The following is a 72,089-nucleotide window of genomic DNA, read 5'->3' on the forward strand; positions in this document are numbered from 1 at the left end:
ATTCCAGAAGAAGAAAGAGAGAGGGGAGCAGAAGGTTTATTGGAGAGAATTATTGTAGAGAATTTCCCTAATATGGCAAAGGGAACAAATATCAAAATCCAGCAGATGCAAATAACACCCCTCAAAATCAATAAAAATAGGTCCACATTCCATCACCTGATAGTAAAATTTACAAGTCTTAGCGACAAAGAGAAAATCCTGAAAGCAGCCCAAGGAAAGAAGTCTGTAACATACAATGGTAAAAATATTAGATTGGCGGTGGACTTATCCACAGAGACCTGGCAGGCCAGAAAGAACTGGCATGATATATTCAGAGCACTAAATGGGAAAAACATGCAGCCAAGAATACTATATCCAGCTAAGCTATCATTGAAAATAGAAGGAGAGATTAAAAGCTTCCAGGACAAACAAAAACTGAAAGAATTTGCAAACACTAAACCAGCTCTACAGGAAATATTGAAAGAGGTCTTCTAAGCAATGAGAGAGCCTAAAAGTAGTAGATCAGAAGAATAGAGACAATATACAGTAACAGTCACCTTACAGGCAATACATTGGCACTAAATTCATATCTCTCCATAGTTACCCTGAATGTTAATAGGCTAAATGTCCCAATAAAATACACAGGGTATTAGAACGGAAAAAAAAAAAAAACCCATCAATATGCTGCCTACAAGAAACTCATCTTAGAACTGAAGACACCTCCAGATTTAAAGTGAGGGGGTGGAAAAGAATTTACCATGCTAATGGACATCAGAAGAAAACAGGGGTGGCAATCCTTTTATCAGATCAATTAGATTTTAAGCCAAAGACTTAATAAGAGATGAGGAAGGATACTATATCATACTCAAAGGGCCTGTCCAACAAGGAGATCTAACAATTTTAAATATCTATGCCCCTAACGTGGGAGCAGCCAACTATATAAACCAATTAATAACAAAATCAAAGAAACACATCAATAATAATCCAGTAATAGGAGGGGACTTTAACACTCCCCTCACTGATATGGACAGATCATCCAAGAAAAGATCAAAAAGGAAATAAAAGCCTTAATAGACACACTGGACCAAATGGACATCACAGATATATTCAGAATATCCCTTCCCAGAACAGAAGAATACACAGTCTTCTCTAGTGCACATGGAACATGGAACATCTATTCTGGAGAATCTATTCTCCCGAATAGATCACATCCTGGTCCTAAATCAGGTTGCAACTGGTATCAAAAGATTGGGATCATTCCCTGCATATTTTCAGACAGTGTTCTGAAGTTAAAACTCAATCACAAGAGGAAATTTGGAAAGAACCCAAATACATGGAGACTAAACAGCATCCTTCTAAAAAATGACTGGATCAACCAGGAAATTAAAGAAGAATTGATAAAATTCATGGAAACAAATGATAATGAAAACACAACGGTTCAAAATCTGCAAAGGCAGTCCGGAAAATACATAGTGGTACAAGTCTTTCTCAAGAAACAAGAAAGGTGGGGCGCATGGGTGGCTCAGTGGGTTAAGCCGCTGCCTTCGGCTCGGGTCGTGATCTCAGAGTCCTGGGATCGAGTCCCGCATCAGGCTCTCTGCTCAGCAGGGAGCCTGCTTCCCCCTCTCTCTCTGCCTGCCTCTCTGCCTACTTGTGATTTCTCTCTGTCAAATAAATAAATAAAATCTTTAAAAAAAAATAAAGAAACAAGAAAGGTGTCAAGTACACAACCTAACCTTACACCTAAAGGAGCTGGAGAAAGAACAAGAAAGAAACCCTTAACCCAGCAGGAGAAGAGAAATCATAAAGATCAGAGCAGAAATCAATGAAATAGAAACCAAAAAAACAATAGAGCAAATCAACAAAACTAGGAGCTGGTTCTTTGAAAGAATTAATAAGATTGATAAACCCTGGCCAGACTTATCAAAAAGAAAAGAGAAAGGACTCAAATAAATAAAATTATGAATGAAAGAGGAGAGATCACAATGAACACAAAAGAAACACAAACAATTATAAGAACATACTATGAGCAACTCTACGCAAACAAATTTGACAATCTGGAAGAAATGGATGCATTCCTAGAGACATATAAACTACCACAACTGAACCAGGAAGAAATAGAAAACCTGAACAGACCCATAACCAGTAAGGAGATTGAAACAGTCATCAAAAATTTCCCAAAAAACAAAAGCCCAGGACCAGACAGCTTCCCAAGGAAATTCTACCAAACATCTAAAGAAGAACTAATTCCTATTCTCCTGAAACTGTTCCAAAAAATAGAAATGGAAGGAAAACTTCCAAACTCATTTTATGAGGCCAGCATCACCTTGATCCCAAAACCAGACAAGGATCCCATCAAAAAGGAGAACTACAGAACAATATCTTTGATGAACACAGATGTGAAAATTCTCACCAAAATATTAGCCAATTGGATTCAACAGTACTTTAAAAGGATTAATCACCACAACAAAGTGGGATTTATTCCAGAGCTGCAAGGTTGGTTCAACATCCCCAAATCAATCAAGGTGATACAACACATTAATAAAAGAACAAGAACCATATGATAATCTGAATAGATGCTGAAAAAGAATTTGACAAAGTGCAGCATCCCTTCCTGATCAAAACTCTTCAAAGTGTAGGGATAGAGGGCACATACCTCAATATTAGCAAATCCATCTATGAAAAACTCACCGCAAATATCATTCTCAATGGAGAAAAACAGAAAGCTTTTCCACTAAGGTCAGGAACACAGCAGGGATGTCTGTTATCACCACTGCTATTCAACATAGTACTAGAAGTCCTAGCCTCAGCAATCAGACAACAAAAAGAAATTAAAGGCATCCAAATCGGGAAAGAAGTCAAACTATTACCCTTTGCAGATGATATGATAGTATATGCGGGTAACCCAAAAGACTCCCCTCCAAAACTCCTAGAACTTGTACAGGAATTCAGTAAAGTGTCAGGATATAAAATCAATGCACAGATATCAGCTGCATTTCTATACACCAACAACAAGACAGAAGAAATAGAAATTAAGCAGTTAATCCCATTTACAATTGCACCCAAAACTATAAGATACCTAGGAATAAACCTAACCAAAGAGGCAAAGAATGTATACTCAGAAAACTATAAAGTACTCATGAAAGAAATCGAGGAAGACACAAAGAAATGAAAAAATGTTCCATGCTCCTGGATTGGAAGAACAAATATTGTGAAAATGTCTATGCTACAAAGCAATCTGCACATTTAATGCAATCCCTGTCAAACTCCCACCCACTTTTTTTCAAAAAATTGGAACAAATAATGCTAAAATTTATATGGAACCAGAAAAAAACCTCGAATAGCCAAGGGAATATTGAAAAAGAAAGCCAAAGTTGGTGGCATCACAATTCCTGAATTCAAGCTCTATTTCAAATCTGTTATCATCAAGACAGCATGGTACTTGCACAAAAAGAGACACATAGATCAATGGAACAGAATAGAGAGCCGAGAAATAGACCCTCAACTCTATGGTCAACTAACCTTCCACAAAGCAGGAAAGAATGTCCAATGGAAAAAGCCTCTTCAACAAATGGTGCTGGGAAAATTGGACAGCCACATGCAGAAAAATGAAACTGGACCATTTCCTTACACCACACATGAAAATAGACTCAAAATGGATTAAGGTCTTTTATCCATTTTGAGTTGATCTTTGTGTACAGTGTAAGAGAATGGTCGAGTTTCATTCTTCTACATATAGCTGTCCAGTTTTCCCAGCACCATTTATTGAAGAGACTGTCTTTTTTCCACTGTATATTTTTTCCTGTTTTGTCAGAGATTAATTGACCATAGAGTTGAGGGTCCATATCTGGGCTCTCTACTCTGTTCCACTGGTCTATGTGTCTGTTTTTATGCCAGTACCATGCTGTCTTGGTGATCACAGCTTTGTAATAAAGCTTGAAATCAGGTAAGGGGATGCCGCCAGCTTTATTTTTGTTTTTCAACATTTCCTTAGTGATTTGGGGTCTCTTCTGATTCCATACAAATTTTAGGATTATTTGCTCCAGCTCTTTGAAGAATGCCGGTGGAATTTTGATCGGAATGACATTAAAAGTATAGATTGCTCTAGGCAGTATAGACATTTTAACAATGTTTATTCTTCTGATCCAAGAGCATGGAATGGTCTTCCATCTATTTGTGTCTTCTTCAATTTCTTTCATGAGTGTTCTGTAGTTCCTCAAGTACAGATCCTTTACCTCTTTAGTTAGGTTTATTCCCAGGTATCTTATGGTTCTTGGTGCTATAGTAAATGGAATCGATTCTCTGATTTCCCTTTCTGTATTTTCATTGTTAGTGTATAAGAAAGCCACTGATTTCTGCACATTGACTTTGTATCCTGCCACGTTGCTGAATTGCTGTATGAGTTCTAGTAGTTTGGGGGTGGAGTCTTTTGGGTTTTCCATATAAAGAATCATGTCATCTGCAAAGAGAGAGAGTTTGACTTCTTCATTACCAATTTGGATACCTTTTATTTCTCTCTGTTGTCTGATTGCTGTTGCTAGGACTTCTAATACTATGTTGAACAAGAGTGGTGAAAGTGGGCATCCTTGTCTTGTTCCTGATCTCAATGGGAAGGCTGCAAGCTTTTTCCCATTGAGGATGATATTTGCTGTGGGTCTTTCACAGATAGATTTGCTGAGGTTCAGGAATGTTCCCTCTATCCCTATACTTTGAAGTGTTTTAATCAGGAACGGATGCTGGATTTTGTCAAATGTTTTTTCTGCATCAATTGAGAGGACCATGTGGTTCTTCTCTCTTCTCATATTAATTTGTTGTATCACATTGATTGATTTGCAAATGTTGAACCATCCTTGTAGCCCAGGGATGAATCCCACCTGATCATGGTGGATAATGTTTTTAATGTGCTGTTGGATCCTGTTTGCTAGGATCTTGTTGAGAATCTTATCATCCATATTCATCAGTGATATTGGTCTGAAATTCTCCTTTTTGGTAGGGTCCTTGCCTGGTTTGTGGATCAGGGTAATGCTGGCTTCATAGAAAGAGTCTGGAAAGACCTCAACGTGAGACAGGAATCCATCCGAATCTTAGAGGAGATACTGCCTATGCAGTAATCTCTTTGATATCAGCCACAGCAACTTCTTTCAAGATACGTCTCCAAAGGCAAAGGAAACAAAAGCGAAAATAAACTTCTGGGACTTCATCAAAATCAAAAGCTTCTGCACAGCAAAGGAAACAGTCAAAAAAACAAAGAGGCAACCCACGGAATGGGAGAAGATATTTGCAAATGACAGTACAGACAAAAGGTTGATATCCAGGATCTATAATGAACTCCTCAAACTCAACCCACACGAAACAGACAAACACATCAAAAAATGGGCAGAAGATATGAACAGACACTTCTCCAATCAAGACATACAAATGGCTATCAGACACATGAAAAAATGCTCATCATCATTAGCCCTCAGGGAGATTCAAATTAAAACCACATTGAGATATCACCTTACACCAGTTAGAATGGCCAAAATTAACAAAACAGGAAACAACATGTGTTGGAGAGGATGTGGAGAAAGGGGAACCCTCTTACACTGTTGGTGGGAATGCAAGTTGGTGCAGCCTCTTTGGAGAACAGTGTGGAGATTCCTCAAGAAATTAAAAATAGAGCTTCCCTATGACCCTGCAATTGCACTCCTGGGTATTTACCCCAAAGACACAGATGTCGTGAAAAGAAGGGCCATCTGTACCCCAATGTTTATAGCAGCAATGGCCACAGTCGCCAAACTATGGAAAGAACCAAGATGCCCTTCAACGGATGAATGGATAAGGAAGATGTGGTCCATATACACTATGGAGTATTATGCCTCCATCAGAAAGGATGAATACCCAACTTTTGTAGCAACATGGACGGGACTGGAAGAGATTATGCTGAGTGAAATAAGTCAAGCAGAGAGAGTCAATTATCATATGGTTTCACTTATTTGTGGAGCATAACAAATAGCATGGAGGACAAGGGGTGTTAGAGAGGAGAAGGGAGTTGGGGTAAATCGGAAGGGGAGGTGAACCACGAGAGACTATGGACTCTCCAAAACAATCTGAGGGGTTGGAAGTGGCGGGGGTGTGGGAGGTTGGGGTACCAGGTGGTGGGTATTATAGAGGGCACAGCTTGCACGGAGCACTGGGTGTGGTGAAAAAATAATGAATAATGTTTTTCTGAAAATAAATACATTGAAAAAAAAATGGATTAAGGACCTCAATGTGAGAAAGGAATCCATCAAAATCCTTGAGGAGGACACAGGCAGCAACCTCTTCGACCTCAACCACAGCAACATCTTCCTAGGAACATTGCCAAAGGCAAGGGAAGCAAGGGCAAAAATGAACTATTGGGATTTCATCTAGATCAAAAGCTTCTGCACAGCAAAGGAAACAGTTAACAAAACCAAAAGACAACTGACAGAATGGAGAAGATATTTGCAAATGACGTATCAGATAAAAGTCTAGTGTCCAAAATCTATAAAGAACTTAGCAAACTCAACACCCAAAGAACAAATAATCCAATCAAGAAATGGGTAGAAGACATGAACAGACATTTCTGCAAAGAAGACCTCCAGATGGCCAACAGACACATGAAAAAGTGCTCCATATCACTCGGCATCAGGGAACTACAAATCAAAACCACAATGAGATACCACCTCACACCAGTCAGAATGGCTAAAATTAACAAGTCAGGAATTGACAAGAAAACAAGTAAAGAAAAATATTAAAAAAAAATATATATATACATATATAAATGTTAGACCGGTGACTAGAACAAGGTCATTCACTTAATTTTGGGAGTATTTTGGTCTCTTAGTGGGAACTACCTCTCAAAATTTTAAAGGATAAAAAACACATATAAGGGTAGGCACAATGAAGAGATGGAATAAGCCTATAAAGATGAGAAAAAATTTTTTTCAAATTTCTTAAAAATGAATTGATAAAGTATGTTGGTTGGGAGAATAAAGAAAAAGAAACTGGAGAGAATTTGCTTGGGCTGGAGACTAGAACAAGCCCGGAGCTAGGTTTAGGGTATATTTTGATCTATTAGTAGAAGTTGTACCCTAAATTTCTTTGAAGAAAAACCCCTATGTGTATACCAAAAATATAGTTAGATACAATGGAGGATAAAATATGACTCTAATAATGTTCAAAAAAAGATCTTTTTTTTTTTTTTGGGGTAAGGTATTGTTAAGATAAACTAGTTTAAAAAATGTTAAAAGAGGAAAGGTTAAAAGTTAAGAAAAATTTAGCGGAAGAAAAAAGAAAAAAAAATATTAACTGCAAGACTAAAGATTCATGGGGAGAAAGCCATGAATTCTTTTCTTTGCTTTCTTCTCCTCTGGAATTCCACTGTTCTCCTTGGTAAGTGAAGTTCGTCTTGGCTGGGTTCTTGTTGATCTTCTGGGAGGGGGGGCTGATGTAGTGATTCTCAAGTGTCTTTGCCTAAGGCGGAATTGCCCTGCCCTTATCAGAGTCCAGGCTAAGTAATCTGTTCAGGTTTGCTTTCAGGAGTTTTTGTTCCCTGAATGCTTTCTGTAGAGTTCCGGAGGATGGGAATGATAATGGCGGCCTCCCTATCTCCAACCCAGAGGAGCTGAGAGCTTGGGGTCTTGCTCCTTAGTGAGCCTTCACAGAAAAGCGCTCAATGGCTCCCATCTCCCTGGCCTCTGGTCACACTTGGAGAAAAGTGCTCAGTCACTCCCATCTCCCTGGCTTCCAGCTGCTGGCTTGGAGAAAAGTGCTCAATCACTCCATCTCCCTGGGCTTTGCTTCACTCGGAGCTCACCCAGCCTGTGCCTGGTTCAAGGTAACCCTGAATTGAAAGCTCACTCCTTGGCCTTGTCACTATAGCCGGCTTCCCTGCTCTAATACCTGTGAGTTCTCCAACACTCAGACACCCCCAGTCCTTCTGTGACCCTGTGGGACCTGGGGCTATGCTGACCCCGCATGGGCTTCACCCCAGTTTAGCCTCTGGAGCGATGTCCCTCAGTGGGGCAGACTTGCTCCACGGCTTGCTGGGAGCTGGCCCCTCCCCCAGTGGTGTATCTTCCTATCGCATTGGATTTACTTTTCTACCGGCCCTTCCTTTCAGAAAGTGATCAATTTTCTGTTTCTAGAATTGTTCCTCTTCTTCTCTTTGATTTCCCATTGGATTTGTAGGTATTCGCAATGGTTAGATAAGCTATCTGAACTCCTGCTACCTGATATCGTCTCACCCTGCCTCTTCTCCGCCATCTTGACTCCTCCTGGTTTCTAATATTTTGTTGAGGATTTTTGTATTTATGTTCAGAGATATTGCCCTGTAGTTTTCTTTTTTGTAGTGCCTTTATCTGGTTGGGTATCAGGATGATGCTGGCCTCATAGAATAAATTTGGAAGAGTCCCTTCCTTTTTTACTTTTTGGAATAGTTTGAGAAGAATAGGTATTGACTCTTCTTTAAATGTTTGGTAGAATTTTCCTGTGAAGCCATCTCCTCCTAGACTTTTGTTTTTTGGGAGATTTTTTGATTTTGGGGGTTTTTTTTGGTTGTTGTTACTAATTCAGTTTCATTGCTTTTAATCTGTGTGTTGAAATTTTCAATTTCTTCCTGATTCAGTGTTGGAAGGTTATATGTTTCTAGGAATGTAACCACTTTTTCTAGGCCATCTAATTTGATGGCATGTAATTTTCATAATATATTCTTTCTTTCTTTCTTTTTTTCTTTCTTTGATGAAATATTTATTTTAAATAATATTACATTACTGATGTTTGACAGGCTCCCCCCTTCCTTCAGACCTGGCACCAGGAGAAATAATCAAGTCTGTATGCTCTATAGACAACAACCTGACAACAGTGTTTGATGTGATACTGTCTTCTGGGCACCTCAGGAAAAGATGTCGCACATATTAGAATTTTTTGTTGTTGTTGTTTTTGTTTTGTTTTTGATGTTATTACCTGAGTTAGTTTTATTTTATTTTTTAATATGTTCAATTAGCTAACATATACTACTACATCATTAGTTTTTGATGTAGTGTTCAATGATTCATTAGTTGTGTATAACACCTAGTGTAATATACTTTATTTATATTTCTGTGGTGTCAGTTATTTCTCTTCCTTCATTTCTGATTTTGTTTGTTTGAGTCCTCTCTCTCTCTTCTTCTTTTCTTTTTTTTTTGATTAGTCCAGTTGAAAGTTTTTCAGTGTTGCTGATCTTTTTAAAGAGCCAGCTCCTGGTTTCATTGATTTGTTCTATTGTTTGCTAAGTCTCTATTTCATTTATTTCTGCTCTAATGTTTAGTACTTCCTTCCCTCTACTGGCTTTAGGCTTTGTTCTTCCTTTTTTAGCTCCTGTAGGTATAAGGTTAGGTTTTTTATTTGAGCTTTTCCTAGCTTCTCGAAGTAGGTATGTATTGCTATAATCTTTCCTTTTAGAATAGCTGTTACTACCTCCCAAAGATTTTTGGCCTTTGTGTTTTCATTTTCATTTGTCTCCATGTATTTTAGACTTCCTCTTTGGTTTTTTGGTTAACGTATTCATTATTTAGTCGTATGTTTTTTACCTTCTATGTATTTGTGTTCTTTCTAGATTTCTTTCTTGTGATCAGTCTCTAGTTTTATACCATTGTCATAAGAGAAGTTGCATGATATGATTCTAATATTTTGTATTTATTGAAACTTGTTTTGTGGCCCAACATGTGATCTATTCCAGAAGGTGTTTCATGTGCACTTGGAAAGAATGTGTATTCTACTGGTTTTGGATGGAATGTTTTGAATATATGTTAGGTACATCATTTAAAGTCACTTTTTCCTTGTTGCTTTTCCATCTGGAAGATCTATCCTTTTTTTTTTTTTTAAGATTTCATTTATTTATTTGACAGAGAGAGAGAACATGTAGACAGAGTGGCAGACAGATGGAGAGGAAGGAGCAGGCTTCCTGCCGACCAGAGAGCCCATTGCAGGGCTGGGTCCCAGGACCCTGGGATCATGACCTGAGATGAAGGCATATGTTTAACTGATTGAGCCACTCTGGTTCCCTGAGGAAGACCTAGCCATTGATGTTAAATTGGGTGCTAATGTTCAGAATTATTACTGTATCAGTCTCAATTTCTTCTTTATGTTTGTTGATATTTACCTTATGTATTTAGGTGCTCCCAGGTTGGATGCATAAATATTTATATTCATTATATTCTCTTGTTGGATTATTCCCTTTATCATTATGTAAGTTTCCTTTGTTTCCAACGTGTTGTCTTTGTTTTAAAGTCTACTTTGTCTGATAAATGTATTGCTACCCAGCTTTCTTTCTATTGCTTCCTTTTGCAGAGTAAGTGTTTTTCCATCCTTTCATTTTCAATCTGCCTAGGTCTTTAGGTCTGAAGGAGTCTCCTGTAGGCATTGTATAGATGGGCCTTGCTTTGTTTTAATCCATTCAGCCACTCTGTGTTTTTTGATTGGAGCATTTAGTCCATTTACATTTAAAGGCATTAATGATAGGTATGTATTTATTGCTAATCCATTACTTGGTTTGCAGTTGTCTTTATAGTTCTTCTCTATTCTGTTATTCTTTTCCTCTTTGTGGTTTGATGGCTTTCTCTTGGGATATGTTTGTATTCCTTTCTCTTTATTTTTTGTGTATCCATTATAGGTTTTTGGTTTGTGGTTACCATTAAGTTCATATTTAGCATCTTAAGCATATGTCATTCTATATTAAGTTGATGGTTACTTGAGTTTGGACTTGCTCTAAAAGCACTAAATTTTACTTCCCCTTTCCCATATTTTATGTATATGATGTCATTACATCTTTTTATGTCACGAATCCCTTAAGTGGTTTTTGTAGCTGTAATTCACTTTATTACTTTTGTGCTTTAACTTCTATGTTGGTTTTATAAGGATTTTTCTTTTTACCCAAAGAATTCCCTTTAATGTTTTTTGTAAAGCTGGTTTAGTGGTGATGATCGCCTTTAAGTTTTATTTGTCTGGGAAACTCTTTCTCTCTCCTTATATTCTGAATGATAACTTTCTGGGTATTTTTGATTGTAGGATTTTTTTTCTTTCAGTACTTTGAATATATCATGTTACTTCTTTCTGGCCTACAGTGTTTCTGCTGAAAAATCAGCTAATAGCCTTATGGGTTTTCCCTTGTATGTGACTATTTTCTCATGCTTCTTTTAAAATTCTCTCTTTATCACTACTTTGTCCCATTTTAATTATTAGTTGTCTTGGTGGGGACCTCCTTGGGTTAATTTTTGTAAGGGATCTCTTTGCTTTCTGAATCTGGGTGTCTGTTTTCTTCCCCAGATAAAGAGCTCTTATTCCTTCAAATAAATTATTAGTCACCTTCTCGCTTTCTTTTCCTTCTGGGATCCCTATAATGTGAATTGTATTAAACTTGGTGATGTTACTGAGTTCACCTAACCTATTCTCATTTTATTCCTTTTTAATTATTTTTTTCTTTTTTCTGTCTTCCAGGTTGCTTATTTGTTCCTCTGTCTCTTCTAATCTGCTATTGATTTTAGTGTATTTTTAAATTTTACTTATTGAGTTCTTTATCCCTGTTTTTAATACACATATATTAAATATTTTTATATACAATATATATTTATAAATATTTAGTATATATTTAATATATCTATTTAAATATATATTTCTCCCCTCCCTTATTAAAGTCTCGCTGAAATCCTCTACTCTTTTCTTAATTCCAGTGAGTGTCTTTATGGCCATTACTTTGAATTCTTTATCAAGCATATTGTTTATCTTTGTGTCATTTAGCTCTCTTGTTGTGGTTTTGTCCTAGTCTTTCATTTGGGACATACTCCATTGTCTCTTCCTTTTGTCTAACTCTCTGTGTCTGTTTCTATGTATTAGGAAAGTTAGCTAAGTCTTCTGGTCCTGAAAGTATGGCTTTATGAAAACTGTTTGTGTGGTGGCCTGTAACATAATGTTCTCTGTTCACCAGAAGCAGGAGCTTTAAGAGTGTCTTCTGTGTGGGTCATATGTGCCCTATTATTGAGGTTGAGCCATGTTTGCCTTTAGTCAGTTGCAGTGGCCCACTTTGCCTGTTGTGTATGCACTGGGTAGGTTTTGGTCCCTATGCTGTTAAGTGGCCAATCTAGGACCACTGTGGGCTTCTAGTTGGATGGTATCAACAGTTAGGCAAGACATGTGCCCTCAGCCTATCTGTCTGTGGCTGTGGTGGGACATTTTCCCTGTTCTCCCTGCCTTTTCTTCTGAGGAGCTTTTGTAGGTGGGTGAGGACTATAGTTAGACAAGATATTTTTCAAAGTTGAATGTTGTGGGGATTCATCTTCCCAGTGCAAGTCCCCTGTGCTTGGGTGCCTGGTGTAGTATCTGAGACTCTTGCTTCTATGTGTTTATGGTATCCCTCCCAGTTGTAGTTAGCCTCATTAGCGGTCTAAAGTTTCCCAGCTGTGTCTCTGCCCCTTACTATCCTTTACACAGTAGCCCCTTCCTAGATTAATTGTGGAAAGTTTGTTCTGCCAGTCTTTGGGTCATTTTCTGAGTTAGTTGTGCTGATGTGTCTGTTATCTCAATGTGTCCATCATATGAGCTAAGCTCAGGACTCCCCTACTTTAGCATCATCCCACAAGTCCTAACTGCTTACTTTTCTTGAAAAATGTGACCCCTGTCAGGGTCATAGGCCCTGAGAACACAAAGATAAATGCCATCATCCTTTTATCTTTTGATATGATCCATTCAATATCTAAGATACTAATTAAATTACAAAATGTAAATAGAACTTAATTTATAGAAACTCAGAGAAAGTTCCTGAATAAATGCTAGTTTTCCTGATGAATTACCTTGGCAGGTTAAAAAGGAAGAGTAAATAGGATTTAGGCTCAGATTCTTCTTGGTTAGTAGTGATGTGTTGTAACACTCAAATGCATAACTTGAAGAAGTGTTTCACTAAAAGAGAATGTCATTTGGGGACTGAGAACATTTGGGAGGGTGAGCAAGGGTTGTGAGTGAGCATATAATGTGTCCTTTGTTATTTGAAGCTTTCGTTGGACAGATTTTGACTGGGGATTAAATTTCAAAAGAGATGATTGGCCAGTCTGTGACCAGTCCATGAACTGCCTCTTCTGATGCCACAAAGCTCAAGGGATGGTGACACATTGAGGCAGCATAGTGCTGTAGCATGGTTCCCAAGCCTTGGAGTGAGGGAGGTCTGGAAGGCATACTTTTCACTGGTGCAAAATAGGGACATCTCTAAATATAAACATTGGTGGTTGTTGTGGTGAGTGTTCTCAAATTTTCTCCTTCCTTAGCATTTTTTATCCGGTTGCTCTTTTCTTCTTTCATCTGGTAGCCACAAGAAACTAATTTTCTCTGACTTTGGTCTTTTAGAATCTTTGATCCATGATTTAACAAACACATCTGTGTGTTTACCATTCCATTCTCTGTCTGATTTCTTCTTCAGACTCACTGTATGAGGGGGAGTTATTAGTCTTATTTAATATTTGAGAAAGCCAAACCATAGAAGTTTTTAATGAGTTGAATTAGCTCTCATGTCTAGTGAGTTCTAGAGCTGGAATCTGCATTCAGATCTTATGATTTGAAGATAGCACCCTTGGCTTGACTGCTATAACCTTTATACATGGTGGAAGTAAAGGTGGAGAAGAACAAGATATAGTAGAAGGGAAATACTGTTCCAGCAAATGATTCTTGAAATGTCAGAAACTATCATTAGTTGTTTGTTTTTGTTTTTTTTTTTTCAGAAGAACAACAAAAATTGTGATATGATTTCTAGGGCATTTTTTGTTAGGAGAATCACATCACAATGCTCCTGTTATAGAATAAAAATCGCCAATAGCTAAAAAATAAAGGGATGCTCTTTGGGGTAGGTTCAATGAATTCCTTTAAACTTTTTATGTCTCCTTAAAGAGGCTATAGATGAAAGTGTGGAGGTGAGGGAACCATAAATCATGGACATTGAAATACTGAAAGCTGTAAGCATAAATGTTTCATTAAATACCAAGTGGTATCAAATTACACTGTGAAATTCCAAAGTGTAATATAATCCTTTAGTGTTAAGGCAAGAGGTCTTCAAGTGAGCAAGAGTTAAAGGTGGTCAACTTAGTTTCTATATTTTGACGAGGGAGCAAAGCCTTAAGTCTACTGCTGCTGACTGTCAGTCCAGAAACAGGAAGGGAATGGCTGTTTCACACCAGTGAGTTGTCTTTTTTTCTACTTTATGCCTTTCTTTTTGTTCAGTATATATACATTATATACCTTTTACATATACAGAAGCCTTTGACATCAAAGATTCTGGTTCTGCAGCTTGGATAATCTATAAGATTATACCGACCATAACATAGCAGGCACATGCCAGACACTTGACCCCTAAAAGGGAGTCACAGGCCATGGCATATTTAAACACAGTGAGAAGTTGAGTTAACAGCCAGCATGCTCTTGAACAAATGTGCATTGTTGTTACAATTGAAACCACATGCTGAGTAATATAACATAGGTGCAACCTAACTGAGAATGTGTGGACAGTTGGAATCATGAATGTATTATTATTTTTTAAAATTTACATTATGTCTGTGAGTCTTGGGTACCCCTCACTCTGTTTTCTTAGTGGAAGTCAGCAACACAAGCTCAGCTGTATGGCTGGATCTCGTGCTGGAGGACCGGTTCCCCTCTAGCTGCTGGGACCATGGGAAGACTTCAGCTGCTACAAGAACCAAACGACCTTTCTAAACAATGTCAATCTGAACTTACCTAAGGGGCTAAAACACAGACTGCTGAAGCAGACCTCTATGAATACAGAACTATCTTAGTGGCTGTTTATTTCTTCATGGAATATTCAGCCATAGACAATTGTATGAATATTCACCAAACTAAACATTTCAAGCTTTATTTGGTTTGAAATAGCACGTTTCTTTTTCTGAGGTCCAGTTTGTTAGCTCATTTTTTGTTTATTGGCAGCCTAAATCAAGACAGGTTAGAGGTGTTGAATTTTGTCTGTAGGCAGATGAAAATGATGAAATAATGATTTATTTGTGTGTCCTTTGTGCAGTAACAGCTAGAGTGGTCTGGAAATCCCATTGGTAGTTTCTTTTCACTTATGTTCTTTATCTTTATTTGTAGCCAGACATGGAAAACTTGAGGGGAAGGAGGAAGAGAAAAAGAACATAGGGTGTATCTTCTATTCATCGGTGGCATTCCTCTCCTCTTGCAAGGAGCATGGGTCTGTAGGAAGAGTGTAAACTCCACCATGAGAAAGGAATGTAGGTATCATGTGTTCTCGTTTAATATACTTTTTTCTCATATATTTCTACTTTCTCTAGATTAAACAGAAAGGCTAGTAATAATGATAGGTGTCTCTGGTATATAACTGCTCTGACTTAATTTCATACCCACAGCCTATTTTACCACAGATAATATTTATAGTTCATTTAAAATTTTTCTACCAGGGGCTTTTCATGCCTTGTACGTGTTCATTGACTTATTCATTCAACATATACTTAAGGACCTATTTTCTACATTGAAGTGCTGTTTTTTTGGAGGGGAGGAGATAAAGAATTATAACAAAATACTTTATGTATCTTTTAACTTAGACATGGAAAAACCCACACACACTCAAGGTAAATTACACAAAAAATGAGTTTACAAAGCAGCATTAGATGAATGGAATAGAAAATAAGTTATGCGAATAAAGAGACAGAGGAGACTCAGCATTTCACCATGGACAGGAATGATTCTTGGAATGAGAGAGGCTTTGTATTGTGTGTTTACCAACCTCAGTAAAGGTTGGATGGGGAGAGAAGACTTGAGGTTTTCTTCCAAGAATGTGGAGTGATGAGAGCCAAACTGCAGAGGCAAAATGAGCATGGCATAATCAGGGAAGAGATGAGTAGATTAGTGTGGCTAGATTGGTAGTTTGATCAAGGGGAGTATGTACTTATTCACTAATTTCAGCAAGTATTTACAGAGTTCTGCTTGCTCTATGTCAGGTGCTTTGGATACAAAGATGAAAAACACAACATGGTTTCAGCCATCAGGTTACAATCTGATGGATGATATGGACAATAAACATTGGAGCCAACATATATATGAAATAATAAGAAACTAGGTAAGAATTATTAGGAAACATACAAGGATCTATGTGTGAAAACAGGAGGAAATAACTAGAAAATAAAAGAACTGTGTTTACTATAACCCAGAGGAGACAATGTGATGTTGTATAATTAATCAACCTGAATTCAAATCTCAGCTCTGCCATTTGTTAGCTGTTGGTCTTGGTAAGTTATCAAATCTGTCTGAGCATAGTTTTGCACCTTTGTTAAATGGGAATAATATCATTTGGCTCATAGTACTTGAATGAAAAAATATACAAAACAGCATGCATAGTTTTGGGGAACATAGTAGATACTCAATAAATTTTAAAATCATCATTCATGCCCAAACACCAGAGAAATAGAGAAATACTATATTTCTTTTAGAAAAAGACTCTGGAGTCTTTATAATGACTATGAGTTAATACAGTTAGAGAATCATGGACAAAGCATCCTTGTCACTAAAAATATCTGTTGGGATGGTGGTAGCTTGGCTAACAGGTAGGTCTTAGTCAGCAGCCTTAGAATCTCAACATTGCTGTCACAGAGGTTGCACACATGCATATGGGTTTGTTTTATCTGCAATTATTTCAGTTGTGAGAAGTATATACTTTTTCATGGATGAATTAAAAAACCATTTTGGTTTAATAATTGGAGGGTGAAAACAAATTCAGCAGGTGCTATTTTCCTTTTGGTCAAAATAATTATAGTACAAAACTCTCATCCTATCCACAGAAGTCCTTTTTCTGCTTCAGGAGTCACTGAATCAAGTAGAAGTTATATTAGGACCTTGAAGTATCCTTTCTTTTCTCATTAAAGTGGGGGGCTCTAAAAATCTGGTGGAAAAATATTATCTTCTTGTCCAACCTGACATGTTATGTTCTACTAGTATATGATGGAAGCCTCGTGATGCCAGCAGGATACTTAGGGTGGTTGGTATTAAGTATTAGGAACAGGACGTGGTTTCTGATGTGCTTGGAATGGTAATATTATCCGTGAAGGCAAAATTCATATTTTCCTATGTGAATATTAGTGGTGCCATTATTTTCATTTGGTGGTATCTGACAGGAAGTTACTCTGTCTTGGCCAATACAGTTATGTTGTTGTTGGAGGTACCAAGAAATTGGAGAGGCAATTTCATAAAATAGTTGGGAATTTGAAGAGCAATTGACCTTCAAGAATCCCTGAACTCATGGATCGGGGAGAAGGTATTATGTTTTCCAACTGGTCTACACTACAGTTCTCAAACTGGATGTCAAAAGTCAAAACACTAAATCAACAAAATATCAAATCAGAGCCATTTTGTTGTCAAAGAAAACCTTCATTTGTCCTTTGCACAATAAGATTTTAGTCTTTGCTGATGACTGCTATTCTGTTTTGATTTAGTTCATATGCAGTCATGAGACCTCTTCATTCCAGAAAAGATTTAAAGTAGACAGTGAGCATAGATTTTTAAGGTTGTCCCTCAGGAAAAGACAACTTAGAACCTCCAAAATATTTTGTGACACTGGATATTAAGCACTAGTCATATTCTTTTATTCTTCATGCTTTTATTTCTGTATCTTTCTTTATCTTTCTTCAATGGTTTCCAGCTGTTTCTTATCCCTTTGGCTGCTTCTCTTGCCCTTTCCATAACGTGTGATCACTAGCCATGATCCCTGGGCTCAGCAAAGACTTTGTTCTGAGGAAAGGAGATGTTCTCTGAAGTGGACATTGATACTGGACTGAAGTGGAAATGAGAAGGCTGCTGTTTTTGCTTAAATGAAGAAAAGTAAAACCAAAATAAATGGTAGAAAATAAGTTTGGATGAAATATTCCACTTCTAGAAGTTCATACTTAATCTGACCAACAATATTCATGATGACTATACTACTAAAATTTAAAACCAAGAACAAAATACACCCTGAAATACTTGCCAAGCAATAGACATAATTTTTCCATCATTAAAAAATGTGCTTCACCAGGGTGCAGTCCTGGATTAGGCACAATTCAGTTTTCCCTGATTATCTGCTATGAAGTTCATTGGTTCAAGATGGCAGATGAAGTCCATTTATTTGAACACTTCTCCCTCCCACACAAATGTTAAAATGAGAATTGGGTAATGATAATGAAATAAACGCAATGAGAAGAGTGGAAAGGTGTTTCTTGAACAAATAAAATATTTTAACATGTATCTGAAAGGCAAAAGCAGATGGAGGAGTGACAGTTAGGAAAAAAATGGAGGAAACTTTAGCCTAGAAGGCAAACAGAAGGTTTGCAGTTTATCCCGGTATTTCCAAGTAGTACATATGTGGCATCCAGAAGTCTTTTTTTGATTCCTTCTTTATCTTCCACAATCAACAAATAATCCATGTTTACTGATTTTGGCTCCTGAATATCAACCAGGACTTGTCCTGAAACATCACTTGACCTTTCTTCTAGACTCCATTGTCCTGCCTTAGTTCAAACCTTCGTAGTTTCCAGTTTATACCATTTGTAGCATCTGTCTTGTCTTGGTATTTCTGTGCATGCTTATACTAACCTTTCAAAATGCATATGTTATTAACCTGCTACCCTTCCTATTAAAACCTGGAAGTACTTCCGGAGGCTTTTAGGATAAGCACCTGGAAGTACTTCCGGTGGCTTTCAGGATAAGCACCTTAGCAGAGAATGCGGAAGTCATCATAGACTTCATTTTTACTCTAGTGATAAACTCCTATCCATTTCCCCTGTCCATATGACTGTCCTTATTCACTGTCCATGTTCCAAGAATGCTGAACTTGCCCTTCCTTGGATACCTGGATACTTTGGAGCTTTACATTTCAGTGCTTTTGCTGATACCACCTATTTTGATTGGAGTGTCCTCTCTTTGGCCATTCTCTTATCTCCATGACTCCTTTTTCTGCCAAATTTCAGTTTATCTTTAAAAATCCTTACTTAGCAGTAGCCTTTTTGTTAAATCTTACCTCCTTGCATATACTTATTACAGGTATCAGTTTTATTGAGTTTTATTTATTTATTTATTTATTTACTTATTGGCTAGTAAAACATTTTTGTTAAGAATCTCAGTCTTCCTTCCTTTCATTACAAGGTTATTCGCATGATGCCTCCTGAGCAATTCGACCACCTGGTACCCCAACCTCCCACCCCTCCACCACTTCAACCCCCTCAGATTGTTTTTCAGAGTCCATAGTCTCTCATGGTTCACCACCCCTTCCAATTTACCCAAAAGCACATACCCTCCCCAATGTCCATAACCCTCCCCCCCTTCTCCCAACCCCCCTCCCCCCAGCAAGGATAGGGAGGGAGACAAACCATAAGTGACTCTTAATCTTATTGAGTTTATTTTAAATGTACATTTCTCTCATTAGATCGTGAGCTCTTAGAGCAAGACTATGTATTTGCAGCTCCAAGGTCAAGTTTGTTTGTTTTTCTTTAAATTTAGAAAAAATTCAGCCATTGTTTATTTAAATATATTTTCTGTCCTCTGACTCTGGGTATACCTCTATTAAGCTACTTGAAGTTGTCCCACAGCTCACTGATGTGTTTTATCTATTTACTTGATTTTTTCCCCTGCGTTTTATTTGCATAGTTTCTTTTGCTAAGTCTTGAAGTTCACTATTTTTTTCTTTGGCAAAATCTAATATTTAATTAACCTCATTTGGTGTATTATCATCTCAGACTCTGTGGTTGGCATCTCTAAAAGTTCAATTTACACTGTCTTAAAAAATAACTTCCATGTTTTCACTGAAAAAATTTTTTTTAAGATTTCATTTATTTATTTGAGAGAGAGAGAGAGAGGAAGAACATGAGCTGGGGGTGGTGAGAGGCAGAGAAGAAGCAGACTCCCCGGTGAGCAGGGAACCCGACATGGGGTTTGATCTCAGGACCCTGAGATCATGACTTGAGCCCAAGGCAGATGCTTAACTAACTGAGCTACCCAGGCACCCCTCCAGTGAAGTTTTTAAACACATGGAATGATGTTATAACTATTTCCATATTATTGTCTGCTAATTCCAGTATCTTTTTTAGTAGTGGTTTGGTTTTAGTTGATTGTTTTTTCTTCCGTTATGGGTTGATTGTTTTTTCTTCTGTTACAAAATGTCCTACATTTTGTCATGCCTGTTACTTTTTTATTGGATGCCAGCCATTGTGAATTTTTACTTTATTGAGTGTTAGAGATTTTTTAAAATTTCAATTGACATTTAATTTGTTTTTTAATTTTTAATTTAAAAATTTTTAATTCCAGGGTAGTTAACATACAGTGTTATATTAGTTTCAGGTATATAATACAGTGATTCAACAATTCAATACCATACTCAGTGCTCATCATGACAGGTATACTCTTAATTCCCTTCACTTATTTCATCAATCCTCCCTTGTTCATCTCCCCTTTGGTTACCATCAATTTGTTCTCTACAGTTAAACACTGTTTTTTAATTTGTCTCTTTTTTGGTTGTTTGTCTTGTTTTTTAAATTATTTATTTATATTTATTTTTTTAAGGGTAAAGTGGGCATTTTATTTATTTGTACTTAAACCTATAAACCAACCACCCAAACTAGTACTATTATCATGATAAATTAAAATACAATACATCTTTCTAAAAATACTGGAATTACTGAACAAAGTAGCAGTTCTAGCAAAACCTCACAAGGGGCAGAGGAAATCAATGAAGCATATTATAGCTTAACCTTCACTGTTAACAATTGAGTTTATCAACAAGAAAAGCCTCAAAATCTCAGAAAATACAAATTGTCCTCCATCACATGTCTTTGTATCTTTACTTCCTATTCTTGAGGCTTGATTCTAGAGCCTAAAGATAGGTAGTATTCTATCTAGTTATCTATAGCCAGAAACACCTGCTATCATGTTGTTAATAACAGCCAATGCTACCGAAACCTTTGACTCCAGTTGTACCTTCTCAATAGATATAATAAAAATAATGGGAAACACAATATTGAGGCAGAGAAACAGGATCCTAAAAGACAAAGCCTAGGAGAAGTAATACAGCCTACTGCCCAAATTGAGATAGAATAATACACTCATCATCACACATCTTCAGGCTATATGTTCACAGAGTAATTTGGAAACAAATCCATTATTTGCTGGGTACTAAAATACTTAGCGGATTGCTGTATTACACTACTACTTTCCCCAGAAGTTTCTAAGATGGACTCCAAATCACTGATTGACTTTTGCTGGAACTGGATCTGGGGCTGCAGGGATTCCTCTCCACCATTGTGGAGCTGGCTGTTCCAGGTGTGAGGGCACCAGGTCTGACTGGTCCAGGAATGGTTGCTCTAAGACTGGCTGTCCCAGGAGTGGTTGCTCCAAGATTGGCTGTTCCAGGTCTGGTTGTTCCAATTTGGATTATTCCAGGAAGGTTTCTGGAAGTGCTCATCAGGTATCCCTGGTGGTAGGAATAGAAGCCTGGGTATTCCGTGGTTACTGTGCTGTTCTGAGTCATACTCTTGCTCTCCTTTGGCCAGTGGTTTTTCCTGCCACCTTTTACATTTCATTTTCTGGTTCTGGAACTAGGTCTTCACCTGCTTATAGCTAAGGTTCAGAATGTTGGAAAGGTCTTGCATCTGCTGGAGACTCAGGTATTTTTGTCTCTGAAATTGATCATTGAGGACATAGAGTTGGGTCAGGGAGAGAACACGGTCCTTATCCTCGTTTCTTGCCCTGGGCCATATCTTCCTTCCTCACTGTTCTCTACTCTGCAGAAGTACGTGGTAGTTTCACCCTGGGATTGGTGGGGCACTTGGGGCTGTCCTGAATAAGCAGATACATGGAGGAAGGAAGAAGAGAAATGTTCTCCATGTGGGGTGTCTCAGCAGATGACATTTGCAGGGACACATAATTTTCTTCAGGCTGATAAATCTCAGGCATTTGGAGAAAAATCCCAAGAACTGGGTTCTCCAGGGCCAGGCAGAGCTGGATCTGCTGTTACTTTTTTTTTTAAAGTGGCTTTATTGAGGTATCATTGTATTCACCAAAAAAACTGCACATTTTTGATATCTATAATTTGATGAGGTTGGACATACACATAGACCCATACTATTGTCACACCAAGATACCACTGCCACAATATTTATATATTTGCTTTATTTTTAATATTAAAAATTTTTTTTTAAATTTATTTTTTATTTATTTTCAGCATAGCAGTATTCATTATTTTTTCATCACACCCAGTGCTCCATGCAATCTGTGCCCTCTATAATACCCACCACCTGGTACCCCAACCTCCCACCACCCCCCCGCCACTTCAAACCCCTCAGATTGTTTTTCAGAGTCCATAGTCTCTCGTGGTTCACCTCCCCTTCCAATTTCCCCCAACTCCCTTCTCCTCTCTAACTCCCCATGTCCTCCATGCTATTTGTTATGCTCCACAAATTTAATACTTACTGTTTTAGGTGCTTTGATATTGGGTGCAGATGTATCTGCAGTTGTTACATCATCTTAATGAATTGACTACTTTATCATTCTATAATATCCTTTGTCTGTTGTGACCATATTGATTTAGTCTCTCTTTTTTTTTTTTTTGATATAAATATAAGCACCTCTGCTCTCTTTTGCTTGCTGTTTCCATCCCATTACTCACGGTCTGTGTGTGTCTTTAAATCTGAAGTGAGTCCTTATCAGTTGCGTATATTGCGTATAGCTGAGGCTTGTTTTATATGTATAAATATATAAAGAAGTATATAACATATAAGCATATATAATACATAATATGTAATAACATATATAAATATATAAATATAAAGCATGTAATATAAAGTATATAAAATTATATATAAAATATATACATATGAAAAGCTATATGTCTTAGAAGACTTAAGTTTTCCATAGTTTTGCTTACAATGTTGCACAAGATAGATATTCAGAGGACGTGTTCAGAAGAAAATGTTTAGAATTTAGAAGCTTGAGAAAATGCTGTCCAGCATCATCCTAATCCCAAAACCAGATGAAAAATTCCATGAAAACAAAAGACCAACATCTCTCATGAAAATCTATGCAGACAACGCTATTAAAAAATGCTCAAGAGTTCTGAACAAATACCTTAGTAAAGAAGACATAAAGATGACAAGCAAGCATATGAAATGATGTTCCGTATTATATGTCATCAGGGACATGCAAATTAAAACAACAGTGGGATACCAATAATAATTGCTGAGATCTAGGGCATTCATAACACCAAATGCTGGTCAGGATGTGGAGCAATAGACATTCTCATTCCTTGCTGGTGAGAGTGCAAAGTAGTACAGCTACTTCAGAAAACAGTTTGAAAATTTCTTACAAAAGTAAACATAGTCTTACCATACAGTCCAGCAGTCATGCTTCTTGGTATTTATCCAATCATTTGAAAATTGTATATACACCCAAACATACACACAGATGTTTATTGTAACTTTATTCATTGTTGCCAAAAACTTGGAAGCAATCAAGATGTCTTTTGCAGGTGAATGGATAAATAAACTATGGTATCTAGAGAATGGAATATTAATTAGTACTAAAAGGAAATGAGCTATCAAGCAAAAAAAAAAAAAAAAAAGATGTAGCAGAACCTCAAATGCATATTACTAAGTGAAAGAAACCAATCTGACAAGACTGTATATTGTATGATTCCAACTCTATGACATTCTGGAAAAGGCAAAACTATGGAGAGAAAATGAAAGGATCAGGGCTTTCTAGATATTGAGGAATAGGGAGAGATGAGCAGGCAGAGCACAGGAGATTTTTTTAGGGAAGTGAAACTATTCTGTATGACACTATAATGGTGGATAGATGTCATTATACATTTGTGAAAACCCATAGAATGTACAAAACCTAGGCTAACCGTAATGTAAACTATGAACTTCGGTTAATAACTTGTAAGAAACGTATTCTCTGTTGTGGGGTGTTGATGGTGGGGGCAGGATTTGTGTGTCTATGGAGACAAGGGTTAATGGAAACCCTATTTTCCACTGAATTTTGCTATAAACCTGGAGATGTTCTGAAAAATAAACTCTATTTAAAAAAAAATAATGAATACTGTTACGTTGAAAAAATAAAAAATTAAAAAAAAGAAATTATGACCCTGCAATTACACTACTGGGTATTTACTGCAAAGAGAGAGATGTAGTGAAAAGAAGGGCCATCTATACCCCAATGTTTATAGCAGCACTGGCCATAGTCTCCAAACCATGAAAAGAACCAAGTTGCCCTTCAACAGATGAATGGATAAAGAAATTGTGGTCCATATCATACTATGGAGTATTATGCCTCCATCAGAAAGGATGAATTCCCAACTTTTGTATCAACATGGACAGGACTGGAAGTGATTATGCTAAATGAAATAAGTCAAAGAGAGAGAGAGTCAATTTTTATATGGTTTCATTTATTTGTGGAACATAAGGAAAAACACAGAGAATGTGGGGAGCTGGAGAGGAGAAAGGAGTTGGGGAAATTGGAGGGGGAGTTGAATTGTGAGAGATTGTGGACTCTGAGGAGCTCACTGCAGACTCTGAGTTTTGGAGGGGAAGGAGGTGGAAGATTGGGTGAACCTGGTGGTGGGTATTGTAGAGGGCATGTATTGTATGGAGCCCTCAGTGTGGTACATGAACAATGATTTCTGGAACACTAAAAATAAATTTAAAAAATAAATGAAAACTAAAAAAAAAACCCCTCAAGATCAAAGATCATCAACCAAAGAAACTTTGGACCATTTTAGGGAATCATTTCTATTTGATTTTGTGATTTTAAAAAATAAAAATTCCCTATTCCATCCCTCTCACAGCCCAACACTACTTTCCTCCCCCAAAGCTACCATTAGAAGAAACATTTTCTTACTGTTGTCTATATTGACACACAAGTACAGAATATTATGTTTTATTCATGCTGAACTCTGATAAAAGGACTCATATATTTTTTCTGTTACTTATCTTATCCTTTGGTATAGATTTCATTGTGGGTCATGAAAATTTTAATAAGTAATGTTTAATAGATTATAGATGTGGGTATAGTTAAACATTTGTATAGTAAATCAATGTATAGTGAATACTATTTGTGATTTTGTGAATACTTATTGTGTATTGCTGATGTTGTTTAGTGGTAAACCAACTACCTTTGCACGCTGAATGTTATAAAGTGAGGTGAGCGAATGTTTTGGTAGCCTAGTTTTATGCTTGAATGTGGCAGCTAGATTTCTTTCTAGATATAAGACCAGAATTCTGCCTTGTCTCCATTTTGCTTTCTTTTAACAACTAAGAAGACAGAGAAGTAGGTGTGAGTGAGAGAAGAAAATAAAGAGAAGTAAATGTCTTACCTAATTAGTAAATTTAGAAATGTCTGTGCTGACAGCCAGACATTTCATATTTTTCTATAAAGGAGATATCTCATCCTCTCAACTCAGAATAAACTATCTTCCTCCAGTTGTGTAATTCTTGGGACCTATAAGAAAATTTAGGCTATGCTAGAAATAACCTTTTAGTTTTATTTTGATTTTGTGATTTTTTTTTTTAAGGAATCCTTGGGATTAGGTTAGGGCTTTTCCTGACCTGGTGTAGGTTATTGGAGAATTACTTCTGTGTGTGCAAGATTAGGTAAGTTTCTGAGTTTGCAAGATTCTTTTTCTTTCCTTTTTCTTTTGGACTCCACATTTCATTTACTCAACAAATATTGTTGGTGTACCTGCACTGAACCAATTACTTGAGACCACTTGTAAAGTACTATTTGTGACATTATGTGATCATACTTACTCTATTGCTGAGTTCTCTTAAAAATTTTAAAACATTTAAAAAAATTATTAGTTATTAGAGTATACAACTGGAATAACACAGAAAGATGATTTGTGCATTACTTCTTAAAACTTAAAAATTTGTGTTGCTTGTCAAGAGCTACTCTACAATACATATATATGACAGGGACATAAACTAAATTTTTGTTGACTAATATAATTAGGTGATAGATGATAGTGTTTAGTTTGTTTTATTCTTGAATTTACATTAGTAAAAATCATTTCATGCTCTGTAACTTTCTAATACAAGTGAATCATTATTCTATAAAATAGAAGTAAAGTAATGGCCATAAAAGACAAGCTCACAGCTAACATCATACTCAACAGTGAAAAGCTGAAAGCTTTTCCTCTGTGATCAGGAACAGGACAAGGACATCTATGTATACACACACACACACCCCTAAAATCATTAAGATTATTCCTTAATAATAATACTAATAACAATACTTGGGCTGTTGATTATTAATAGTGAATTTGAAAAAATTTAAGATATCTTAAAAATAATGCCTTCATCTTACATGATTTGGAAGGGGAATCTTTTCAATTGCTCAAGTTTAATATAAAATAAAGAATGGTTATCAAAGAGTAGTCTCCTTCATGCATTTTTTAAAAAAAGATTTTATTTATTTATTTGGCTGAGAGACAGAGAGTACAGGTAGGCAGAGATGCAGGCAGAGGGTGAGGGAGATGCATACTCCCCACTGAGCAGGGAGCCTGATGTGATGTGGGGCTCAATCCCAGGACCCTAGGATCATGACCCAAGCCAAAGGCAGACGCTTAATTGACTGAGCCATCCAGGCAGTCCTATTTCATGCATTTATATCTCCACACTGTCACTGTCATTACACATTTAATAACTACATCTTAACTTTAACTTTTGGTACTCTTTCTTTCTTTCTTTTTTTTAAAAGATTTTATTTATTTATTTGACAGACAGAGATCACAACTAGGCAGAGGCAGGCAGAGAGAGAGGAGACAGGCTCCCCGCTGAGCAGAGAGCCTGACATGGGGCTCAATCCCAGGACCCCAGGATCATGACCTGAGCTGAAGGCAGAGGCTTTAACCCACTGAGCCAGCCAGACACCCCTGGTGCTCTTTCTATATATAGACAGTGTTGTTTTCTGAAGTCATTGATTATATTTCTGGGACATTATGAAATGAAAATAATCATCATCTATAATCAAGTAATTAAAAATTAAGAGGCTATAATGGGATAGTCTAATTTTATAACACTTGTTTCTCGTTTTACAGTTATTTTATTATTACATATATTTTCTTCATCTGATATTCAAAGGGGTTAGCAAATCTCATTCTGATACCAGTTCAAGAGGTATTCAGTCTTAAGGCTTAGTATCTGCAAACTTATGTACAAATAGTGTGTCACAAGGCAGATGATACTACCTGTGAAAATCAGTGAATCTGAGAAAACAAATTTGGATTATATATTTTGTAAACTGAAATGTAATACACAATGACTCGGAATAGTCATTTAGATAAATTGAATGTGATAGGAGAATGTATTTGAATTATCTCTCACTTGAGAGGGAAAAACAGGAAAATCATTTTGATTTTTTTATTAGTATTTGAAGATTTATTAGAAATCAAAGAGTGACTTATGAAGAAATCAATGATTTCAATGTCTAAAGCAATTCCTGCTTTTTGTCTTTTGGATACTTCATTATAGGATGTTGCTTATGTATATATTTTTAAAAATTATTATTATTATTTTTTAAAGATTTTTAAATTTATTTCACACACAGAAAGAGATCACAAGTAGGCGGAGAGGCAGGCAGAGAGAGAGGGGGAAGCAGGCTCCCTGCTGAGCAGAGAGCCCAATGTGGGGCTTGATCCCAGGACCCCGAGATCATGACCTGAGTCGAAGGCAGAGGCTTTAACCCACTGATCCACCCAGGCACCCCTAAAATTATTTTTATTAACATGGAGGATAAATTGCTTTCGGGTTTGACAAGCTATTTGTTGATACCTCTTAGAGCAGTGTTTCTCAAATTTTATTGTGCCTAAGAATCAGTTGATAGCTTTTAAAAATGCTAATTCTCAGTTCCTAACAGATTCTTTTTCAATATATCTCAGGTAGTACTTAGAATTATTTGTTTTTAATGAACACCTTATGCAGGTAGTTTGTGAACTTCGCTTTCTGAAACAGCATCTTATAGTGCTTCTGTTAGCTTTTATGTTCTTCCTTGTCTAGATGTGTAGTAACCAATGTTTTATCTCTAACTTTTTATTAATGAGTCATATAGCAAAGAGGAAATTTAAAAATATATATAGTTTGGTATGTCAGACTAGAGAGCTTAGGCATGGTGGAAGAGAGGATAAGCAGAGGCTAGCAATTTGACATTATGTATTTTCTCCAAGACTTCATACAACTTATTTAAAATTAGTGCTTATCAAACTTTTTATTCTTCATTTCTCACCACCCACTGCTCAACATAATTTATCAATCAACAGCCAATTATAATAGAACTTGCACATTAAAACAGTATTATAGTATTTCCTTTATTTTATTAATTTCAGGAATTATTAAACGTCTTCAAGGTAATAATATACTATTTTCATTTTGTAGTATCCTTTGACATTATACGTAAGTTATTTTCATTATACGTAAGTTATTTTGGGACATTCAGGAACATTGGTGATAATGTGTGAATGTGGTTCAATAGGCATGATTAGTGCTCCTTTCTAGAGAAGATATGTGACTGACTGGAGGGGAGAGTGGAAGGAATTGTGGAGATAAAGAAGATCTAGAAAGAAGAGACAAAAAAAAAGAAGTACAGAAATGTAAAAGAAAGGAATAGCTTGCTTTGATCTATATCAAGGTTTAGAACAATTGATTTTTGTTAAGTTAATTTGATGGCTCAGTTTTGTAGAATCTTCACAAAGGGCTGTGGGATAGTGAAATATATGGCAAAATTTCCTTCTGGAGTGATGCAGCCATGTAATCTGAGGGGTGGTGCTCTTAGGGTTCATTTTCCATTTGCAGTAGAAATATCCCAGTGGCTCCAGAGGTATACTGTCAGATGTTCCTATCAAAAGGTAGAGCTTCCCTATGACCCTGCAATTGCACTCCTAGGTATTTGCCCCAAAGATACAGATGTCGTGAAAAGAAGGGCCATCTGTACCCCAATGTTTATAGCAGCAATGGCCACGGTCGCCAAACTGTGGAAAGAACCAAGATGCCCTTCAACGGATGAATGGATAAGGAAGATGTGGTCCATATACACTATGGAGTATTATGCCTCCATCAGAAAGGATGAATACCCAACTTTTGTAGCAACATGGACGGGACTGGAAGAGATTATGCTGAGTGAAATAAGTCAAGCAGAGAGAGTCAATTATCATATGGTTTCACTTATTTGTGGAGCATAACAAATAGCATGGAGGACAAGGGGTGTTAGAGAGGAGAAGGGAGTTGGGGTAAATCGGAAGGGGAGGTGAACCATGAGAGACTATGGACTCTGCAAAACAATCTGAGGGGTTGGAAGTGGTGGGGGTGTGGGAGGTTGGGGTACCAGGTGGTGGGTATTATAGAGGGCACGGCTTGCATGGAGCACTGGGTGTGGTGAAAAAATAATGAATAATGTTTTTCTGAAAATAAATAAATTGAAAAAAAAAATAAAAAAAATAAAAAAATAAAGGTAGCGCTTATTCATTCTGTATCACTTGTGGTAAGGGTAGTGGTGGTACTGGTGGTGGCTGTGGTTGTGGTGGTGGTGTTTGGATGTCTGTGGTAGAGAGGATAAGGAATAAGTAGGATGAAAGACTGTGGCAGGATATTGGTTGTTTGAGTGCAGTAGTATCCTGGTGGTATCACTTCAGAGTCAGGCTTGGTGTCTAGATGTTCAGGCTCAAACTTTGACCAATGTTAATTGATGTGCTAATTACAAATACATTTTAAATTTATTTTGTAGCATGCCACTTCCCAGTGACTGAAATTGGGAAAGGCTTTAAATGCTAGGATGAGCATTTTGTGCCTTAAGTAATTGGGAACTGTTAAATATTCTTCTGAAGATTTGTGGAATAGTGAGATTATCTTATTATTTCTCTTTTCCAAATCAAGTATAACTATTGGTTCAGCAAATTTGTGACTGTTTAGGCCACGCAGAGTACTAACTAATTATACTCAAAATAAAAATGTTTTTGGACATGGGGTTAAATTCAGTCCTTTTAAAACATCTATCCTCTATTTGGGTAGGTTTTAATGAAGACTATTTCATTTGGGTTTGGGTATTATTTGGGTAATACTATTTGGGACTATTTGGGTAGGTTTTAATGAAGAGTTTATATAAATTGCTATTTAGCCTTGGATATTTGACAATATTTTGTTGAATCACTGTCTTTACATTTGAGGTATTAATCAAGAGTTAGTGAGGAGCCTTATGTTCACATTTCATGTGAGAATTAGAATAACTTCACACAGAGCTTAAATTTAGGAATTTAACTTTATGAGTGTTGAGGAGCTCAAACTAATATCCTTCCTCTCCTTTTGTGGACAGGCATTTTTTTAATCTGAATTTCATTTCACTTCATATGTGCATTGTTTTCTCTAATAAATATTTTTAATGCAAAAATAGGAATCTTGTTAGTGTATAAGAAAGCCACTGATTTCTGTACATTGACTTTGTATCCTGCCACATTGCTGAATTGCTGTATGAGTTCTAGTAGTTTGGGGGTGGAGTCTTTTGGGTTTTCCATATAAAGAATCATGTCATCTGCAAAGAGAGAGAGTTTGACTTCTTCATTACCAATTTGGATACCTTTTATTTCCCTTTGTTGTCTGATTGTTGTTGCTAGGACTTCTAATACTAAGTTGAACAAGAGTGGTGAGAGTGGGCATCCTTTTCGTGTTCCTGATCTCAACGGGAAGGATGCAAGTTTTTTCCCATTGAGGATGATATTTGCTGTGGGTCTTTCATAGATAGATTTTATGAAGTTCAGGAATGTTCCCTCTATCCCTATACTTTGAAGCGTTTTAATCAGGAACGGATGCTGGATTTTGTCAAATGCTTTTTCTGCATCAATTGAGAGGACCATGTGGTTCTTCTCTCTTCTCTTATTAATTTGTTCTATCACATTGATTGGTTTGTGAATGTTGAACCATCCTTGTAGCCCAGGAATGAATCCCACCTGGTCATGGTGGATAATCTTTTTAATGTGCTGTTGGATCCTGTTTGCTAGGATCTTGTTGAGAATCTTAGCATCCATATTCATCAGTGATATGGATCTGAAATTCTCCTTTTTGGTAGGGTCTTTGCCTGGTTTGGGGATCAGGGTAATGCTGGCTTCATAGACAGAGTCTGGAAGTTTTTTTTCTGCCTCAATTTTTTGAAACAGCTTCAGGAGAATAGGTGTTATTTCTTCTTTGAAAGTTTGGTAGAATTCCCCAGGGAATCCGTCAGGTCATGGGCTCGTGTTTTTTGGGAGGTTTTTTTTTTTTTATCACTGCTTCAATCTCGTTACTAGATATTGGTCTATTCAGGTTGTCAGTTTCTTCCTGATTCAATTTTGGGAGTTTATAGTTTTCCAGGAATGCATCCATTTCATCTAGGTTGCTTAGCTTATTGGCATATAAATGTTGATAATAACTTCTGATGATTGTTTCTACTTTCTTGGTGTTAGTTGTGATCTCTCCTTTTTCATTCATAATTTTATGTATTTGAACTTTCTCTCTTTTCTTTTGGATTAGTGTCGCCAATGGTTTATCGATCTTATACACTAACAATGAAAATACAGAAAGGGAAATTAGAGAATCTATTCCATTTACTATAGCACCAAGAACCATAAGATACCTGGGAATAAACCTAACCAAAGAGGTAAAGGATCTGTAGTCAAGGAACTATAGAACACTCATGAAAGAAATTGAAGAAGACACAAAAAGATGGAAGACCATTCCATGCTATTGGGTCAGAAGAATAAACATTGTTAAAATGTCTATACTGCCTAGAGCAATCTATACTTTTAATGCCATTCCGATCAAAATTCCACCAGTATTCTTCAAAGAGCTGGAGCAAATAATCCAAAAATTTGTATGGAATCAGAAGAGACCCCAAATCACTAAGGAAATGTTGAAAAACAAAAATAAAACTGGGGGCATCATGCTACCTGATTTCAAGCTTTATTACAAAGCTGTGATCACCAAGACAGCATGGTACTGGCATAAAAACAGACACATAGACCAGTGGAACAGAGTAGAGAGCCCAGATATGGACCCTCAACTCTATGGTCAAATAATCTTCGACAAAACAGGAAAAAATATCCAGTCAAAAAAAGACAGTTTCTTCAATAAATGGTGCTGGGAAAACTGGACAGCTATATGTAGAAGAATGAAACTCGACCATTCTCTTACACCGTACACAAAGATCAACTCAAAATGGATAAAAGACCTCAACGTGAGACAGGAATCCATCAGAATCCTAGAGGAGAACATAGGCAGTAATCTCTTCGATATCAGCCATAGCAACTTCTTTCAAGATATGTCTCCAAAGGCAAAGGAAACAAAAGCGAAGATGAACTTTTGGGACTTCATCAAAATCAAAAGCTTCAGCACAGCAAAGGAAACAGTCAAGAAAACAAAGAGGCAACCCACAGAATGGGAGAAGATATTTTCAAATGACAGTACGACAAAAGGTTGATATCCAGGATCTATAATGAACTCCTCAAACTCAACACGCACAAAACAGACAATCATATTAAAAAATGGTTAGAAGATATGGGCAGACACTTCTCCAGTAAAGACATACAAATGGCTATCAGACACATGAAAAAATGTTCATCATCACTAGTCATCAGGGAGATTCAAATTAAAACTACATTGAGATATCACCTTACACCACTTAGAATGGCCAAAATTAGCAAGACAGGAAACAACATGTGTTGGAGAGGATGTGGAGAAAGGGGAACCCTCTTACACTGTTGGTGGGAATGCAAGTTGGTGCAGCCTCTTTGGAGAACAGTGTGGAGATTCCTCAAGAAATTAAAAATAGAACTTCCCTATGACCCTGCAATTGCACTACTGGGTATTTACCCCAAAGATACAGATGTAGTAAAAAGAAGGGCCATCTGTACCCCAATGTTTATAGCAGCAATGGCCACGGTCGCCAAACTGTGGAAAGAACCAAGATGCCCTTCAACGGTTGAATGGATAAGGAAGATGTGGTCCATATACACTATGGAGTATTATGCCTCCATCAGAAAGGATGAATACCCAACTTTTGTAGCAACATGGACGGGACTGGAAGAGATTATGCTGAGTGAAATAAGTCAAGCAGAGAGAGTCAATTATCATATGGTTTCACTTATTTGTGGAGCATAACAAATAGCATGGAGGACAAGGGGTGTTAGAGAGGAGAAGGGAGTTGGGGTAAATTGGAAGGGGAGGTGAACCATGAGAGACTATGGACTCTGAAAAATAATCTGAGGGGTTTGAAGTGGAGGTGGGGTGGGAGGTTGGGGTACCGGGTGGTGGGTATTATAGAGGGCATGGATTGCATGGAGCACTGTGTGTGGTGAAAAATAATGATACTGTTATGCTGAAAATAAATAAATGAAAAAAAATAGGAGATCTTACAGAGTTTCAGGTAAGATTGCAGCTTATTTGTGGATCTAGTAACTAGTTCCGGGTAATTGTCTTCATTTTGCAAGTATAAATGGCTTTGCATATTAAGGAAGTTACTTCTCTTCTTTAGGCTTTCCTTTTTCAACTGTAATATGAGAATGTGACCAGAACATATAAAGATATATTTTATCTCTATAATTCTATGACTGTAAAATTTTCAAGGAGTGACTTTAAAGTAATAATGTTTAAATTTCTATAAACTTTAAAGGTCATTCCACATGAGTTACAGAACTCATTTAAGTTGTATTACTGGAACAAATTTATGCCTCTTGAGAGGACTACTGAAGGGGATCTTCAAAGGAGGTAGAAATGTTTGTTTGAACTTCAGTATTGATGTGTTTATAAAATATTTAATCTTATCCAAATACTGAGGACATCTAACAACCAAGTATAGCCAAATTCAAATCCATACAATGAATAGTTGCTCATTTTTAAAAAATGATATTGGTTATTTTGAAGAGGATTTTACTTAGTAAGATTTATCTGTTGCCAGAAAACCTGTTTGAATCTTTCTGTTCTCCATTAGCAGTTGAATAGTAAGAATATTTTTCCCTTCATATATAGATGATTTATTAGTTCTTTTTTGTTCTTGCCACATGTTCATAAGGTTAGACTATACTGTAATATCGTACTTAATGCCTCAAAGTTTAGTAATAACTTCAGGATCTATAAATTTAATAATAATGTCACATGTCTTACTTTTGTCTAAGTAATATGGCATAAATTATAAAGTAACAGGTGACATGTATGTCAGGATTTAAATAATAACTATTATACTGTCCTCTGCTTAGAAGAGCTCCATTGACACCTGGTACATGCAAGTTTGTAACAGTCTAACAGGAAGATATGGGTACAGGGTCTCTTTTGCTGTTTTTATTGTTGGAAGCTATGCTAGTATACTACTATTGTAGGGCAATTCTAAGGGATTAGATTTTTCTTTACAGTTAATTCTGTTATGAAAATAGTTGTTTTAATTAGAATAAACAGTGGTAGAGGGTGATATTTCTGGGCCCACCTCAGAACTGGGACTTCCGAAGCTAAAACCCAGGCTTCTGCGTTTTAAAATACCTCCTTGGGCAGTTCTCATGATGAGCTATGTTTGGAAGCCATAAGTCTTGTATATGGCAAAAGATTATTGAAGTGTTCCTATAGCCACAAAACCAGAACCTGGGCTATTTCTGGACACTGCTGTGGGTTTCAGTCTTGACCCAGTTAGACCCATAGTTCATTCCTATCTGGATTCTTCTTGGGAAGCTTGCTCTGACCTTAGGGTAGTGAATTCTCATGTTGCTTATTTTGGCAAGAATCTTTAAGAGAGTCTTGTGCGTGTCAGTATTGTGGGGGGATAGGATAGAGCCATGCTTCACAAGGATCTCAGTTTCCTGAGATGGCCCCAGCTGCCAACAGAACAGATTATAGTTAGACTATAATGTGATGGGCTGGTCTGTTTGCTATGTATGGCAAAGCTTCCAGGGTTGGCTAGATCCCTGGAATAAAGTAGATTGACTGTATACCAGGGTGTGTCAGAATAGAAAATAGGAAAAACTGAAACTCTGGGGTAAATTTATGTAAAATGCTGAAGCAACTTTGTGTCTCATGGGTATGGTTTAGAATAAAGAATAATTAAAAGTTAAGAAAACAAACAACAGTGGTGTAAGATGTTTGCTTTTATTTTTTATTTTTTTTTTTTTTCCCCAATTTATTTATTTTCAGAAAAACAGTATTCATTATTTTTTCACCACACCCAGTGCTCCATGCAAGCTGTGCCCTCTATAATACCCACCACCTGGTACCCCAACCTCCCACCCCCCCGCCACTTCAAACCCCTCAGACTGTTTTTCAGAGTCCATAGTCTCTCATGGTTCACCTCCCCTTCCAATTTACCCAAATTCCCTACTACTCTCTAACGCCCCTTGTCCTCCATGCTATTGGTTATGCTCCACAAATGAGTGAAACCATATGATAATTGACTCTCTCTGCTTGACTGATTTCACTCAGCATAATCTCTTCCAGTCCCGTCCATGTTGCTACAAAAGTTGGATATTCGTCCTTTCTGATGGAGGCATAATACTCCATAGTGTATATGGACCACATCTTCCTTATCCATTCATCCGTTGAAGGGCATCTTGGTTCTTTCCATAGTTTGGCGACTGTGGCCATTGCTGCTATAAACATTGGGGTACAGATGGCCCTTCTTTTCACGACATCTGTATCCTTGGGGTAAATACCCAGGAGTGCAATTGCAGGGTCGTAGGGAAGCTCTATTTTTAATTTCTTGAGGAATCTCCACACTGTTCTCCAAAGAGGCTGCACCAACTTGCATTCCCACCAACAGTGTAAGAGGGTTCCCCTTTCTCCACATCCTCTCCAACACATGTTGTTTCCTGTTTTGTTAATTTTGGCCATTCTAACTGGTGTAAGGTGATATCTCAATGTGGTTTTAATTTGAATCTCCCTGAGGGCTAATGATGATGAGCATTTTTTCATGTGTCTGATAGCCATTTGTATTTCTTGATTGGAGAAGTGTCTGTTCATATCTTCTGCCCATTTTTTGATGTGTTTGTCTGTTTCGTGTGGGTTGAGTTTGAGGAGTTCATTATAGATCCTGGATATCAACCTTTTGTCTGTACTGTCATTTGCAAATATCTTCTCCCATTCCGTGGGTTGCCTCTTTGTTTTTTTGACTGTTTCCTTTGCTGTGCAGAAGCTTTTGATTTTGATGAAGTCCCAGAAGTCTATTTTCGCTTTTGTTTCCTTTGCCTTTGGAGACGTATCTTGAAAGAAGTTGCTGTGGCTGATATCGAAGAGATTACTGCCTATGTTCTCCTCTAAGATTCTGATAGATTCCTGTCTCACGTTGAGGTCTTTTATCCATTTTGAGTTGATCTTTGTGTACGGTGTAAGAGAATGGTCGAGTTTCATTCTTCTACATATAGCTGTCCAGCTTTCCCAGCACCATTTATTGAAGAGACTGTCTTTTTTCCACTGTATATTTTTTCCTGTTTTGTCGAAGATTAATTGACCATAGAGTTGAGGGTCCATATCAGGGCTCTCTACTCTGTTCCACTGGTCTATGTGTCTGTTTTTATGCCAGTACCATGCTGTCTTGGTGATCACAGCTTTGTAATAAAGCTTGAAATCAGGTAAGGTGATGCCGCCAGCTTTATTTTTGTTTTTCAACGTTTCCTTAGCGATTCGGGGTCTCTTCTGATTCCATACAAATTTTTGGATTATTTGCTCCAGCTCTTTGAAGAATGCCGGTGGAATTTTGATCGGAATGGCATTAAAAGTATAGATTGCTCTAGGCAGTATAGACATTTTAACGATGTTTATTCTTCCGATCCAAGAGCATGGAATGGTCTTCCATCTTTTTGTGTCTTCTTCAATTTCTTTCATGAGTGTTCTATAGTTCCTCAAGTATAGATCCTTTACCTCTTTAGTTAGGTTTATTCCCAGGTATCTTATGGTTCTTGGTGCTATAGTAAATGGAATCGATTCTCTAATTTCCCTTTCTGTATTTTCCTTGTTAGTGTATAAGAAAGCCACTGATTTCTGCACATTGACTTTGTATCCTGCCACGCTGCTGAATTGCTGTATGAGTTCTAGTAGTTTGGGGGTGGAGTCTTTTGGGTTTTCCATATAAAGTATCATGTCATCTGCGAAGAGAGAGAGTTTGACTTCTTCATTACCAATTTGGATACCTTTTATTTCTCTCTGTTGTCTGATTGCTGTTGCTAGGACTTCTAATACTATGTTGAACAAGAGTGGTGAAAGTGGGCATCCTTGTCTTGTTCCTGATCTCAACGGGAAGGCTGCAAGCTTTTTCCCATTGAGGATGATATTTGCTGTGGGTCTTTCATAGATAGATTTGATGAGGTTCAGGAATGTTCCCTCTATCCCTATACTTTGAAGCGTTTTAATCAGGAACGGATGTTGGATTTTGTCAAATGCTTTTTCTGCATCAATTGAGAGGACCATGTGGTTCTTCTCTCTTCTCATATTAATTTGTTGTATCACATTGATTGATTTACGAATGTTGAACCATCCTTGTAGCCCAGGGATGAATCCCACCTGATCATGGTGGATAATCTTTTTAATGTGCTGTTGGATCCTGTTGGCTAGGATCTTGTTGAGAATCTTAGCATCCATATTCATCAGTGATATTGGTCTGAAATTCTCCTTTTTGGTAGGGTCCTTGCCTGGTTTGGGGATCAGGGTAATGCTGGCTTCATAGAAAGAGTCTGGAAGTTTTCCTTCTGCTTCAATTTTTTGAAACAGCTTCAGGAGAATAGGTGTTATTTCTTCTTGGAAGGTTTGGTAGAATTCCCCAGGGAATCCGTCAGGTCCTGGGCTCTTGTTTTTTGGGAGATTTTTGATCACTGCTTCAATCTCGTTATTAGATATCGGTCTATTCAGGTTGTCGATTTCTTCCTGGTTCAATTTTGGTAGTTTATATTTTTCCAGGAATGCATCCATTTCATCTAGGTTGCTAAGCTTATTGGCATATAACTGTTCGTAGTAACTTCTGATGATTGTTTCTACTTCCTTGGTGTTAGTTGTGATCTCTCCCCTTTCATTCATCATTTTATGAATTTGGGATTTCTCTCTTTTCTTTTGGATTAGTGTAGCCAGTGGCTTATCGATCTTATTGATTCTTTCAAAAAACCAGCTTCTAGTTTCATTGATACGTTCTACTGTATCTCTGGTTTCTCCCTCATTGATCTCAGCTCTAATCTTGATGATTTCCCTTCTTATGTGTGGAGTTGGTTTGATTTGTTGTTGATCCTCCAGTTCTTTAAGGTGTAGAGACAGCTGGTGTGTTCTGGATTTTTCAATTTTTTTGAGCAAGGCTTGGATGGCTATATATTTTCCCCTTAGGACCGCCTTTGCTGTATCCCATAGGTTTTGGACCGAAGTGTCTTCATTCTCATTGGTTTCCATGAATTGTTTCAGTTCTTCTTTGATCTCCTGGTTGATCCAAGCATTCTTAAGCAAGGTGGTCTTTAGCTTCCAGGTGTTTGAGTTCCTTCGGAACTTTTCCTTGTGATTGAGCTCCAGTTTCAAAGCATTGTGATCTGAGAATATGCAGGGAATAATCTCAGTCTTTTGGTATCGGCTGAGTCCTGATTTGTGACCCAGTATGTGGTCTATTCTGGAGAAGGTTCCGTGTGCACTTGAGAAGAATGAGTATTCTGCTGTTTTAGGGTGGAATGTTCTGTATATATCTATGAGGTCCATCTGGTCCAATGTGTCGTTCAATGCTCTTGTTTCTTTATTGATTTTCTGCTTCGATGATCTGTCTAATTCTGAAAGAGGCGTGTTAAGATCACCTACGATTAGTGTATTCATATCAATATGACTCTTTATCTTGATTAACAGTTTTCTTAAGTAATTGGCTGCTCCCATATTGGGAGCATAGATATTTACAATTGTTAGATCATCTTGGTGGATAGTCCCTTTAAGGATTATGTAGTGTCCTTCTGTGTCTCTGACTACAGTCTTTAGTTTGAAGTCTAATTTATCTGATATGAGAATCGCTACCCCAGCCTTCTTTTGAGTCCCATTGGCATGAAAGATGCTTCTCCACCCCTTCACTTTCAGTCTGCGTGTATCTTTAGGTTCAAAATGGGTCTCTTGTAGACAGCATATGGATGGGTCCTGTCGTTTTATCCAATCTGCAACCCTGTGCCGTTTTATGGGTGCATTTAGGCCATTCACATTGAGAGTGATTATTGATAGATACGTTTTTATTGACATCGAGTTACCTTTGAAGTCTTTCTTTCTGTAGACTGTCTCTATATTTCTGTTCAATGCTATTCTTGGGATTTTTCCTCTTTTATAGAACCCCCCTTAATATTTCCTGCAGTATCGGCTTGGTGGTTGCATAGTCTTTTAAGTCTTGCCGGTCTTGGAAACTCTTTATCTCTCCATCCATTTTGAATGTCAGTCTTGCTGGATAAAGTATTCTTGGCTGCATGTTCTTCTCATTTAGTGCCCTGAATATATCTTGCCAGCCTCTTCTGGCTTGCCAGGTCTCTGTGGACAGGTCTGACGTTATTCTGATGGGCTTCCCTCTGTAAGTAAGGAGCCTCTTTGCCCTGGCGGCTTTCAAGAGATTATACCTACAATTATAATTTCTCAATTTGACTATCAGGTGTCGTGATGTTTTTTTGGAGTGTATAATCTTGGGTGGAGACCGTTCAGCCTCTAGTACATGAACGCTGGTTTCATTCGCGAGATTCGGAAAGTTTTCATGAAGGACTTGTTCCACGACATCTTCTAGACTTCTTTCTTTCTCCTCCCCTTCAGGAATTCCAATAATTCTGACGTTGGAACGCTTCATGGCATCACTTATTTCCCTAATTCTGCTTTCGTGGGATCTAAGCTGTTTGTTCCAGGCTTCCTCCTGATCCTTTCTCTCTATCTGTTTGTCTTCCAGATCACTAATTCTATCTTCTGTCTCAGTTACCCTAGCTTTGAGAGAGTTTAGATTGGATTGGAACTCATTGAGAGCATTGTGGACCTCCTCCCTGGTAGCTTTAAGCTCCGCCCTAACATTGTGAACATCCTGTCTGGTCGCTTTCAGTTCGGCTCTAATCAATTCTGTTTGGTCATCCATGGCTTTCTCCAACCTAGCTATTGCCTGGATAATTGTTAGCCTGAATTCTCTTTCCGACATATTGTCTATGTTGATAGCCGTTAGCTCTGTTGCGGAAGGTCCATCCTCTGTATTTTTCTTCTGTTGGGCATTCCTCCTCCTAGTCATTTTGGTGGGAGATGACTGAACAGATGTAGCTGGATGTATCAACTCTGGTGCAGTCAAGGTGCACCCTGGAACACTTCCTGATCTCCGTCTCAGAGAGAAGCCTCAGTCTGGGTGCAGAAGCTGAATAAATTCCCCCTTGGACGCTGGCAGTGCAGGTTCCAAGTTAAAGACCCTGGGGGCACAGGATCTTTTGCTTGTCCCCAAAGCCAAGGCAGTGGCGGCTGTCTGGGAGCTCCTGACCGCCAGAGAGGTTCCAAGCAGCGATCGCACACTGAGATTTTGCCGCTGGTCGGGGCTGGGAGTGCCCGGCTTGCGCGCACCTCTTTTCAGAGGCGGCTGTGGGTCGGGCGCGCGTCTGGGGCACTGAGAACGGGGCGCTGGTCCGTAAGCCGCAGGCTGGGCTTTTGCGCGCCTCTGTCCGGGGAAGAGTTTCGCGGGCGCGCGGCTTAGATTTTGAAACAATGGCCCGGGTCAAGAAGTGCCCCAGGGCCTTAGAAACCCAGGAGAGCTGAAGCGACGTGCACGCGCATCTCAAGCTTTGTGGTAGGGCGAGCGCGCGTTCTGCAGACCGGCTCCCATCCCCTCACAGGAGCCGGAACCCCGCGCTCTGGGGCACGCTGGCGGCTTAGGGACCAGGAGCCGGTTTCTCCGCCGCACTCTCTCTGCCTCCGCGCCGGGGAGGCCGTCTGGGACCGGGGACTCAAGCCCCTGTCCCTAGCCGCCCCGATTCCCACAATTTGCCCCCGCGATCCTTTGCTCTTTTGGAGTGCTTTCAACCAGTCTCCGAGTTAATGCTGGTCCCCAGACGCAGGGCACTCTCGCTAGTATCGGGGTATTACTTTTGCACCGGTCACCTCTGGTGGCTCCCTCCCCCTTTTGTTTATCTTCCGATATCAGTCCGCTGTTCCCATTCCGCTTTACCTGCTCACTGGCTCTTCTGCCCCTGTAGAGATCCAGACGTGTATAATTCTGATCTCAGGCTGATTTCATGGGTGATCAGAGTTCTTTGGTAGGTAATCAGCTCACTTTGGGGTACCAGCTGAAAAGACGCCTCTTCCTAGTACCCCGCCATCTTGTCCCCCCCCTCAGATGTTTGCTTTTAGATAGCAATAAAAAACCAAATATGGAAATAAAAGCCTTAAGAAAAGCATTAAATAAACTAGTATCATTGGGTCTTAAACTCTAAATTGGTGAAAAAATCATATAAATACATTTAAATTTATAAATTAGTTGTTTTATGCATTAGGAAGTAATTACCACATTATTGAAGTTAAATAAGTCCATGTGTTTAAAAATAGCAGTGAAGATTGACATAAACCTTGGGTTTAAGATTTAAACTGGGCACTGTCTAATAGAATGTCAGACTGAGAGCCACATTTTGGGGAAATGATTAATAAGAGCTGAAAAAATTTGCTAATACATGCTATGAAGCCAGAAACCTGTCCCATAACTTTTTTCCTGAAGTCCTGAGTAATACTAGATGTGTTTTCTTTTTCTTTTTTTTCTTTCAGCCCCTTTAGGCTGAATCATGTAAGAAAGGTTATTTTAGGAAAATAATTAAAAATTTTTATTTACCATTTCTGTATGTTTATATATGAAATCTAGGCAATTATAGCTCAACTAATTTAGGTTTAGAAAAAGCCACATATGTATATAGAGAGCTTGCTGAACCTAATAAATTTAATTTTTTAAAAAGATCTTATTTATATATTTGAGAGGGAGAGAGTGAGAATGCAAGCAAGGAGAGGGGATGGGAGGAGAGGGGACGGGATGAGGGAGAGGGAGAAGCAGACAGCCTGGATCATGACCTGAGCTGAAGGCAGACGCTTAACTGACCAAACTACCCAGGTGCCCCTAAAATTTAAGTTTTACCTTTTTGCAACTTGCTAAGAATAAGTCCATCTTTATAAGAACAAAAATAACTATTACATATCAGCATTATCTAAAATTGTATAAAATAACAAGATCTCTTCAGAAAATTAGAAATGGAGGAACAAAGATGAGGTGGGCCAACAGAAAGGGTGAAAGGAGTATTTAAAATCACTTAGGAGTGAGGAGAAGATAGACCAAAAAAGGTATCTTTAAGTTATTTGGCAGTGATGAAACCCACACAGCAGGATGAAAGACTAGGTGTTACAGTGTAATTGGAGAAAAACCAAGAGTAGAACTATGAGCATCATGAAAATAGGGGTGTGGGATAAGGGATGACTAAGATTGATTCTCAAGCTGATATCTATTGACTTGACTTTGTTGTTTGATAGCAGAGGTGGAGAATTCCACGTAAAAAACACACTGATAGGGGCACTTGGGTGGCTCAGTTGGTTAAGCATCTGCCTTCAACTCAGGTCATGATCCCTGGGTCCTGGGATCAAGCCCCACATCAGGCTCCCTGCTCAGCAGAGAGCCTGCTTCTCTCTCTCCCACTGCCTGCTGCTCTGCCTACTTGTGCTCTCTCTCTGTGTCAAATAAATAAATAAAATCTTAAAAAAACAAAACAGCAACAACAATAAAAAACCACTGATAGTGGTGAAGAGTACTGGATGTCTCTAATTTATAGTAAATAAAAAAGTCATGTGATACCCATATAAAATCTGAGCCAGTAATAACAAGCAAATATATAAATCTGTGGATTAACATAAAAGTTAAAATGACAACAAATATTTAGATAAAAAGTGTGTGTTTAAATGCAAATATGGACCCCATATAAATTTATACTTTCATAGAAAAAAAACAGTGCTTTTACTAGTATTTTTGTCTCTGCAATATATGACAGGAAGAAAAGACACTTAAGATTTTGATTCTAGACCAGAGCTCTGTGGAGTAATTAACTAAACTAAAAAAGTTATATGTTTCTTCAAGCAATCATTGTTTCTGGTTCATTGACTAGAGAGAAATTTTTTTTAGACGACTGAAATTTTCTTTTATTTATTAAGACACATCTGTGAAATTACTTTTCTCCAGAAAGATAGAAAGACTTTCCAGGATAATGTGTAGAAAACTGGTCCTTTTAAATGGAATACAAGATTTACTATTCTACATGTGCTTTCATGTCAATTTTTAAAAATGAGAAATCAAGAGAATATATGCTTGCTTTTTATTAAGTGTTAAGAAAGGATTTTTTTTTTATCACTTGCTGATTTTCAAAGATGAATAACAGAACTATAGATGAAGTGGTAGACTTTAGGGCTTGGATCTGGTTATCTTTAATATGGTAAAGATCAACTACTCTTATCTTTGTTAACTTAAGAATTCCACCTGGAAAGGAGGTTACAGAGCTGCCAGAATTTACCTGTATTATAATTTCACAACGCCTCCATAACTTTTAACATTTTTGGGGGTGTGGGTTGAATATGAAACTTAGCTCATTATAAATATTACAGATATATACTGCATTCAATTTTGGTTGAAGCCCTAGAAATTTATGAATGAGAGAGAAGACATGAATTGAGCTCTTCTGGTTTAGATCTCTCTGGTTTGGGAGCATATGGGGAGCAATTTAAAAGCAGGTGCTTATAGTTTTTGTTTTCAGAATGACAACATGCACACAAAAGCTATTTTAAATCCCCTCTGTTATATGAAGTCCAAATATCTTAAATCTAGTATATTGAAAAAAAAAAGACTTCCTATTTTGAGCCCAATAATTTTGACAAATTGGCTGAGCCTTGTTTTCCAGGGAAATGATACATTTATCTATGATCCAAAAGGAAATCTGTTCCTTTCATTTTTCAATGTGTGGTACAAATGTGTTTAGAGTATGCATTATGTATTTATTTTTGGGAATACTTATTTCTTTGCCAATGGGCATGCCTTATATCAAAGATGGGTGTTTCAGCAGCAGATGTTTAAATTATACTTCTGCTCTATAGCAAGTAAAATAATTTTTGAGTGTCAAAATAAATAAATACAGCAGTTTAACGTGTATTTCCCAACTAGAATCAAACCTGAAGAATTTTAATATGAGGCAAAAAGAGAACTTGACATGTTTTATAAGGAGGAATTGCTTAATACACATAAAGGATGATTGTACTCAGCCAGTCTAAATGGGATGGTTGCATGTTATCTAAAGGTCATCTAGTTAATGATAATCTGAAGGTGGGGGAAATATGTTGACTAGCATCAGTATAGGACACTAAAGATAGATTAAAAAATGTTGGAATCATTTTTATGGAATGGTTCATGTTGTACACAACATGTTTGTTTCCCTTTGCTGCTGGGTTTTATATACAAAGATTAATAAACTAGAACAAACAAGTTATATCTACATTATTATCTGTACAATTAACTCTTCTATAGCTCCTCAGAGGTTTATCCCACTCAGATATTTTTTTGACCATTTTTCACTTCTGGATGTAATTGGGGTATGCTTCCCAGCCACACTCGGTCAGAATATGTTGTAAACTACATTGGAGCAACTGTTTTCTACCAGTACTTTATACTCATGTTCCTTCTAGACTATACAAGTTGAAGAATATGCAAAGGCTTTTTCTGGGATCAGCAATACTTATACTTAGAACTGTCAGAAAATTGACTTCTTCAGCAAATTCTTTTAGTTTAACTCATTTATGGTTGCTGTGATTCAGGTAAGTTTGGGTTCAGTTACTAAAAGAAAAAGCCATAGAAACCTAACAGCTCCCTTTCATTCCTGGCATTCCTAGGAGGGAATTGGAACATTACAGGGAGAGGAGAGAGAGAGAGAAAGAGATATTAATTCTACTTCTCCAGCAAAAGTTCCATTTCTCTTTGATCAATTGTTATTGCCAGTGCTTTTATACAAAAACTATATGATGAATACAAATTTACAGGAGGAAAAAGGTACTATTTTATAAAGACATTGGAGAAGTTATGTGGAGATCTTTTCTCTTTTGACTGACACTAGACTTCAGAAACATGCAAACAAAGGAATTGTTCTAAAAGAATTTTTAAATGACAGCTCATAATGGTAATAACTGAAGTATAATTCAGGGTGTGTGCTGATGATATAATTCCAGTGACTGTAATGAATCATAATCATGTAAATATATGTGTATATGTATGTGTGTATGTGTGTGCATTAATTTCTTTTTTTAATTGTGCATTAATTCCTTAAACCATTTGATGAAATGGAAATCCAGATAGTGCATCCAAAAGTTGTTAGAGAAGGATTATATTTTTAAAATTGTTGATATCTAAACTCGGGAGATCTGATCATCTTGAATAACTTAAATTCTGGAAATTCTAGGTAGATGATATCATATTTGAACCTAGATTTTAAGGTGAACAGCACCCAGTTGGTGTTAGATAATCTGGGTTCTATCCTCAGATCTAAATGCCCTGCATGAGTAGCATTAAATCTCCTTGGTGGTTAGTGTATGAAGAGTTTCCTTGGTATTTTTCAGTTTCAGCTTGTTTTGTCTTTCAGGGAGTTTGTCTCATGTGCCTGGCTCTTAGTCACACATCCCAAGTCTTTGCTTCTTGCTCTGAATTGTGGAGTTGATCAAATTTCTTGATGTTTGTCTTACGATACTATGAAATTGTCTCAACAAGAAGGACTTTGTCCACTAGATATTTGGAAAAATGTTTTAAGATTAGGTAAATGTAGAGACAGTAAAATATATTCTGTTCTTTACTTATAATTACCATAATTTTCTATTGGAAAGCTTTTGCATTGTGAATTTAATTCAGTCAGTATCAGTGATTAGTAGGTATGTGCTGCTGGTTGACTGCTCTTTAGTGGGATTTAGGGTTAAACTTTATTCCAACCAGTGTTCCTATGTTCATAATGAGAGACCACAGAGAAAGTTCAGAGGCCTTAAGTCAAACTATAATCACAACTATAAAAACAACAATGTAATGGAGTAGAGAGAAGATTGGATAAAGACAATTTGGAGACCTATGTTTGATTTCTACTTTTGTCTTTAGCTTTGGGTATAGCAAGTCATTTAACCTCTATAATTTTTTTTCTTATGTGTGCTGTGAAGGTTTGAGTTTAGATAACCTCTAAACTCCCTTCTAGTTGTAATATTCCATCATTCTATATTAGGTACCAAATTGTTATTTAATTGGTCTCATGACATCTTGCCATTTATTTAAATACCAAGATCCTTACATAAGTACTTAATAGCCCAGAATATTGGTTGATTGGTTCCTTAAGACATCAGCTATGGGATTTTTTAGGATTTTGTTTTGGTACTTCTATAGCAGAGTTCCCCAGATAAACAGAAGCAAAAGGAGAAATCTTTTTTTTTTTTTTTAAGATTTTATTTATTTATTTGAGAGAGAGAGAGAGCGAGCTAGCATGAATTGGGGGACAAGCAGATGGAGAGGGAGGGGCAGACTTCCTGCTGAGCTCAATCCTAGGAACCTGGGATCATGACCTGAATAGAAGGCAGACACTTAATTGATTGAGCCACCCACGTGCCCTGCCAACAGGAGAAATCTATATGTTATGCATATGAATGTGTATATCTATCTCTGTCCATATCTGTGTGTGTGTGTGTGTGTGTGTGTGTGTGTAGTGAGCTCTTAATTCTGTATATAGAATTGACTCACATGATTCTGGAGGCTGAGTAGTCCAGACCCAGGAAAGCCTATGATAAAGTTCCAGTGAAGTCTGAAGGCCTGAGAACTATACTATTCAGGCCTTCAGTGGATCAGATGAGGCCTACTCACATTGGGAAGGGCAATCTGCTTTTCTCAGTCTACCAATTCACATGTTAATTTCATCTAGAAGCACCCTCAAAGACACAGGCAAAATGTTTAACTAAATATCTGGGCACCCTGTGGTCCTGTTAAGTTGACACATAAAATTAACCACTGCAGGACTGGCAATTTCAACTGTAAGGAAAAATTAGAAGTTTCTTTAAAATGATCTACTTCTTTAGTTGACTACAACTGGTATTTTGTTTTTCTTTCTCATGAGTTATTAGAAATCTTGGTACTATAGACTATACTAAAAAAACATGGGGATGTCCCCAGAAAACAGAAATAGAATGGCTCAGAAGAAAAGCAGCAGCTGATAACATGAATGTTTATGGAAGTAAGAGGATTAAATAAAAATCAGAGACTGGCATGGGCGAAATGACAATTTTTGGTAAAAATAAAATTTAAAAAGTAGAAAAAATTATATAGAGATTAAAATAACTCTTCTTAAGCAAAGGCTTGTGGAAAATTATAACCTGAGAGGTGGGGCTAGTAAGACATGAGGAGTGAACTATGGTCTCTTCAGTCATGCCTGTTCAGACAGATAGCTGTCATCTTGTACAATTATCTTGAACTCAGGGGAAAATGCATATTCATCTATTGTTGTAGCTTGATATTATAAAAAGAGTCCTAGGAGGGACTGATCCATGATCCATACATCCTGATCCATGGCCTGGTGTTTTTACACAAATTTTTAAAAAAATTTAATTCCATTAAAAATTTTCTGTAATTTCTTTGTATCTCACACCCTCATCTGTAAAATGGCAATAAATTAATAACTGCCCACCTGACAAACCATAAAAACTTGTATTGTAAGGTAGTAATGTTGTTTTCTTTTTTATGGACTTTTTTCTTGTTTGTTTGCCTTAAACATTTTCTAACAAGAACAAGAATTAGTGGAGTGATGTTTGTTACTATGTTTATTCTATGTTGGCATGAAATTTTGAAAGAAATAATGGAATTTAAAAAATTAATTTTGCTTCACTTAAAGGTGTATAAGATGAAAGGAAAATGGCTATTTTCATGTAATTTCCTGTGGAAGTATCTAATTAGGAAAAAAGTGGCTATTTTTGAGTTACATTCATTATTAACTACCATCTGAAGAATCTTTTTTTAACTTTTAGAAGCCTAAACTTTAATGCTGAAAGCATTAGGAAGAAATATGTTAATAAAAGCTTTAAGACCAATAAGAAGTTTAAGGCCAAAAGAGAAGGAATAGATGGAAGTGCTATGAAATGACTGTTACGGAAATCATGGTGCTGGTGCGTCTTTCCCACTCTTTGAAGCCAGACTTGGTCATGAGACTTGCTTTGTGCAACAATATTTGATAGGGTTACTACATGGCAGTTACAGGTCTAGGTTTCAAGATGCCCTCATGGGTTTATTTATTTATTTATTTATTTAATATGATCTCTGCCAACATCATGAACAGGACATGCTTAGGCTACCCCTGAGATCACTGTGGAGCACAGTAGATTGTCCCCAGTAGTACAATTTAATTTGCAGCTTTTCAGCTGAGCTCAGGTACAGAAGAATAAATAATCATTCTTTAAAGTCACTGAGGTCTTTAAAAAAAAAAAGATTTTATTTATTTGAGAGAGAAAGTGTGCATGCAAGAGTGAGCACAAACGGCGGGAGGGGGAGAGGGACGAGAAGACTCCTTGCTGAGTGAGGCTCAGTCCCAGGACCCTGGGTCATGACCTGAGCTGAAGTCAGACACTTAACTGACTGAGCCACCCAGGGCTCCCTAAAGTCACTGAATTTTAATGTGGTTCCTTATGTAATAAGAGCTTACTGATATAAGAGTGAAAGTTCCTTTAGGAAAAGGAGTATGTCTTACTCAAATTTAGGTTGTCAGGTGCCCAGGTACTCAAGTAGCATATTGTGTGATAAATTTAATAAATATAAGAAATTACAAGGATAATATAGTGCCATCTGGAATTAACAAACATTGTTATTTTTTTCCCAATTGTGTTATTAAGATAATGCCTTTTGTTTTTTTTCCCCAGAGTCAACTACTGTCATGAAGTTATTAATTTATCCTTATAACTCATGTTTTTATACTTTTACTATTTTATGCATCTGTAAATAGTATAATTGTGCTTTGTGTATATTGGAAATATTTTTGTGGATGTGACTGTGCTTTACATGTTATTCCACAGTTTTCTTTTTGATTCAGTGTTGTTTTTGTGATCTGTGTGTATAAATATACCTAGATTTCATTCATTCATTTTATTGGTTATATAGTATTCATTTCTATAATTGATTTATTACTCTCTTGATGAATATTTAGGATGTCCTAGAATTTTGTAAAAGCAAACAAAGGTGCAGTGAACATTCTTTACTTGTCTGGAAAAGACTGTTATCTAGGACATATGTGTAGGAGTTTCTATAGTCTATGTATCTGATTATGCCATGGCCATAGCGTATTTCTGTTGTCAGCTCTACTAGAAATAGCAAGATTGCTTTCCAAAGTAATTTTACATTCCTATCTAAATATATGAGGCACTTTATGGCCCTAGTCCTTGCCAAGTATTGATTGGCTTTTAAGTTTCTGCTAATGTAAAGGATATGAAATAATATATGTTTCTTTTTACATTATTTCTAATTATTATAAGGTCAAGCACTTTTCCAGATAAATATTTGCTAGTGTATTTTGGCTCTAGTTAAATTTGCTTATCTTGCCTTTGGGTTTTTTTTGTTTGTTTTGTCTTTTTTTCCCCTTTTTTGCTTAGATTTCTTTATGTGTCCTGGCTGCAGTTACTTTGTTTGCTGCATGAATTGCAAATATTTTCTTCTTGTCAGTGTCTTCTATTTTAATTTTTTTTAAATTTTTTTTCAATTTATTTATTTTCAGAAAAACAGTATTCATTATTTTTTCACCACACCCAGTGCTCCATGCAAGCTGTGCCCTCTATAATACCCACCACCTGGTACCCCAACCTCCCACCCCCCCGCCACTGCAAACCCCTCAGATTGTTTTTCAGAGTCCATAGTCTCTGAGTTGACTCCCAATGATCAGTACCTCCTGGTATTTCAGACCTTGTTTAATCCCTTCTCCTTGGGTATGGGCTGGACTTATGGTTTGCTTCTTACAAACAGACCATGGGAAAAATGACCACTTCTGAGAGTAGGTCAAAAAGCAACTGTGACTTCCATCTTGGGTTCTTCCACTCTATCTCATGCATGCATGTTTTACTTGTTCTGGCAAAAATCATATTATAAGTAGTCCTATGCAGGGACCTGTATTGTGAGGAACTGAAGCCTTTTGCTAAATATCCAAGTGAATGAACTTGGAAGTAGTCCAAGTAGTCTTCAGAGACTGCGGCCTGGCTGACACCTAGACTGCAAACTTATGAGAAATGCTGAGCCAGCATTGCAGAGCTAAGCCATCCTAGATTCCTGAATCTGAGAAATTATATGAGGTAATAAATGTTTATGTTTTAACCTGCAAAGTTTTGGGGAAAATTTGTTAAGCTGCAATAGATAACTAGTATCTTCTGTCATAGAAATTTTAAATTTTGGTATGAGGGAAAAAATTAATATTTAATTTATGAATTCTTTTGTCAGATAAATTCTAGCCTTAAATTTATGAAGATATTTGTCTGTGTTTTCTTTTAAAGTCTTTTCACATGAATTTTTTTGTTATATTTCACTTTAATATGGGTACTAGTATAATAAGGTTTTATATTTTTCTCCGATAATCTTGTGGAATTGTCAACAACAGCTGACATTTTTAAAATACCTTCTTGATAGATTCTCTTGGGGTTTCTATATAAACAAACATGTAATAAGCACATAGTGACTATTTCAAATTTTCTATTCTGCAATATATTTTTTTTCAAAGATTTTATTCATTCATTTGAGAGACAGAGAGAGACAGAGGGAGCACAAGCAGGGGGAGAGGCAGTGGGAGAAAGGGAAGCAGACTTCCTGCCGAGCTGGGAGCCTGACATGGGGCTCCATCCCAGGACCCGGAGATTGTGACCTCAGCTGAAAGCAGACGCTTAACTACCTAAGCCACCCAGCCACCCGCCATTCTGCTCTATTTTTAAAATCACTTTAATTAAGATATGATTTGTATTTAATTAATCAGTTTTAATGAGTTTTGATATGTGTATATTATGTCATCAGCACTCTAATCATGATATAGGACATTTATATAACCCTCAAAAGGTCTTTCATCGCTCTTTGTAATTAACTGCCTCCCTCTGCCCTTAGTTCTTGGTAACCACTGATCTTTTTTTTAACACTAAAGTTTTAAATTTTCTGAAGTTTCATATAAATGAACATATACTGTGTGGTCTTTGTGTCTGGCTTATTTCACTTAATATAGTGTTTTGAGATTCCCATGTCAATGAGTGTATCAGTAGATGTTTCCTTTTTATTGCTAATTAATATTCCTTGATATGGGCATAATACAATTTGTTTATCCAAAGAAGATTTACTTTTGAATTGTTCCCAGTTGGTGATTATGAACAAATCATTGATGATGATTCAAATTAAAATCTTCATGTGGACATATACTCTCCTGTCTCTTGAATAAATATGTAAAAGTAGGGTTTCTGCATCAAATAGTAAGTGTATATTTAACTTTACAAGACATTACTAAATGATTTTCCAAAATGGTTGTATGTTCTCCATCTCCACCAGCAGTTTGAGTTCCAGGTGTTCCACACCCTTGCCAAAATATGGTCTGTCAGTTTGAATTTTAACCATTCCAGTGTGTATGTAGTGGTATTTCATTGTGGTTGTATTTACATTTCCCTAATGACTAATGATGCTGAGTGTCTTTTCAAGTGTTTATTTGTCCTGTGTTTATTTTCTTTTCTTTTTTTTTTTCTTTAAAGATTTTATTTATTTATTTGACAGAGAGAGATCACAAGTAGGCAGAGAGGCAGGCAGAGAGAGAGGAGGAAGCAGGCTCCCCGCCGAGCAGAGAGCCTGATGCGGGACTCGATCCCAGGACCCTGAGATCATGACCCGAGCCGAAGGCAGTGGCTTAACCCACTGAGCCACCCAGGTGCCCCTGTCCTGTGTTTATTTTCTTTGGTACATTACGTATTTAAATATATTGCTCATTAAAAAATGGTGTTTGCATTCATATTATTGGATTATAAAAGATTTTTATATTTTATATTTACAAGTCTTTTGACAAATGTATGATTTGCATATACTTTTTCCCAGAGTATGGCTTGCTTTTTTCATTTTCTTAATATATTTTAATAGTGTCTATAAAATTTAATTTTGGTGAAGCCCAATCTATCAATCTTATGTACTTTGTGCTTCTTTGGTCCTATATGATAAATCTTTGATCAACCCAAAGTCATTAAGATTTCTCTTATCTTCTTCTTTAAGTTTTGTAATTTTAGTTGTACTTAGATTATATTCTACTTCAAGTTAATTTTTGTAATTGGTGTGTGCTGTGATTGAGTGCATTTTTTGTATATAGATAGGTGTGCCAGTACCATTTGTTGAAAAGACTCATTTCTCCTTTTAATTGCCTTGGCACTGCTCAAAAATAAATTGATCAGAGAAAGATGGGTGCATTTCAGGACTCCCTATTCTGCTTTACTGATATGAGATAAATGTATATTTTTAAACTGTCAGAAGTATAAGAAGAAAATTAGGTCTCATTAAGTCTTTGCTTACACAGTTTTAAAAAAATGTTTCTCTTTAATCTTTCTGGAAATCATAGTGGTCCATATTGTGATATGAGACTCTAAAACTTTATTTCTTCTAAATGTATATGCAGTTATCACCTGCCATTTATTGACTACTTTTGCCTCTGATTTCAATTATTACCCTATCTGAACATTTATATCCATATCAATATATCTGTATCTATCATACATTATATGTACACACACTACGTACATGGATTTCCTATTTTAGGCTGTCAGTTTTGTTTTATTGCTCTAGTTTTCTGTTTCTGTACCCAATATCATGCTGTTTTAATGTACATTACTGAAGTTCTGATTTATGGTAGAGCAAATTTTTAAAATATATTCTTCTTTTTCAAAAATTTCTTGGCTATCACTTCACATTTACTCTTCCAGCTGATCTTTCTACATCTTGAAAAAGTATATTGCTCCATGATTCTTTTCCTCAGTAGAGAACTGCTAACACTTTCCTTTTGAGAGAGGGTATGATTGATTTTTTTCAGCTTACTTACATTAAGAGAAAGAGACTCCACAGGCTATAAAGGAATCAGGCAGAACAGGTTTGGGCATGTCTTCCCAGTGTAAACAGATCTGTCTACAGATGTGGTTCTGAAATAATGCATTTAATAATCATACAGTGTAATTAATGTGGTGTCCTCTGGCCCCTTGGCCCCTCAGCATCCCAGGAACTATAACTCAAAGTGTGTTTTCCAAAGGGAAGAAGGGTTTAATAAGGAGCAGAACTGTAGAACAGCTTGATTTCCTCCATCTTCTACTCCATGATTCAGAAATATTGTGTAAAGTATGTGAAACTAAAAGAAGTTTCATATCTACTCAGAATTTCCTGATCATCTTTTGACTGCGGGAGCTTCAGAGTCAATAACTGCAAATTGGTTTTCATTATTTCTTTTTCATCATTCCCTACTGACAGGTCTTAAGACCAATAGGAATTTTGATTGGTTTATTGAGTCTAAAATTTTCTGGCTTCTAACCAAACTTTAGATATCATTTACAGTAATCTTTTGGGACATGTTTTCCCCTACCATGCTATGCTACCTCTATTAACAGTGGTTTTTATGACTTGAGAGTCCAGGGTATTAAATATCGATACATCTTTCTTCAGGATGGATGTCTACCATCATACACTGATGATCATCATGATGTATCTGCTGCAGTCATCTACCTTTAGAGAAGGACACAGTTGTGCTGCCATGACTCTGTTAGTCTATAATGCTGCTGGGGCCTATTGCAGTGAGAACAAGACTTTGTGTAGGAATGACAATGGGTGGGGCTTGCAAAGCCATCCAAGATAGTGGCAGCATAATTTACAAACTCCAGATAGAATCTGGGTCCAGGAGATTTTTTTTTCCCTGCTTAATATATTGTTAACATTTTGTTTTCATTTTACATTATCTGCATTAGCATATTTTAGAAATCAGAATAATCTATTTTTACATACCACAATATTTAATAAATGCATACCATTTTCATGTTTAATTGTTTCTAATATTTTTTCCTTTAAAAAAATCTATTGAGTATATTTAAATGTAGTATTCATTGCTTATCAAAAGGTTTTACAATTTTCAGTTCCACTAACAAATAATATATGAGATTATCAATTTTAATATAACTCTTATCAACATAATATTTTGAGTTTTAATTTAATGAGTGAAAATTATTGTCATTTTATTTCACATTTTTCTTAAAAGGAATTTCAAGCATGTTTGTGTACACTTATGACTTGTATTGTTTCTTTTGTTCAGAATATCACAAAAGACGGGCGCCTGGGTGGCTCAGTGGGTTAAAGCCTCTGCCTTCGGCTCAGGTCATGATCCCAGGATCCTGGGATCGAGCCCCGCGTCGGGCTCTCTGCTCCGCAGGGAGCCTGCTTCCTCCCCTCTCTCTCTCTCTGCCTGCCTCTCTGCCTACTTGTGATTTCTCTCTGTCAAATAAATAAAATCTTTAAAAAAAAATCACAAAAGCAATATTATTATTATTATTATTTTAAAGATTTTATTTATTTATTTGAGGGAGAATGAGTGAGAGAGAGCATGAGAAAGGAGGAGGTCAGAGGGAGAAGCAGACTCCCCAAGGAGCTGGGAGCCCGATGTGGGACTCGATCCTGGAAGTCCAGGATCATGACCTGAGCCGAAGGCAGTTGCCCAACCAACTGAGCCACACAGGCGCCCCCAAAAGCAATATTATTTAATCTAGATTTAGAAAGATGGTAAATAAGAAGGGAGAAAGAATATTACTAACAGAAAGTTTAACAGTTGAAAAGTCCATAGAAGTGTATAAAACATGGGGAGCAAGTGTCTGTGAATACAACATCTTAGCTATTATTCTGGTCTTTGTGTTTATTTTATTGATTTTTAGGAAATCTTTATATAATAGATATATTAAGAATTTATATCTTTGCTGCAAAATTTTTCCTTTTTTTGTCCTTTTAAATTTCTCAATAGATGTGCATAACACAATACTTTGTGAAAAAGAAGTAATTGTGTTTATTTATTTTATAAGACATATTGATGATTTACTATTTCTGGACAATATTCTTATCAATGAGGATATAGCCATGCATAAAGGGACAAAAATCTCTGACTCTGAAGAGTTTACATTCCAGCTGACAGGACTGCAAAAGTTAAAAGTGAATATATAATATGCCACATTATAATAATTGTTATAAAGAAAAATTTATTTGGGTATGGGGCCATCTGGCTGGAGTCCAGTAAGAGGAAAAATGATGATGAAGTCAAAGAAGAGCAAGAGGCCAGACTGAATGAATTAGAGACTTATAGTCAAGAATTGGTTATTAACCTAGAGTGGAAGCCATTGGAAAGTTCTGAGCAGGAGTCATTCAATCTATCTTGCAGAATGAAAGGATTCCTTTGCCTGCTATGTGGAGTAAACTCTTCAGGGGAATCAAGAGTAAAAGTAGATAAACTAGTAGGAGGCTGTTTAATAATGTAGGAGAGAGGTACTACACTGGTCCAGAGTAGCTGTGAAGGTGGTAAGAAGTGGTCAAATTTGTGTATATCTCAAAGGCAGAGCTGAAAAAATTGATTTGGATGTGATGTTAAGAGTAAGAGGAGTGTCAGGAATAATTTTACCATTTAAGGGAAGATGCTAATTAATTCAAAGAATAGACTTGTGATTTATTGGGATGAAGAGAACATCTATATTAGGATATTTGTGGTGCTGGGGAAGGAAGGTAAAAATTTGGTTTTGGATGTGTATATTATACTTTAGATGCTTATTAGATATCATAGGAGATGGCAAGTACAAAATGGGATGAGTCTTGGGTTCAGAGGAGACGTCTGAACTGGAGATTGTTCATATATAGTCAACATTTAAAGGCATGGGACTAAATGAGGTCACCTGAGGAATCAGAAGTCCAAAAGCTCTGTGTGTTTTGTGTATCTTTATCAATGAAACAATTATATACTGGGTAATAAAATGAAACACAATTGTCACATTTACTCCCTCTCAAAAGTTGATTAATATTCCTGCTATTTTCTGCATTCAAGACAGGTACTGTCTTATAAAACTTAGCTATATGAAGCAATTTTAGAATTAAAGAATTTTAAATTGGAGTGACCTTAAAGATAATTTTTTTTTATAATCAAGGAAGTTAAAACCCAGACAAATCATTTTTCTCAAGGTCACATTGTAGAATACTTTGCATAACAGTGTGATTTCATCTTTATGATTTTAATCTCCCTTGGAGACTTTAACATCTAAAGTTATGTGTGATGTGGGTGTAACAGAGATAAGAATAGTTTGAAAGCAGATTCGAAGTTCGAATTTTTCAAGTCCATGCTATATGGAAGCCAGTCTTCAAGGATTAGGCATCTAGGCTAAAGTTAACAAGTTAGGAAATGACAGATATTGGCAAGGAAGTGGAGAAAGGGGAACCCTCCTACACTCTTTCTGGGAAGGTAAGCTGGTGCCGCCACTCTGGAAAACAACATGGAGTTTCCTCAAAAAGTTGAAAATAGAGCTACCCTACAACCCAGCAATCACACTACTGGGTATTTACCCTAAAGATATAAATGTAGTGATATGAAGGGACACATGTACCTGAATGTTTGTAGCAGCAATATCCACAATAGCCAAACTATGGAAAGAACCTAGATGTCCATCAACAGAGGAATGGATAAAGAAGATATATATATATATATCTATGGAATACTGTGCAGCCATCAAAAGAAATGAAATCATGCCATTTGCAATGATGTGGATGGAACTAGAGGGTATTATGCTGAGCAAAATAGGTCAATCAGAGAAAGACAATTATCATATGATCTCTCTGATAGGAGGAATTTGAGAGGCAGGGCAGGGGGTTTGGGAGGTAGGGAAGGAAACAAGATGGGATTGGGAGGGAGACAAACCATAAGAGACTCTTAATCTCACAAAACAAACAGAGAGTTGCTGGGGATGGGGAATAGGGAGAGGGTGGTTGGGTTATAGACATTGGAGAGGGTATGTGATATGCTGAGTGCTGTGAAATGTGTAAGCCTGACGATTTACAGACCTGTACCCCTGGGGCTAATAATGTTAATAAAAATAATTAATAAAAAAGGATTAGTCATCTGGAAATAAGACCCAGAATTAATATATATAACTAGGTCCTTTCACTGGATTTCTAACCAATGTCATTTTATTGTTCTTTTTTTTTTTAATCTTTTTTTTAAAAATTTATTTATTTGAGGGACGCCTGGGTGGCTCAGTTGGTTGGACGACTGCCTTCGGCTCAGGGCGTGATCCTGGAGTCCCGGGATCGAGTCCCACATCAGGCTCCCAGCTCCATGGGGAGTCTGCTTCGCTCTCTGACCTTCTCCTCGCTCATGCTCTCTCTCTCACTGTCTCTCTCTCTCAAATAAATAAATAAAATCTTTAAAAAAAATTATTTATTTGAGAGAGAGACAGTGAGAAAGAGCATGAGCGAGGAGAAAGTCAGAGGGAGAAGCAGACTCCCCATGGAGCTGGGCGCCTGATGCGGGACTCGATTCTGGGATTCCGGGATCATGACCTGAGCCGAAGGCAGTCGTCCAACCAACTGAGCCACCCAGGCGTCCCCATTTTGTTGTTCTTTATTATTTCCTCACTATGTTAGCAACCAGGTCACTTTTCCATTAAAAAAAAAAAAACAAACCCATGTGGAGATACTAGATATATAATAGATGTCGGTATCTAGTTATATTTCATACTGTGTAAAAGCTATATTGAGTGAAAATTTATGCATAGAACAGACTGGATTTTTGGTCAACAAAATGTACTGAAGAAAATTAATTATGAAATTGATATTAGTATCAAACTCTTTAACCAGGAGAAGAAAGTATTTTCTTACTATTTATCCTACTCCTCTGTAAGGGGGAGAGAACATATTTCTCTCCCCATATTTCTCTAAGAGGACTTTGATTCCATTCCCAAGTAGGGAATAGTTTTGATGTAAATCTTCCAGCTTCCACTCTGTTCATTTATCTTTCTGGGGAAAGCCAGGGTCCATGGTACTTCCATTGGCTGTTAGTCATGGTGCTTTTAAGATAAAAGTCTTGCCTTTCTCTCTCTTCAGGTGGCAAGAAAATGGCTCCAAGGTCACAATTTGGGGGAATATGATGGGAGAATGAAGCATGCCAGAAGTCATATATTTAGGTGAGTCATCTTTTATTTCCTTCATACTCTATGTTGATCTCACAAGTTGGGTAGCATCTCTAGGGCAAGGGCTGTGATTAATTATACACAAACTTTTAACATCTTATATTATCCATTTATGTGCTAAATACCATAGTTTTCTTGGAAATTCTATAAGTGTGAGATTATTATTTAGTGGCTGGGCCAGAAGACCACCAGGCAAATCATCTCTCTTGTGAATCCTGAAGGAATGGATAAAGCCATATGGAGCAGCCAGAGTTTACAGAATCCTAGATTGTTTCTTATTTGACAGATACTGAACAGAAGAGTATTAGGGTGGAGTGCAGACAAAATCATGGCCAAAAGAAACATCTTCTAAAAAATAATAGATTTGCTGAGTGAATTCTTTATATTAGTCTTGACTTTCTTGACTTTTGAGTGAAATATAAAAAATTCTGATGTTAGGAAGTTAGAACAAATTTTCAAAAGAAGTGGTTAGCAGCATGAGAGCACAGAGGATAAAATGTTTGGTAACATGGGGAGTTAGGAGAAGGGAGTTGGGGGAAATTGGAAGGGGAGGTGAACCATGAGAGACTATGGACTCTGAAAAACAATCTGAGGGGTTTTAAGTGGTGGGGGGGTGGGAGGTTGGGGGAACCAGGTGGTGAGTATTAGAGAGGGCATGGTTTGCATGGAGCACTGGGTGTGGTACAAAAACAATGAACACTGTTATGCTGAAAATAAATAAAAAATAAATTAAAAAAATGTTTGGTAATGTTCATGGCAACATCTGCAAACAAATTTAAAGAAAAAAAACAACAAAACAGATACATTTGTTACTACTCTTACACAGACACATAATTTTAAACTACCTTTACTTGGAAAAAATACTACTTAAATTAGGGTTGATAAAGGTTGATAATTCCAAGAATGTGCTTTATAGCTCTAGTGGTTTTGAATTATGTGTATCCAAAAAAAAAGTTTTGCATATTTTGAGTTATAGAAATAATTGTTACCCATTTTGCATTATTATTACTTAAAAATGTCAATTATAGGCCTAAGCTATACTGTTTTGTGGTACCATGAGGACATGAGCAATTTGCCTAGAAAAGAGTAAGTTGTTATTTTACTTTATGGTTTCCTACCTCAGAATATCAAGGATACTCCTATATAGCATGTAGGCTTTGAGATTGGAAACTTCAAAGAGGTTTTTAAATTTACTGTCTTCATGTCTTTGGTTGTTGAATTGAAAGGGCTGTCTGTTGTTGGTACTGAGTGGGCAGTCATACCCAGAGGGCAGATTAACCTCCATCTTGCAGAGCTCTTGGAAGTTTAATATGCTGTCTGTCTGTGATAGAGATCTGTTCTCTCTTCTTATGTGAACAACCACTTTGTATCTCTTCCTCCAAAGAGACTATTATGTAATATATAATGATACATCATGGATGGTATAGCCTGGTAAATTATTGTTAAAAGTCCTAGTATGCTGAGAAGAGCTAAAGAGTATACATGCAACATTTCCTCTGGAAACAAAGAAATCTTTAATTTGTGTGAGGTAATATTTTTTTCTTTTTTCCCTAAAAAAATCAGCATGCAGGAAAGAATTTGCCTTATATAGGGAATCAGAAGTATGCAAAAATATCTAAAATGCAACGTTATAAATTACTATCTTAGAATAATTTTCAGATTGCCTGAAAATTATTGTCTAGTGGATAATGGAATAGATAATTTAAATGACATCTTAGAAGGTACAAGACATCCAAAAAGGAAAAAAAAATAGGGTGAAGAAAGGTTATGGCCAGCTAATGAAGAAAAAATGAAAACCTAAACAAGGTTCTTTTCTGGTTTGGATAATATTAGATAAAAAGAGACATGAATCCAGATTTTAAAGATAGTATTATAATAGTTATTAGTTATGTTTTATGGGTGGTTTTTGTTTCTTTGACATCAGTCAACTGTTGCTTTGAATTTGACAAACAGAAACTGAATTTGGGACATTTATTTTAAAATAAGTATTTGCTTTTGTTATTTTTAAGTTTTATATAGTGGACTTTGATATGACTTTAGTGAAAATAAATAGATGAGTGACTGATGTGGTATCTCCTTGCATTCCTTGGAAGAAAACTGCATTGTGAAGGTAAGGTTATAGAAGCTGTTATCTAGTTATTTAGGTGTAATTGAAAAATGATTAGATTCATGATCGATACATAGTCTCACTTTGGCAACTTTCTGAGAAAATGCTTGAAAAAATATTTACTTGGTTTTGAGTTTTATGAATGTGGAAAGAATACACATTTTTCATTTTGAAAGCAATCAAAAATACGTTTTCTGTTGCTCTTTGTATATCATACCAAAAAGAACTTTATTTTAGGGTTTAGAGCTTTCTAGGTGATTGAACCTCATCAAGGGAAATTTTTTCTGGGTAACTTCTAAGGGTAAATGTGTTGTAAGACAGTAAAAATGTATCTTATTTTTTTATAGAATAGGTGGTAACTTCATATGACTAGACCTGTATAACTTTTAATGACTATAGAGTTTTAAAAACACGTGGCATTATTTGATATTTATCTGTGACTTTTTGTTGCATTTATTTTTGAGGAAGTGGATAAATATATTTTTCTGGGGGAATTGTTTTTGCCTCATCTGTTTTTTTTTTTTTTTTAAGAAGATAACACCTTCTCTAGAAAAGTGACATGTATTATCATCTAAAGCCATGGAACACTGCAGTTAAGGGTGTTTCAAGTAGAACACAACTTGGCAGATTCTGTTTATCTTAAACAATTTTTGTAATATAGTTTTAAAACTTAGCCTAATATGTCAGACATTCTGTAGAACCAACATTAAAATGTACTCCGTAGCATTGTAGATCTTATCATTGAGAATGATTAATTATCACCTCATTGATTAATTAGTTATTTAACTCATTTTTGTTCAACAGTTACATGCTGAGTGTTGATCATTTACTGCTGTGCTGGGAGCTAAGTATATAGTGGTGAACAGAGCATAAAATCATTAGAGTTAGAAGAGTTTCAGATAAAAATGTTCTCTCCACCTTTATTCTCCCCAATTTTTATACCTACTGTTTAGACTTGTTTAACATAGTGGTTTGGTTGGCAACAGGAAATAGAGAAATGATTTTAGAATTAGCAGGTATGGGTTTAAGGACTCAGTATATCATTTACTGTCTTCCTAATATGAGCAAATTACTTCATCTCTCCATGACTCCTTCTTGTTCTCTTAGTTCCTAATAATGGCAGCCTTAGAATTTCTAAATGTGAAGAGACCAGGGATCAAAATTTGGTTGCAGGAGGGGCCTCTGGGGCTTTTCTTGGGACTGCACTGATGGAGCAAGCACATTTATTTTTACTTAGGTTGTATGTTTGTTTGGGATGGACTGATGGAGATTATGGGATATGCTTAATCTCTCTTAAAGGACCCCTGGGCACAGCCACTATCAGAACCTAGCCCAGCATGCAGAACTTTGGATTACTCCAAACAGTGGTGTGTCTGGGATCACATGAGATATAATGGGAAAGGGCATATATCTATATCTACACACATATATTTTATTATTACTTTTTTGGAAATTGTTCTGAAGGGTAATTCACTTAAGAGCTTGGGTGAAGATTCTCTTCCTAAGCCTAAACACTATGCTTTTTTAGGAATCAGTTTTGTGGACCCAGAAGCCTCAATTAGTTTCTTCTCAAATAGGGAGAAGTTGTAAGAGTCCCAGAGACCTGCTCTGAGTACATCATATCTGGCTCAGGCTAACTTCTCTCAGAGGGGGAGAGATTTGTGAGGCATTTTACACAAAGCAATTCATTGTTTGAGCGACTCATTCAGGAAATTGCTTTTGCAGATCTGGTCTCTCATTTTTCGTCCAATCCTCTTTCTGTATCACTTTGGTATGTCTCTTTCTCTGTATCTCTAAAAGAGCATATAATGTTTTAAATTAGTCATTACCTAAAAAGCAGATTTAAAATGTATAAACTATGACTCAGATGTACAGAAATATAACTTTATTTTTCTGTAGCTGTGCCAAGAGCACTCTTTATGATGAACACAGAAAATGTTTAATCTTGGCCACTTCCTCTTAGGTATCTTAGAATGTGGATCAATTCAGAATACAATTACATGGCCAGTTGGGTCACTAAGCTCTTAGGAGATGATTTGAGAGAAGAAAGATTTTCAAAAAAATTTTTATTCATGCAGAAGTGTTCTTCAGTTTTAAGTTTTTGATGTGCTCAGTATGACACACTAAATTACTATTAGAAACATTTGCTGGAAATAGGAGATAGATTTCTCCCTGGGTTTTAAATGTTAGTGACATTCAGAGCTGGGTTTCTAAACCTTCTTCCTTTTTCATTCTAATATGTTTTTTTTTAATGATATTCTCTATTCTTCTGTGTCCATTACTTTTCATATGCTATCAATGCCCAAATGAGTATCTCCATCTTTTAAGTTGCAGACTTTATATTCAGTGTCTATAGTCCTCTATCCCAAATGAGACAGCATCTCAAACTGTCAAAACTGAATTCATGGTATTAAGCTTTAAATCTGTTCCTTCTCCAGTGTTCTGCAGGTCAGTAAAGGTATAGTACCTCAATCCGTTTGCACACCTATTCATTCAACAAGTATCTACTGTGTGTCTTTAATGTGTCAGGAAGTATGATAGATATCAAGAATGTAATAATGAATATTAAGGTCATGGTTGCTGCCCTCACTGATTTTTCAAGTCTTTTCCTTATCTTGTGCCCCCCCATACCTAACCTATTACCACATTATACCATTCTACTAGAAGACATACTACAAATAACCCCACTTCTCTTCATCTCAACTACCACTACCCTAGTCCAAGTCACCATTATCTAGCAACTTCCACATCATCCCCATAAAGCTATTTTTGTTGTGCCCATTCTTTCTTTCTTTTTTTTTTTTAAGTAAGCTCTGCACTCAATGTGAGGATTAAACTCATGACCCCAAAGATCAAGAGTTGTGTGCTCTACCAACTGAGCCAGCCAGGTATCCCTTGTTGTACCCATTCTTAACCCCACTTCTGTTCATTTTTTGCCCTGCCAGATTATGGTAAAATTCCTCAAACTCAGTCCTTATAACCTCATTCTATGGACTAACATTATCAATGGGCTTCCCAGTACTCCTAGAACATGTGTAAAATCCTTAACATAACCCATAAGTCCATGGAGAGTTTAGTCACTAGTTATCTCTACACTTTGGTCTTCTACAGTGCTTCTCTTCCCTCTCTATGATAGAGAGGTTTCTTTCAGGGCCTTGAGGGCTTACACTCACAAACTGCCTTCTCAATTCTGGTCTTTACCTGTGTTATTTCATACTGGAAAGCTAACTTCCCACTGCTCCTTGCTTCCAGCAGGGAAAATCTCATCCTCAGGGAAAAATCCTAATGATGCTGTTTATTCAATGTCATTCCTCTGACATACTGCACCCTCCATGATAGCAGTGTTCTTATCTATTTTATTGACTCCTGTATATTCAACCCTAGCACAGGACTTGGTACATAGCACCTGTGTGATAAATGCCTATTGAGTGGATAAATGAGTTACTAATATTGAATGAATATTAAATATTCAGATTCCTAAATCTTAACAGATGATTCCTGTTTAAATCGTAGTTCACTAAATCCTCTCTATTCAGTGATTTTTGTATCAGGAGAAAAACTTCCTCAGTTAGAGAAAGACAAATACCATATGATTTAACTCATATGTAGAATTTGAGAAACAAAACAAATGAACAAAAGGAAAAAGAGAGAGAGGGAGAGAAAGAGGCAAACCAAGAAATAGACTCTTAAGAGAACAAACTGATGATTGCCACGTGATGGATGAAATAAGTGATGGGGATTAAAGCATACACTTATTGTGATGAGCACTGAGTAGTATACAGAATTGTTGAATCACTATATTGTGCACCTGAAACTAACATAATGGATGGGTCCGTAATCAAAGGAGTGAGACTGATACAAAGTGAAGGTCAAGCAAAGCTTTATTTCGCGCCAAGCATCGAGAAACGAACCGACCGGTCGGGGCTGCCTCTTACAGAGAAGGGGACCCCTCCCTGCCTTATAGACTGACTCTTACAGAGCAAAGGCCTTGTGGTTGAGCCTGGCCACACACAGGTGGCCAGTGAGATTGTAACACATGGAGAAAGCTGCACAGTCATGCTAAGTCACACACAGGTGGCCAATTGAATTACAGTTCACCCCATAGTAGCTATTTGAACTAGCCTATCACCTTGGTCAGAATTGGTGCCCAAAAGGTGCCCAAAAGGCAGGGCCCACACTCCTTGGTAGCTAGGGAGACAGTATGCATGCCCCACTGATTGGATGTCTCCACCTGGCCTGACCTGCCCTTGTATTGGACTTTGTTACCTGGGACTAGTTTCCCGGATGTACTTTTAAGTAAGTTGCTGGGGGTGGGGATGGGCAGGCTCAGTTTAAGGTTTACTGCATAAACAACAAAATCACTGTTTAACCAGATGGAATCGCTCTGGCTGAATAGGTCCTTACAATAACATTATGTTAACTATACTGGAATTAAAATAAAAACTTAATAAAAATAAATAAATAAATAAAGTATTCCCATAATTCCCAATGTTTTTCAGACAACTCTAGAAAAAGAAGATGGTGGGAAAAGTCTCACAAGTTCACATTTATAGCAGTTAATTCAATTTAAAAACATTTTGATTTCTATTTTGCTCAAATCATATTAAATGGCTTGGTATAAGATATCTGCCCAAATAAAACTGTCCTTCACTAACTAAGATGATTAATATGAACTATTTCTCATTCCTGGTATTTCTTAATACATCTTTTACCTGCTAATGCCTAGATAGCCAGGGCTTTAGAGGGAAGGAAACACCCATAAAGGATAAAGGAGTCAATTTTCAGCTTTCTGCATCTGAAATAGGATTTTTGAGGCCAATTCCAGTGAAAAAACATTGAAAAACCTAAATATTTCATTTGAAAAGGCCAAAATGTGTTGAGAGAAAAGAAGCCAAAGCTGAAAAACAAGGATTGGAGTACTGTAAACTCATGGTGAGGAAAGCACAGGAAATGATACAAGGGCATTTTTCTACTATCCAGGAATAAGGAAAGACCTCCTTGAACTGGGGAAAAGAATTATGGAAAGGGGAGGAGAGCAAGAGAGGTGGGTTGTAAGGACTTGAGGCCCTCGCACTCCCGTCACTCTGATAGTCTGCCCTCACCGCTCTTGATGTTACAACCCGAGAGGCTGGACAGGGATCAGCAAACATATATTTTAATCCTAAAGCAGAGGGAATAGTTAAACACTTCTTTTTTTTTTTTTTTAAAGATTTTATTTATTTATTTGACAGAGATCACAAGTAGGCAGAGAGGCAGGCAGAGAGAGAGAGAGAGAGAGAGAGAGAGGAGGAGGAAGCAGGCTCCCTGCAAAGCAGAGAGCCTGATGCGGGGCTCCATCCCAGGACCCTGGGATCATGACCTGAGCTGAAGGCAGAGGCTTTAACCCACTGAGCCACCCAGGTGCCCCAGTTAAACACTTCTCTTATGGAACGCTGGAGAAAGGAAGTCTCTAGAGGGCCTCATGTCACATGGATTGGTGTAGTATAACAGGAATGGCAGTATGATGGGCTTAGGCAGGTGAAGGAACTGAAATACAATTTTCTGTGGCCAAACTGGCAAATAGGAGATTCAGAAGTTCACATAAGTTCCAGTGTAAGTCAAAAAAGTTTGAGTTCTGATGGAGTGGAAGAGACCTAGATTCAAGTTTGGAGGACACAGAATATGTAAAATCACAATTAGAGCCCATGGCAAGAATGACATTATGATGTCATTTCACTCATCCTAAGGAAATGGGTAACCTACTAATATCAGGAGGAAAACAGAGGGATAAGAAGCCAACTCTCAAAGACCAAACAGGGTGTGATGATATAGTTGAGGTTAACACAGATCTAGAAAATGAAAATCCATTCTTTTACTGTAAGGATGTTATATAGCGATCCCATCATACCCAGATACAATCCCAGGGAAGAGGAGAAGTGAGGAGAGAACCCACAACAGAGAAGCATAACCTTGAGGGGGAGTTTGAATTTCGACCTGGAGTTTATGTCCTGCATTAACTGCCACACCAAACCAAAAGTGAAGGGATTGCCTTGTATAGTATGATGATTAAGATTTTGTTTATGGAGCCAACTTGACTGGGACCAAGTCCCAGGTCTTCCCCTTACTAATGATGTAACTTTGCACAAGACTGTTTATTTCTCTGTGCCTTAGTTTTCTCACTTGTAAGGACTAAATAGACAAATGTTGTAAACTGCTCAGAACAATGCCTGCCACATGGTAAGCACTTAGTGTCAGGTTACTTCAAAGGCATACAGGAAAACTGTAAAGTGAAGGTGGAAGGTTTTAGTTAGGATAGGTTTTGTGAACCAAGATTTGATTATTCCTATGAAATCTGGATAGGCCAATTTCCATTCTTCTAAGGGATAAGCACTCTTTCCTTAGATCACTGATCTTCCTGTGAAGAGGAAATATGTCATAGGTTAACTGTGAATAAAACTTACCAAATTTCTAGTTAGTCTTCTCTTACTGATTTAGGCTTCTGCAGGAAACAAAATCTAGACACTGAATTAAAAATAAAAAAACACTAGAATTTTCTGTAGAAGTTTTACTATTAACTCCTCTTAGAAGCTGTAAATTAATCATACACTTGATGATGTGGTTTTATTCCTCTCATGGACTGTGACTTTCAGTGCTATTTTTATTTAATTTGAGTACAATGTTACATTAGTTTCCAGGGTACAACATAGTGATTCAGCTTCTCTATAGGTTATGCTATGCTCCTTATACTGTACTGACCACAAATGTAGATACCATTTGTCACTATACAACACTGTTACAATATCATTAACTATATTCTTTATGCTGTGCCTTTTTTCCCCATGACTTAATCATTCCATAACTGGAAACCTCTTTTCCCATTTTGCCCGCTATTCCCTTTTTTCTTTTTTTTTTTTATGATTCTACATATGAGTGAAATAATATGGCATTTGTTTTTCTCAGTGTGAATTTCACTGAACATAATACCCTCTAGATCCTGAGTGCCTGGATGACTCAGTCATTAAGTGTCTGCCTTTAGCTCTGGTCATGATCCTGGGGTCCTGGGATAGAGTCCCACATTGGGCTCCCTGCTTGGCAGGAGGCCTGCTTCTCCCTTTCCCACTACCCCTGCTTGTGTTCCCTCTCTTGCTAAAATCTTAAAAAAACAATAACAAACAGCATGGAGGACAAGGGGCGTTAGAGAGGAGTAGGGAATTTAGGTAAATTGGAAGGGGAGGTGAACCATGAGAGACTATGGACTCTGAAAAACAATCTGAGGGGTTTGAACTGGTGGGGGGGTGGGAGGTTGGGGTACCAGGTGGTGGGTATTATAGAGGGCACAGCTTGCATGGAGCACTGGGTGTGGTGAAAAAATAATGAATAATGTTATTCTGAAAATAAATAAATTGAAAAAAAAAAACACAAAACCAATACCCTCTAGATCTATCCATAGTGTTGCAAATGGCAAGATCTCATCCCACCCCCTTTTTTTGTGACTGAGTAATATTCTACCATATATATATATATATCTCCATACTTTCCTTATCCATTCTTCTATTGAGGACACTTAGGTTGTTTCAATGCTTTTGTTTCTTATCCTAAACCTGTTGTCTTTTGCCTAAACGAAAAGACATGGAGAGAAATAATTCTTTTCAACCGGTGTCACTGAGGTGGTTTTTCAGGCATTATGCTAAAGTCTGATGTGGGCTCTGGATTTATCAAGAAGAAAAAGAAATGGCTCTTGCCTGAGAAGCTCATCTGTTTAAGCATAGTTCAGTGCAGCACTGTAAGTTTTTTGATAAGGTGCCGTGTTAGTATAGGGTGATGAAATGTGCATGTATGTGATTTGGTGGAAGTGGATATATATTATCTGTAGTTTCTCTATATTACTCTTTTTTTAAGTTTTGGAATGAAATTTTCCAAAGTTTCTAACTTTTCTAAAGTTCCCAAATTTCCTAAAATTTAGTAGATTGAAATGACCATAAAGGAACTCCATTCTTGTCCACTAATTTGGAGACCCCACTCTTATCCCTTTTCTGTTTCATTTTTAAGCATTTCATCCAAATCCTGAAAATCTGCAAAGTGCCAAAGGCCCGGATATTGAAAAAATCTTGAAATAGTCTTTAACATAATGGAAACTTAGGGTATTTAGATATCCCTTTATAAAAATGCCTCACATATTTTAGTTTTCTTTAGTTGTCTCTTGCTTTTTTTTTTTTTTTTTTTTCAAGAGTGGGATTTAGGAACATAATTTATAAAACCTTCACTATGCAAAGATGAACATGTGGCTATTCCCGATGCTGCCCCTGGGAGAGTTGAGGTTCATTCTTTGAGATCAAAGGATAGGCACTCATTTTATTTGTGTCTATGCTTGAGCAAGCCCTCTGTTGTTGCTGAAGGCTTCTGTACATAAAATAGATTCACAATGACTAGCGACCAGGAAGACCCAGCTTTTTCACTGTCAAGGTTTATCAGAGTTTTTGCATGGGATCCTATTCTGTTTTTTTTTTTTTTTCCAGATTGTTATAAAACAGATGACCTTTGCTGATTGAAAAGGCAGTAACATAGATCCTCTGTTTAATATCTCAGGTTGGTCAACTACTAACTACCAGAGTGTGATTCTTGCCTATCTACCCAATGGGTCAAATACTTACTAAGATCCTGTTTTTCAGGTAGAAACACCTATTTCCATGACTGAGCAAAAGTAAGAAGCTGCTTCATTCCAGTTTTCAACAATTTGAATCAATACGTTTCTTTTTTTTTTTTTTTAAGATTTTATTTATTTATTTGACAGAGAGAGACATAGTGAGAGAGGGAACACAAACAGAGGGAATGGGAGAGGGAGAAGCAGGCCCTCCACTGAGCAGGGAGCCCGATGCGGGGCTCGATCCCAGGACCCTGGGAACATGACCTAAGCCAAAGGTAGATACTTAATGACTGAGCCATCCAGGAGCTCCAAACTGTTTCTTTTAAGGTAAACAAAAAGAGTTATTTTTTTCTTTTTTTCCTCAAAAAATTTTTGTTTTGTTTTGTTTTCTCATGGGACTTACATTGGGGATTTTTAGGATGATTACCACAAGGAAAAATGATCTCAAAATCTATTTTTATGAGTGTCATGGCTCAAATAAGAGAAAAAAATATTAACTTCTTCATTTTTGTTTTGGTAGGAAGCATGGAATTCTATTTTTTTGAGGAGGGTGCAGAGGGAGAGGGAGACAGAGAATCTTAAGCAGCACCCAGCACGGAGCTGGACATGGGGCTTGATCTCACAACTGTGAGGTCATGGCCTGAGCTGAAATCAAGAGTCAGATGCTTAACCAGATGAGCCACCCAGGTGTCCCACCCTACTTTAAAAAATTCTATTAATAAGCACACTAATAAACCTATTCAGGTAAGGAATACATCTGTGTGATGCTGTGTCCCTGTCTTGTGCAACAGTAATGTCAGAACAGATCAAATATGAAAGTATGGGGACAGGGTCAAACTTAATTTAAATGTAAGATGGTTTAAGATCTGCCCATCAATTTAACTTGGGATATAAGAGTTGGGAGTAAATTTAGATTTCTCTGCTCACAGCTTCTTTTTATTTCAGTTACATATTGCATAAGGTAGCACTGGATATCTTTAAAATGAGGGAAGACTGCAAGCTTTTTCCCATTGAGAATAATATTTGCTGTGGGTCTTTCATAGATAGATTTTATGAAGTTCAGGAATGTTCCCTCTATCCCTATACTTTGAAGCGTTTTAATCAGGAACAGATGCTGGATTTTGTAAAATGCTTTTTCTGCATCAATTGAGAGGACCATGTGGTTCTTCTCTCTTCTCTTATTAATTTGTTCTATCACATTGATTGATTTGCGAATGTTGAACCATCCTTGTAGCCCAGGGATGAATCCCACCTGGTCATGGTGGATAATCTTTTTAATGTGCTGTTGGATCCTGTTTGCTAGGATCTTGTTGAGAATCTTAGCATCCATATTCATCAGTGATATGGGTCTGAAATTCTCCTTTTTGGTAGGGTCTTTGCCTGGTTTGTGGATCAGGGTAATGCTGGCTTCATAGAAAGAGTCTGGAAGTTTTTTTTCCTGCCTCCATTTTTTGAAACAGCTTCAGGAGAATAGGTGTTATTTCTTCTTTGAAAGTTTGGTAGAATTCCCCAAGGAATCCATCAGGTCCTGGGCTCTTGTTTTTTGGGAGTTTTTTTTTTTTTTTTTTTAGATTTTATTTATTTATTTGTCAGAGAGAGATCACAAGTAGGAAGAGAGGCAGGCAGAGAGAGAGGAGGAAGCAGGCTCCCCGCTGAGCAGAGAGCCCGATGCGGGACTCGATCCCAGGACCCTGAGATCATGACCTGAGCCAAAGGCAGCGGCTTAACCCACTGAGCCACCCAGGTGCCCGTTTTTTGGGAGGCTTTTATCACTGCTTCAATCTCATTACTAGATATTGGTCTATTCAGGTTGTCAATTTCTTCCTGATTCAATTTTGGGAGCTTATAATTTTCTAGGAATGCATCCATTTCATTTAGGTTGCTTAGCTTATTGGCATATATCATATATCTGTTGATAATAACTTCTGATTGTTTCTAGTTTCTTGGTGTTTGTTGTGATCTCTCCCTTTTCATTCATAATTTTATGTATTTGAGCTTTCTGTCTTTTCTTTTGGATTAGTGTGGCCAATGGTTTATCGACCTTATTGATTCTTTCAAAAAACCAACTTCTAGTTTCATTCATACGTTCTACTGTATCTCTGGTTTTCTACCTCATTGATCTCTGCTCTAATATTGATTATTTCCCTTATTATGTGTGGATTTAGTTTGATTTGTTGTTGATTCTCCAGTTCTTTAAGGTGTACAGACAGCTGGTGTATTCTGGATTTTTCAGTTTTTTCTTGAGGGAGGCTTTGATGGCTATGTATTTCCCCCTTAGGACTGCCTTTGCTGTATCCCATAGGTTTTGGACAGAGGGTCTTCATTCTCATTGGTTTCCATGAATTGTTTAAGTTCTTCTTTGATCTCCTGGTTGATCCAAGCATTCTTTTTTTTTTTAATACTTTTTTTTTCAATTTATTTATTTTCAGAAAAACAGTATTCATTATTTTTTTACCACACCAGTGCTCCATGCAATCCGTGCCCTCTATAATACCCACCACCTGGTACCCCAACCTCCCACACCCCCGCCACTTCAAACCCCTCAGATTGTTTTTCAGAGTCCATAGTCTCTCGTGGTTCACCTCCCCTTCCAATTTCCCCCAACTCCCTTCTCCTCTCTAACACCCCTTGTCCTCCATGCTATTTGTTATGCTCCACAAATAAGTGAAAGCATATGATAATTGACTCTCTCTGCTTGACTTATTTCACTCAGCATAATCTCTTCCAGTCCCGTCCATGTTGCTAAAAAAGTTGGGTATTGATCCAAGCATTCTTAAGCAAGGTGGTCTTTAGCTTCCAGGTGTTTGAGTTCCTTCGGAACTTTTCCTTGTTATTCAGCTCCAGTTTCAAAGCACTGTGATCTGAGAATATGCAGGCAATAATCTCAGTCTTTTGGTATCAGCTGAGTCCTGATTTGTGACTCAGTATGTGGTCTATTCTTGAGAAGGTTCCATGTTCACTTGAGAAGAATGAGTATTCTGTTTTTTAGGGTGGAATGTTCTGTATGTATCTATGAGGTCCATCTGGTCCAATGTGTCATTCAGTGCTCCTTCCCCTTGAGATCAGAAACATGACAAGGATGCCCACTCTCACCACTCTTGTTCAACATAGTATTAGAAGTCCTAGCAACAGC

The 72,089-nt window shown here is 37.1% G+C and overlaps 1 pseudogene; it reads right to left on the reverse strand.

Annotated features, from left to right (window-relative positions):
• Nucleotides 1-21,095: 21,095 nt before the first annotated feature.
• On the reverse strand, nucleotides 21,096-21,915 carry LOC122889115 (annotated as a pseudogene).
• Between the last annotated feature and the right edge of the window lie 50,174 nt (nucleotides 21,916-72,089).

This window comes from Neovison vison, chromosome 11 (assembly GCF_020171115.1).
Source record: "Neovison vison isolate M4711 chromosome 11, ASM_NN_V1, whole genome shotgun sequence".
Lineage (NCBI taxonomy): Eukaryota > Metazoa > Chordata > Mammalia > Carnivora > Mustelidae > Neogale > Neogale vison.